This window comes from Microcebus murinus, chromosome 4 (genome assembly GCF_040939455.1).
Source record: "Microcebus murinus isolate Inina chromosome 4, M.murinus_Inina_mat1.0, whole genome shotgun sequence".
Taxonomy (NCBI): Eukaryota; Metazoa; Chordata; class Mammalia; order Primates; family Cheirogaleidae; genus Microcebus; species Microcebus murinus.
Window position 1 is genome coordinate 114451498 of NC_134107.1, and position 71177 is coordinate 114522674.

The following is a 71177-nucleotide window of genomic DNA, read 5'->3' on the forward strand; positions in this document are numbered from 1 at the left end:
ATTGCGGCCTGCCTGCCCGTCTCCCGTCGGTGAGTGGACACAGCCAATTCCACACAGCTCCCTATATGCCCGTCTCCCGTGGGTCACTGGACACAGCAAGGTCAACCCAGTGACCTGCCTGCCCGTCTCCCGTGTGTGAGTGGACACTGGCATTTCAACACAGTGCCTTGCCTGCCCATCTCCCCTGTGTGAGTGGACACAGCCTGTTCAACACAGCCCCCTGCCTGCCCGTCCCCCGTGGGTGAGTGGACAAAGCCAGTTCCACACTGTGCCTTACCTACCTGTCTCCCATGGGACATTGGACACAGCCCGTCCCACAGAGCGCCCTACCTGCCTCTCTATCATGGGTGATTGGACAGCGCCAGTTCCACACCGCGCCCTTCTTACCCGTGTCCCGTGTGTGAGTGGACACAGCCAGTTAAACACAGCGACTTGCCTGCCCGTCTCCCATGGGTGAGTGGACACTGGCAGTTCCACACAGTGCCTTACCTACCCATCACCCGTGGGTCAGTGGACACAGCCCGTCCCACAGGGCGCACTGCCTGCCTCTCTACCATGGGTGAGTGGACAGCGCCAGTTCCACACCGCGCCCTGCCTGCCCCTCTCCTGTGGGTTAATGGACACTGCCAGTTCCACACAGCGCCCTACCTGCCCGTCACCCGTGGGTCAGTGGACACAGCCAGTTCCACACAGCGCCCTACCTGCCCGTCAACCGTGGGTGAGTGGACACTGCCAGATCCACACTGCGCACCACCTGCCCATCAGCCGTGGGTGAGTGGACACTGCCAGTTCCACACTGCGCCCTACCTGTCCGTCAACTGTGGGTGAGTGGACACTGCCAGTTCCACACCGCGCTCTGCCTGCCCGTGACCCGTCGGTGAGTGGACACAGCCAGGTCAACACAGTGACCTGCCTGCCCGTCTCCCATGGGTGAGTGGACACTGCCAGTTCCACACAGTGCCTTAGCTACCTGTCACATGTGGGGCAGTGGACACCGCCGGTCCCACAGAGCGCCCTACCTGCCTCTCTACCATGGGTGAGTGTACATCGCCTGTTCCATATTGCGCCCTCCCTGTCTGTTTCCCGTCGGGGAGTAGACACTGCCAGTTCAACACAGCACCCTGCCTGCACGTCTCCCATGGGTGAGTGGACACAGGCAGTTCCACACAGCGCCCGACCTGCCCGACTCCCGTGGGTGAGTGGACACAGCCAGGTCAACACAGTGACCTGCATGCCCGTCTCCCGTGGGTGACAGGACATTGCCAGTTCAACACAGCGCCCTGCCTGCTTGTCTCCCGTGGGTGAGTGGACACTGTCAGTTCCACACAGCGCCCTACCTGCCCGTCACCCGTGGGTGAGTGGACACAGCCAGTTCCACACAGAGCCCTACCTGCCCGTCAACCGTGGGTGAGTGGACACTGCCACTTCCACACAGCGCCCTACCTGCCCGTCAGCCATGGGTGAGTGGACACTGCCAGTTCCACACCACGTCCTGTCTGCCCGTGTCCTGTGGCTGAGTGGACACTGCCAGTACAAAACAGCGCCCTGCCTGCCCATCCCCCATGGGTGAGTGGACAAAGCCAGTTCCACACAGTGCCTTACCTACCCGTCACCCGTGGGTCAGTGGACACATCCCGTACCACAGAGCACCCTACCTGCCTCTCTACGATGGGTGAGTGGACAACGCCAGTTCCACACCGCGCCCTGCCTACCTGTCTCCCGTGGGTGAGTGGACACAGCCAGTTCCAGACAGCGCCCTACCTGCCCGTCACCCGTGGGTCAGTGGACACAGCCAGTTCCACACAGCGCCTTACCAGCCCATCAACCGTGGGTGAGTGGACACTGCCAGTTACACACAGAGCCCTACCTGCCAGTCACACGTGGGTCAGTGGACATAGCCAGTTCCACATAGTTCCCTACCTGCCCATCAGCCTTCGGTGAGTGGACACTGCCAGTTCAACACCGCGCACTGCCTGCCCTTCTCCCGTGGGTGAGAGGACACTGCCAGTTCCACACAGCGCCCTACATACCCATCACCTGTGGGTCAGTGTACACAGACAGTCCACACAGCGCCCTACTTGCCCGTCAGCCGTGGGTGAGTGGACACTGCCAGTTCCACACCACGCCCTGCCTGCCCGTGTCCCGTGGGTGAGTGGACACTGCCAGTGCAAAACTGCGCCCTGCCTGCTTGTCCCTCGTGGGTGAGTGGACAAAGCCAGTTTCACACAGTGCCTTACCTACCCGTCACCCGTGGGTCAGTGGACACAGCCCGTCCCAAAGAGCGCCCTACCTGCCTCTCTACCATGGGTGAGTGGACAGCGCCAGTTCCACACCGCGCCCTGCCTGCCCGTCTCCCGTGGGTGAGTGGACACAGCCAGTTGCACACAGTTCCCTACCTGCCCGTCAGCCGTGGGTGAGTGGAAACTGCCAGTTCCACACAGCGCCCTACCTGCCTGTCAACCGTGGGACAGTGGACACAGCCAGTTCCACACAGCGCCCTACCTGCCCATCAGCCTTGGGTGAGTGGACACTGCCAGTTCCACACCATGCCCTGCCTGCCCGTGTCCCGTGGGTGAGTGGACAATGCCAGTACAAAACAGCAACCTGCCTGCCCATCCCCCGTGGGTGAGTGGACAAAGCAAGTTCCACACAGTGCCTTACCTACCCGTCACCGGTTTGTCAGTGGACACAGCCCGTCCCACAGAGCGCCCTACCTGCCTCTCTACCATGGGTGAGTGGACAGCGCCAGTTCCTCACCATGCCCTGCCTGCCCGTCTCCCGTGGGTGAGTGGACACTGCCAGTTCCACACAGCGCCCTACCTGCCCGTCACCCGTGCGACTCTGGACACAGCCAGTTCCACACAGCACACTACCTGCCCGTCAACCGTCGGTGAGTGGACACTGCCAGTTCCACACCGCGCCCTGACTGCCCGTGTCCCGTGCGTGAGTGGACACGGCCAGGTCTACACAGTGACCTGCCTGCCCGTCTCCCGTGGGTGAGTGGACACTGCCAGTTCAACACAGCGCCCTGCCTGCCCGTCTCCCATGGGAGTGTGGACACTGCCAGTTCCACACAGTGCCTTACCAACCTGTCTCGCGTGGGGCAGTGGACACAGCCGGTCCCACAGAGCACCCTACCTGCCTCTCTACCATGGGTGAGTGTACATCGCCTGTTCCATATTGCGCCCTCCCTGTCTGTTTCCCGTCGGGGATTGGACACTGCCAGTTCAACACAGCACCCTGCCTGCACGTCTCCCATGGGTGAGTGGACAGAGCCAGTTCCACACAGCGCCCGACCTGCCCGACTCCCGTGGGTGAGTGGACACAGCCAGGTCAACACAGTGACCTGCATGCCCGTCTCCCGTGGGTGACTGGACATTGCCAGTTCAACACAGCGCCCTGCCTGCCCGTCTCCCGTGTGTGAGTGAACACAGCCAGTTCAACACAGCGACTTGCCTGCCCTTCTCCCGTGGGTGAGTGGACACTGCCAGTTCCACACAGCTCTCTACCTGCCTGTCACCCGTGGGTCAGTGGACAGAGCCAGTTCCAAACAGCGCCCTACCTGCCCGTCAACCGTGGGTCAGTGGACACAGCCTGTCCCACAGAGCGCCCTACCTGCCTCTCTACCATGGGTGAGTGGGCAGCGCCTGTTCCACATTGCGCCCTGCCTGCCCATCTCCCGTGGGTGAGTGGACACACCCAGATCAACACAGCGCCCTATCTGCCCGTCTCCCGAGGGTGTGTGGACACAGCCAGTTCCACATTGCGCCCTGCCTGCCCGTCACCCATGGGTGAGTGGACACAGCCAGATCCACAATGCTCCCTGCTTGCCCATCTCCCTTTGGTGTGTGCACACAGCCTGTTTCACACTGCGCCCTACCTGCCGGTCTCCCGTGGGTGAGTGGACACAGCCACATCCACACTGCACCCGGCCTGCCCGTCTCACTTGGGTCATTGGACACAGCCAGTTCCACACTGCGCCCTGCCTTCCGGTCTACCGGGGTGAGTGGACACAGTCACATCCACACTGTGCCCTACCTGCCCGTCTCCCTTGGGTGTGTGGACTCAGCCCGATCCACTAGGCGCCCAGCCTGCCCGTCCCCCGTGGGTGTGTGGACAAGCCACATCCACACAGCATTCTGCCTGACCGTCTCCCATGGGTGTGTGGATACAGCCACATCCACACTGCGCCCTGCCTGCCCATCTCCCGTGGGGGAGTGGACACAGCCAGATCCACACGGTACCCTGCCTGCCCGTCTCCAAAGGATGTGTGGACACAGCCATTTCCACTCTGCGCCCTGCCTGCCCTTCACCCATGGGTGAGTGGACACGGCCACATCCACACTGCGCCCTGCCTGCTCATCTCCCGTGGGTGTGTGGACACGGCCAGATCTACACAGCGCCCTGCCTGCCCATCTCCCGTGAGTGAGTGGACACAGCCAGATCCACTCAGCGCCCTGCCTACCCATCTCCTGTGGGTGTGCGGACACAGCCAGTTCCACACAGAGCCCTGCCTGCTCGTCTCCCGTGGGTGAGTGGACACAGCCAGATCCACACAGCGCCCGGCCTGCCCGTCTCCCGTGGGTGTGTGGACACGGCCACATCCACACTGCGCCCTGCCTGCCCGTCTCTCGTGGGTGTGTGGACACAGCCAGATCTACATAGCGCCCTGCCTGACCGTCCCCCATGGGCTGTGGACACAGCCAGTTCCACACTGCGCCCTGCCTGCCCATGTCCTGTGGGTGAGTGGACAAGCCAGATCCACAGAGCGCCCTGCCTGCCCGTCTACCGTGAGTGGCCACAGCCAGTTCCACACAGCGCCCTGCCTGACCGTATCCCTTGGGTGTTTGGAGAGAGCCAGATCCACACAGCGCCCAACCTGCCCATCTCCGGTGGTTGTGTGGACACAATCAGATCCACACAGAGCTCTGCCTGCCCGTAACCCATGGGTGAGTGGAAACAGTCAGATCCAAACTGCACCCTGCCTGCCCATCTCCTGTGGGTGAGTAGACATAGTCAGATAAACACTGCGCCCTGCCTGCCCGTCTACAGTGGGTGTGTGGACACGGCCACATCCAGACTGCCCCCTGCCTGACCGTCTCCTGAGGGTGTGTGGACAAGCCAGATCCACACTGCGCCCTGCCTGTCCATCTCCCGTGGGTGTTTGGACACGACAAATCTACACTGCGTCCTGCCAGATCATCTCCCGTGGGTGAGTGGACACAGCCAGATCCACACTGCGCCCTGCGTGCCCGTCTCCCGTGGGAGTGTGGACACGACAAGATCCACACTGCGCTCTGCCAGCCCATCTCCCGTGGGTGAGTGGACACAGCCAGTTCCACACTGCGCCCTACCTGCCTGTCACCCGTCGGTCAGTGGTCACAGTCAGTTCCACACAGCGCCCTAGCTGCCGGTCACCCGTGGGTCAGTGGACACAGCCCGTTCCACAGAGCGCCCTACCTGCCTCTCTACCATGGGTGAGTGGACAGGGCCTGTTCCACATTGCGCCCTGCCTGCCCGTCTCCCGTCGGTGAGTGGACACAGCCAGTTCCACACAGCGCCCTATCTGCCCGTCTCCCTTGGGTCAGTGGACACAGCCAGTTCAACTCAGTGACCTGCCTGCCCGTCTCCCGTGGGTAAGTGGACACTGGCATTTCCAAACAGCGCCCTGCCTGCCCGTGTCCCATGGGTGAGTGGACACTGCCAGTACAAAACGGCGCCCTGCCTGCCCGTTCCCCGTGGGTGAGTGGACAAAGCCAGTTCCACACAGTGCCTTACCGACCGGTCACCCGTGGGTCAGTGGACACAGCCCGTCCCACAGAGCGCCCTACCTTCCTCTCTACCATGGGTGAGTGTACACTGCCAGATCCACACTGCACCCTGCCTGCCCGTCTCCCGTGGGTGAGTGGACACAGCCAGTTCCATCCAGCGCCCTATCTGCCCGTCTCCCTTGGGTCAGTGGACACAGCCAGGTCAACACAGTGACCTGCCTACCCGTCTCCTGTGGGTGAGTGGACACTGCCAGTTCCACACTGCGCCTGCCTGCCAGTATACCGTGCGTGAGTGGACACAGCCAGGTCAACACAGTGACCTGCCTGCATGGATCCCGTGGTTGAGTGGACACTGCCAGTTCCACACAGCGCCCTATCTGCCCGTCTGCCGTGGGTCAGTGGACACAGCCAGGTCAACACAGTGACCTGCCTGCCCGTCTCCTATGGGTGAGTGGACACTGCCAGTTCAGAACAGCACCCTGCCTGCCCGTATTCCGTGTGTGACTGGACACAGCCAGTTCCTAAGAGCGCCCTACGTGCCCGTCACCCGTGGGCAGTGGACACAGCCAGTTCCACACAGCGCCCTACCTGCCCGACAACCGTGGGTGAGTGGACACTGCCAGTTCCACACAGCGCCCTACCTGCCTGTCACCCGTGGGTCAGTGGACACAGCCAGTTCCACACAGCGCACTGCCTGCCCGTCTCCCGTGTGTGAGTGGACACAGCGAGTTCCAAACAGCGCACTACCTGCCCGTCACCCGTGGGACAGTGGACACAGCCAGTTCCACACAGCGCCCTACCTGCCCGTCAGCCGTGGGTGAGTGGACACTGCCAGTTCTACATCATGCCCTACCTCCCCGTGTCCCGTGGGTGAGTGGACAAAGCCAGTTCCACACAGTGCCTTACCGACCCGTCACCCGTGGGTCAGTGGACACAGCCCGTCCCACAGAGCGCCCTACCTGCCTCTCTACCATGGGTGAGTGCACAGCGCCAGTTCCACACCGTGCCCTGCCTGCCCGTCTCCCGTGGGTGAGTGGACACTGCCAGTTCCACATAGCGCCCTACCTGCCCGTCACCCGTGGGTCTGTGGACACAGCCAGTTCCACATAGCGCCCTACCTGCCCGTCAACCGTTGGTGAGTGGACACTGCCAGTTCCACACTGCGCCCTAACGGCCCGTGTCCTGTGCGTGAGTGGACACAGCCAGGTCAACACAGTGACCTGCCTGCCCGTCTCCCGTGTGTGAGTGGACACAGCCAGTTCAACAGAGTGACGTGCCTGCCTGTCTCCCGTGGGTGAGTGGACACAGCCAGGTCAACACAGTGACCGGCCTGCCCGTCTCCCGTGGGTGAGTGGACACTGCCAGTACAAAACAGCGCCCTGCCTGCCCGTCCCCCGTGGGTGAGTGCACAAATCCAGTTCCACACAGTGCCTTACCTCCCCGTTACCCGTGGGTCAGTGGACACAGCCCGTCCCACAGAGCGCCCTACCTGCCTCTCTACCATGGGTGAGTGGACAGCGCCTGTTCCACATTGCGCCCTGCCTGCACGTCTCCCGTGGGTGAGTGGACACAGCCAGTTCCACAGAGCGCCCTACCTGCCCTTCAACTGTGGGTGAGTGGACACTGCCAGTTCCACACCGTGCCCTGCCTGCCCGTGTCCCGTGGGTGAGTGGACACAGCCAGGTCAACACAGTGACCTGCCTGCCCGTCTACCGTAGGTGAGTGGACACTGCCAGTTCCACACCGCGCCCTGCCTGCCCGTGTCCCGTGGGTGAGTGGAGACTGCCAGTCCAACACAGCGCCCTGCGTGCCCGTCTTTCCTGGGTGAGTGGACACAGTAAGGTCCACTCAGCCCCCTACCTGCCCGTCACCCGTGCGTCAGTGGACACAGCTCGTCCCACAGAGCGCCCTACCTTCCTCTGTTCCATGGGTGAGTGGACAGCGCATGTTCCACAATGTGCCCTGCCTGCCCGTCTCCCGTGTGTGAGTGGACACAGCCAGTTCAACACAGTGACCTGCCTGCCCGTCCCCCGTGGGTGAGTGGACAAAGCCAGTTCCACACAGTGCCTTACCTACCCGTCACCCGTGGGTCAGTGGACACAGCCCGTCCCACAGAGCGCCCTACCTGCCTCTCTACCATGGGTGAGTGGACAGCGCCAGTTCCACACCGCGCCCTGCCTGCTCGTATCCCGTGGGTGAGTGGACACTGCCAGTACCACACAGCGCCCTACCAGCCCGTCACCCATGGGAAAGTGGACACTGCCAGTTCCACACAGCGCCCAACCTGCCCGTGAACCGTGGGTGAGTGTACCCTGCCAGTTCCACAAAGCGCCCTACCTGCCTGTCACGCATGGGTCAGGGGACACAGCCAGTTCCACACAGCGTCCTACCTGCCCGTCAACTGTGGGTGAGTGGACACTGCCAGTTCCACACCGTGCCCTGCCTGCCCGTGTCCCGTGGGTGAGTGGACACAGCCAGGTCAACACAGTGACCTGCCTGCCCGTCTCCCGTGGGTGAGTGGACACTGCCAGTTCAACACAGCGCCCTGCATGCCCGTCTCCCGTGTGTGAGTGGACACAGCCAGTCCAACACAGCGCCTTGTCTGCCCATCTTGCGTGGGTGAGTGGACAAAGCCAGTTCCACACAGTGCCTTACCTACCCGTCACCCGTGGGTCAGTGGACACAGCCCGTCCCACAGAGCGCCCTATCTGCCTCTCTACCATGGGTGAGTGGACAGCGCCTGTTCCACATTGCGCCCTGCCTGCCCGTCTCCCGTCGGTGAGTGGACACAGCCAGTTACACACAGCGCCCTATCTGCCCGTCTCCCGTGGGTCAGTGGACACAGCCAGGTCAACACTGTGACCTGCCTGTCCGTCTTCCGTGGGTGAGTGGACATTGCCAGTTCCACACCATGCCCTGCCTGCCCATGACCCGTGGGTGAGTGGACACTGCCAGTACAAAACAGCGCCCTGCCTGTTCGTCCCCCGTGGGTGAGTGGACAAAGCCAGTTAAACACAGTGCCTTATCTACCTGTCACCCGTGGGTCAGTGGACACAGCCCGTCCCACAGAGCGCCCTACCTTCCTCTCTACCATGGGTGAGTGGACAGCGCCAGCTCCACACCATGCCCTGCCGGCCCGACTCCCGTGGGTGAGTGGACACTTCCAGTACCACATAGCGCCCTACCTGCCCATCACCCGTGGGTCAGTGGACACAGCCAGTTCCACACAGCGCCCTACCTACCCGTCAACCGTGGGTGAGTGGAAACTGCCAGTTCCACACCGCGCCCTGCCTGCCCGTGTCCCGTGCGTGAGTGGACACAGCCAGATCTACACAGTGACCTGCCTGCCAGTCTCCCGTAGGTGAGTGGACACTGCCAGTTCCAGACAGCACCCTGCCTGCCCGTCACCTGTGGGTCAGTGGTCACAGCCAGTTCCACACAGTGCCCTACCTGCCCGTCAGCTGTGGGTGAGTGGACACTGCCAGTTCCACACCACGCCCTGCCTGCCCATTTCCCGTGGGTGAGTGGACACTGCCAGTAAAAAACAGCGCCATGCCTGCCCGTTCCCCGTGGGTGTGTGGACAAAGCCACTTCCACACAGTGCCTTACCTACCCGTCACCCGTGTGTCAGTGGACACAGCCCGTCCCACAGAGCGCCCTACCTGCCTCTCTACCATGGGTGAGTGGACAGCGCCAGATCCACACCGTGCCCTGCCAGCCCGTCTCCCATGGGTGAGTGGACAAGGCCAGTTCCACACAGCGCCCTACCTGCCCATCACCCATGGGTCTGTGGACACAGCCAGTTCCACACAGCGCCCTACCTGCCCGTCAACCGTCGGTGAGTGGACACTGCCAGTTCCACACCGCGCCCTGACTGCTCGTGTCCCGTGGGTGAGTGGACACAGCCAGGTAAACACATTGACCTGCCTGCCCGTCTCTCATGAGTGAGTGGACACTGCCAGTTCAACACAGCGCCCTGCCTGACTGTCTCCCGTGTGTGAGTGGACACAGCCAGTTCAACACAGTGACCTGCCTGCCCGTCTCCCATGGGTGAGTGGACACTGCCAGTTCCACACAGCGCCCTACCTGCCTGTCACCCATGGGTCAGTGGACACAGCCAATTCCACACAGCGCACTGCCTGCCCGTCTCCCGTGTGTGAGTGGACTCAGCCAGTTCAAAACAGTGCCCTGCCTGCCCGTCTCCTGTGTGTGAGTGGACACAGCCAGTTCCAAACAGCGCACTACCTGCCCGTCACCCGTGGGACAGTGGACACAGCCAGTTCCACACAGCGCCCTACCTGCCCATCAACCGTGGGTGAGTGGACACTGCCAGTTCTACATCACGCCCTACCTCCCCGTGTCCCGTGGGTGAGTGGACAAAGCCAGTTCCACACAGTGCCTTACCGACCCGTCACCCGTGGGTCAGTGGACACAGCCCGACCCACAGAGCGCCCTACCTGCCTCTCTACCATGGGTGAGTGGACAGCGCCAGTTCCACACCGTGCCCTGCCTGCCCGTCTCCCGTGGGTGAGTGGACACTGCCAGTTCCACATAGCGCCCTACCTGCCCGTCACCCGTGGGTCTGTGGACACAGCCAGTTCCACATAGCGCCCTACCTGCCCGTCAACCGTCGGTGAGTGGACACTGCCAGTTCCACACCGCGCCCTAATGGCCCGTGTCCTGTGCGTGAGTGGACACAGCCAGGTCAACACAGTGACCTGCCTGCCCGTCTCCCGTGTGTGAGTGGACACAGCCAGTTCAACAGAGTGACGTGCCTGCCTGTCTCTCGTGGGTGAGTGGACACAGCCAGGTCAACACAGTGACCGGCCTGCCCGTCTCCCGTGGGTGAGTGGACACTGCCAGTACAAAACAGCGCCCTGCCTGTCCATCCCCCGTGGGTGAGTGGACAAAGCCAGTTCCACACAGTGCCTTACCTCCCCGTTACCCGTGGGTCAGTGGACACAGCCCGTCCCACAGAGCGCCCTACCTGCCTCTCTACCATGGGTGAGTGGACAGCGCCTGTTCCACATTGCGCCCTGCCTGCACGTCTCCCATGGGTGAGTGGACACAGCCAGTTCCACACAGCACCCTATATGACCGTCTCCCGTGCGTCAGTGGACACAGCCAGGTCAACACAGTGACCAGCATGCCCGTCTCCCGTGGGTGAGTGGACACAGCCAGTTCCACACAGCACCCCACCTGCCCTTCAACTGTGGGTGAGTGGACAGCACCAGTTCCACACTGTGCCCTGCCTGCCCATCTCCCGTGGGAGAGTGGACACTGCCAGTTCCAGACAGCGCCCTACCTGCCCATCATCCGTGGTCAGTGGACACAGCAAGTTCCACACAGCGCCCTACCTGCGCATCAACCGTGGGTGAGTGGACACTGCCAGTTCCACACAGCACCCTACCTGCCTGTCAAACGTGGGTGAGTGGACATTGCCAGTTCCACACAGCGCCCTACCTGCCCGACAACCGTGGTGAGTGGACACTGCCAATTCCACACAGCGCCCTACCTGCCTGTCACCCGTGGGTCAGTGGACACAGCCAGTTCCACACAGTGCCCTACCTGCCCGTCACCCGTTCGTCAGTGGACACAGCCCGTCCCACAGAGTGCCCTATCTGCCTCTCTACCATGGGTGAGTGGACAGCGCCTGTTCCACATTGTGCCCTGCATGTCCGTTTCTCGTTGGTGAGTGGACACTGCCAGTTAAACACAGCGACCTGCCTGCCCGTCTCCCGTGGGTGAGTGGACACTGCCAGTTCCACACAGCGTCCTGCCTGCCCTTCACCCGTGGGTCAGTGGACACAGCCAGTTCCACACAGCGCCCTACCTGCCCGTCAAACGTCGGTTAGTGGACACTGCCAGTTCCACACCACGCTCTGAATGCTCGTGTCCCGTGGGTGAGTGGACACTGCCAGTTCAACACAGCGCTCTGTCTGTCCGTGTCCCGTGTGTGAGTGGACACAGCCAGTTCAACACAGCGACCTGCCTGCCTGTCTCCCATGGGTGAGTGGACACTGCCAGTTCCACACAGCGCCCTACCTGCCCGTCACCCGTGGGTCAGTGGACACAGCCCGTCCCACAGAGCGCCCTACCTGCCTCTCTACCATGGGTGAGTGGACAGCGCCTGTTCCACATTGCGCCCTGCCTGCCCGTCTCCCGTCGGTGAGTGGACACAGCCAGTTCCACACAGCGCCCTATCTGCCCGTCTCCCGTGGGTCAGTGGACACAGCCAGGTAAACACAGTGACCTTCCTGCCCGTCTCCCCTGGGTTAGAGAACATTGCCAATTCAACACAGCACCCTGCCTGCCAGTCTCCCGTGTGTGAGTGGACACAGCCAGTTCAACACAGCGACCTGCCTGCCTGTCTCCCCGGGGTGAGTGCACAAAGCCAGTTCCACACAGTGCCTTACCTACCCGTCACCCGTGGGTCAGTGGACACAGCCCGTCCCACAGAGCGCACTACCTGCCTCTCTACCATGGGTGAGGGGACAGTGCCAGTTCCACAACGCGCCCTGCCTGCCCGTCTCCCGTGGGTGAGTGGAAACTGCCAGTTCCACACAGCGCCCCACCTGCCCGTCAGCCGTGGGTGAGTGGACACTGCCAGTTCCAAACCACGCCCTGCCTTCCTGTGTCCCGTGGGTGAGTGGACACTGCCAGTACAAAACAGCGCCCTGCCTGCCTGTCCCCCGTGGGTGAGTGGACAAAGCCAGTTCCACACAGTGCCTTACCTACCAGTCACCAGTGTGTCACTGGACACAGCCCGTCCCACAGAGCGCCCTACCTGCCTCTCTACCATGGGTGAGTGGACAGCACCAGTTCCACACCGCGCCCTGCCTGCCCTTCTCCTGTGGGTGAGTGGACACTGCCAGTTCCACACAGTGCCCTACCTGCCCGTCACCCGTGGGTCTGTGGAAACAGGAAGGTCAACACAGTGACCTGCCTGCCTGTCTCCCGTGGGTGAGTGGACACTGCCAGTTCCACACAGCGCCCTACCTGCCCGTCACCCGTGGGTCAGTCGACACAAACAGTTCCACACAGCGCCCTACCTGCCCGTCACCTGTGAGTCAGTGGACACAGCACGTCCCACAGAGCGCCCAACCTGCCTCTCAACCATGGGTGAGTTGACAGCGACAGTTCCACACCGCGCCCTGCCTGCCCGTCACCCGTGGGTCAGTGGACACAGCCAATTCTACACAGCGCCCTACCTGCCCATCAACCGTGGGTGAGTGGACACTGCCAGTTCTACACAGCGCCCTGCCTGCCCGTGTTCCGTGGGTGAGTGGACACTGCCAGTACAAAAGAGCGCCCTGCCTGCCCGTCGCCCGTGGGTGATTGGAGAAAGCCACTTCCACACAGTGCCTTACCTACCCGTCACCCATGGGTCAGTGGACACAGCCCGTCCCACAGAGCGCCCTACATGCCTCTCTACCATGGGTGAGTGGACAGCGCCAGTTCCACACCGCGCCCTGCCTGCCCGTCTCCCGTGGGTTAGTGGACACTGCCAGTTCCACACAGCACCCTACTTGGCCATCACCCATGGGTCAGTGGACACTGCCAGTTCCACACACGCCCTGCCTGCCCGTGTCCCGTGGGTGAGAGGACACTGCCAGTACAAAACAGCGCCCTGCCTGCCCGTCCCCCGTGGGTGAGTGGAGAAAGCCACTTCCACACAGTGCCTTACCTACCCCTCACCCATGGGTCAGTGGACACAGCCCGTCCCACAGAGCGCCCTACCTGCCTCTCTACCATGGGTGAGTGGACAGCGCCAGTTCCACACCGTGTGCTGCCTGCCTGTCTCCCGTGGGTGAGTGGACACTGGAAGTTCCACACAGCGCCCTACCTGCCCGTCACCCGTGTGTCGGTGGACAAAGCGAGTTCCAGAGAGCACCCTACCTGCCCGTCAATAGTCGGTTAGGGGACACTGCCAGTTCCACACAGCGCCCTTTCTGCCCATCTCCCATGGGTCAGTGGACACAGCCAGGTAAACACAGTGACCTGCCTGCCCGTCTCCCGTGGGTGAGAGGACATTGCCAATTCAACACAGCACCCTGCCTGCCCGTCTCCCATGTGTGAGTGGACACAGCCAGTTCAACACAGCGACCTGCCTGCCTGTCTCCCCGGGGTGAGTGTACAAAGCCATTTCCACACAGCGCCCTACCTGCCCATCAACCGTGGGTGAGTGGACACTGCCAGTTCCACACAGCGCCCTGCCTGCCCGTGTCCCGTGGGTGAGTGTACACTGCCAGTTCAACACAGCGACCTGCCTGCCTGTCTCCCGTGGGTGAGTGGACACTGCCAGTTCCACACAGCGCCCTACCTGCCCTTCACCCATGGGTCAGTGGACACAGCCAGTTCCATACAGCGCCCTACCTGCCGGTCAACCGTGGGTGAGTGGACACTACCAGTTCCACACTGCGCCCTGCCTGCCCGTGTCCCGTGGGTCAGTGGACACAGCCAGTTCCATACAGCGCCCTACCTGCCGGTCAACCGTGGGTGAGTGGACACTACCAGTTCCACACTGCGCCCTGCCTGCCCGTGTCCCGTGGGTGAGTGGACACTGCCAGTTCCCCACCGCGCCCTGCCTGCCCGTGTCCCGTGGGTGAGTGGACACAGCCAGGTCAACACAGTGACTTGCCTGCCATCTCCCGTGGGTGAGTGGACACTGCCAGTTCAACACAGCGCCCTGCCTGCCCGTCTCCCATGTGTGAGTGGACACAGCCAGTTCAACACAGCGACCTGCATGCCCGTCTCCCGTGGGTGAGTGGACACTGACAGTTCCACACAGCGCCCTACCTGCCTGCCACTTGTGTGTCAGTGGATACAGCCAGTTCCACACAGCGCCCTACCTGACCGTCACCCGTGGGTCAGTGGACACAGCCATTTCCACACAGCGCCCTACCTGGCGTCTACCGTGGTTGAGTGGACACTGCCAGTTCCACACCGCGCCCTGCCTGCCCGTGTCCCATGGGTGAGTGGACACTGCCAGTCCAACACAGTGCCCTGCCTGCCCGCCTTTCCTAGGTGAGTGGAAACAGCCAGTTCCACACAGGGCCCTAACTGCCCGTCTACCGTGGCTCAGTGGACACAGCCAGATCCACAACGCGCCCTGCCTGTCCAACCCGTCTAGATGAGTGGAAACTGCCAGTTCCACACCGGGCCCTGCCTGCCCATTACCCGTGGGTCAGTGGACACAGCTCGTTCCACACATCGCCCTTCATGCCCATCTACCGTGTGTGAGTGGACACAACCAGTTCCACATCGCGCCCTGCCTGCCCATCTCCCGTAGGTGAGTGGACACTGCCAGTTCCACACCACGCCCTGCCTGCCTGTGTCCCGTGGGTGAGTGGACACAGCCAGTTCCACACAGCGCCCTACCTGCCCGTCACCCGTGAATCAGTGGACACAGCACGTCCCACAGAGCACCCTACCTGCCTCTGTACCATGGGTGAGTGGACAGGGCCTGTTCCACATTGTGCCCTGCTTGCCCGTCTCCCATCGGTGAGTGGACACAGGCAGTTCCACACAGCACCCTATCTGCCCGTATCCCATCGGTCAGTGGATACAGCCAGGTCAACACAGTGACCTTCCTGCCCGTCTCCCGTGGGTGAGTTGACATTGCCAGTTCAACACAGCGCCCTGCATGCCCGTCTCCCGTGGGTGAGTGGACACTGCCAGTTCCACACAGCGCCCTACCTGCCCGTCACCCGTGGGTGAGTTGACACTGCCAGTTCCACACAGCGCCCTACCTGCCCGTCACTCGTGGGTCAGTGGACACAGCCCGTCCCACAGAGCGCCCTACCTACCTCTCTACCATGGGTGAGTGGATAGTGCCTGTTCCACATTGTGCCCTGCCTGCCCGTCTCCCGTCAGTGAGTGGACACAGCCAGTTCCACACAGCGCCCTATCTGCCCATCTCCCGTGGGTCAGTGGACACAGCCAGGTCAACACTGTGACCTGCCTGCCCGTCATAAGTGTGTGAGTGGACACAGCCAGTTCAACACAGCGACCTGCCTGCCCGTCCCCCATGGGTGAGTGGACAAAGCCAGTTCCACACAGTGCCTTACCTACCCGTCACCCGTGGGTCAGTGGACACAGCCCGTCCCACAGAGCGCCCTACTTGCCTCTCTACCATGGGTGAGTGGACAGCGCCAGTTCCACACCGCGCCCTGCCTGCCCGTCTCCCGTGGGTGAGTGGACACTGCCAGTTCCACACAGCGCCCTACCTGCCCCTCACCCATGGGAAAATGGACACAGCCAGTTCCACACAGCGCCATACCTGCCCGTCAACCGTGGGTGAGTGGACACTGCCAGTTCCACACAGCACCCTACCTGCATGTCACCCATGGATCAGGGGACACAGCCAGTTCCACATAGCGCCATATCTGCCCGTCAACTGTTGGTGAGTGGACACTGCCAGTCCTAACCGCGCCCTGCCTGCCCGTGTCCCGTTGGTGAGTGGACACAGCCAGGTCAACACAGTGACTTGCCTGCCCGTCTCCCGTGGGTGAGTGGACACTGCCAGTTCAACACAGCGCCCTGCATGCCCGTCTCCCGTGTGTGAGTGGACATAGCCAGTTCAACACAGCGCCCTGTCTGCCCGTCCCGTGTGGGTGAGTGGACAAAGCCAGTTCCACACAGTGCCTTACCTACCCGTCACCCGTGGGTCAGTGTACACAACCCGTCCCACAGAGCGCCCTACCTGCCTCTCTACCATGGGTGAGTGGACAGCGCCAGTTCCACACCGCACCCTGCCTGCCCGTCTTCCGTGGGTGAGTGGACACTGCCAGTTCCACACAGCGCTTTACCTGCCCATCACCCGTGGGTCAGTGGACACAGCGAGTTGCACACAGCGCCCTATCTGCCCGTCACCCGTGGGTCAGTGGACACAGCGAGTTCCACACAGCGCCCTACCTGCCTGTCAACCGTGGGTGAGTGGACACTGCCAGTTCCACACAGCGCCCTACCTGCCCGTGAGCCGTGGGTGAGTGGACACTGCCAGTTCCACACCACGCCCTGCCAGCCCGTGTCCGGTGGGTGAGTGGACACTGCCAGTACAAAACAGCGCCATGCCTGCCTGTCCCCCGTGGGTGAGTGGAAAAAGCCAGTTCCACACAGTGCCTTACCTACCCGTCACCCGTGGGTCAGTGGACACAGCCCGTCCAACAGAGAGCCCTACCTGCCTCTCTACCATAGGTGAGTGGACAGCGCCTGTTCCACATATTGCCCTGCCTGTCCGTTCCCGTCGTTGAGTGGACACTGCCAGTTCCTCACAGCGACCTGTCTGTCCGTCTCCCGTTGGTGAGTGGACACTGCCAGTTCCAAACAGCGCCCTACCTGCCCGTCACCCGTGGGTCAGTTGACACAGCCAGTTCCATCCAGCGGCCTACCTGCCCGTCAACTGTGGGTAAGTGGACACTGCCAGTTCCTCACCAGGCTCCGCCTGCCCGTGTCCCGTGGGTGAGTGGACACAGCCAGTTCAACACAGCGACCTGCCTGCCTGTCTCCCGTGGGTGAGTGGACACTGCCGGTGCAAAACAGCGCCCTGCCTGCCCATCCCTCGTGGGTGAGAGGACAAAGCCAGTTCCACACAGTGGCTTACCTACCCGTCACACGTGGGTCAGTGGACACAGCCCGTCCCACAGAGCACCCTACCTGCCTCTCTACCATGGGTGAGTGGACAGCGCCAGTTCCACACCGTGCCCTGCCTGCCCGTCTCCCGTGGGTGAGTGGACACTGCCAGTTCCACACAGCGCCCTACTTGCCCGTCACCCGTGGGTCAGTGGACACAGCCAGTTCCACACAGCGTCCTACCTGCACGTCAACCGTCGGTTAGTGGACACTGCCAGTTCCACACTGCGCCCTGCCTGCCTGTGTCCCGTGGGTGAGTGGACACAGACAGGTCAACACAGTGACCTGCCTGCCCGTCTCCCGTGGGTGAGTGGACACAGCCAGTTCCACACAGCGCCCTACCTGCCTGTCACCCGTGGGTCAGTGTACACTGCCAGTTCCACACAGCGCCCTACCTGCCCGTCACCCATGGGTCAGTGGACACAGCCCGTCCAACAGACTGCCCTACCTGCCTCTCTACCATAGGTGAGTGGACAGCGCCTGTTCTACATAGTGCCCTGCCTGTCCGTTTCCCGTCGGTGAGTGGACACTGCCAGTTCAACACAGCGACCTGCCTGCCCGTCTCCCGTGGGTGAGTGGACACTGCCAGTTCCACACAGCACCATACCTGCCCTTCAGCCGTGGGTCAGTGGACACAGCCAGTTCCACACAGCGCCCTATCTGCCGGTCAACAGTGGGTGAGTAGACACTGCCAGTTCCACACCACGCCTTGCCTGCCCGTGTCCCGTGGGTGAGTGGACACAGCCAGTTCCACACAATGCCCTACCTGCCTGTCACCCGTGGGTCAGCAGACAAAGTCAGTTACACACAGCACCCTACCTGCCCGTCACCCGTGTGTCAGTGGACACAGCCCGTCCCACAGAGTGCCCTACTTGCCTCTCTACCATGAGTGAGTGTACAGCGCCTGTTCCACATTGCGCCCTGACTGCCCGTCTCCCGTCGGTGTGTGGACACAGCCAGTTCCACACAGCGCCCTATCTGCCCGTCTCCCGTGGGTCAGTGGACACAGCCAGTTCCACACAGCGCCCACCTTCCTCTCTACCATGGGTGAGTGGACAGCGCCAGTTCCACTCCGCGCCCTGCCTGCCCGTCTCACGTTGGTGAGTGGACAAAGCCAGTTCCACACAGTGCCTTACCTACCCATCACCCGTGTGTCAGTGGACACAGCCCGTTCCACAGAGCGCCCTACCTGCCTCTCTACCATGGGTGACTGGACAGGGCCTGTTCCACATTGCGCGCTGCCTGCCCGTCTCCCATGGGTGAGTGGACACTGTCAGTTCCACACAGCGCCCTGCCTGCCCGTTTAAAATGCGTGAGTGGACACAGCCAGGTCAATACAGTGACCTGCCTGCCCGGTTCCCGTGGTTGAGTGGAAACTGCCAGTTCCACACAGCGCCTTATCTGCCCGTCTCCCGTGGGTCAGTGGACACAGCCAGGTCAACACAGTGACCTGCCTGCCCGTCTCCCTTGGGTGAGTGGACACTGCCAGTTCAGAACAGCGGCCTGCCTGCCCATCTCCCATGTGTGAGTGGACTCAGCAATTTCAACACAGCGCCCTGCATGCCCGTCTCCCGTGTGTGAGTGGACACAGCCAGTTCAACACAGCGACCTGCCTGCCCGTCTCCCGTGGGTGAGTGGACACTGCCAGTTCCACACAGCACCCTACCTGCCCGACACCCGTGGGTCAGTGGACAGAGCCAGTTCCACACAGTGCCCTACATGCCCGTCAGCCGTGGGTGATTGGACACTGCCAGTTCCACACCACGCCCTGCCTGCCCGTGTCCCAGGGGTGAGTGGACACTGCCAGTACAAAACAGCACCCTGCCTGTCCGTCCCCCGTAGGTGCATGGACAAAGCCAGTTCCACACAGTGCCTTACCTACCCGTCACCCGTGGGTCAGTGGACACAGCCCGTTCCACAGAGCGCCCTACCTGCCTCTCTACCATGGGTGAGTGGACAAGGCCTGTTCCACATTGCGCCCTGCCTGCCCGTCTCCCGTCGGTGAGTGGACACAGCCAGTTCCACACAGCGCCCTATCTGCCCGTCTCCCGTGGGTCTGTGGACACAGCCAGGTCAACACAGTGACCTGCCTGCCCGTCTCCCATGGGTGTTGGACACTGGCATTTCCAAACAGCGCCCTGCCTGCCCGTGTCCCGTGGGTGAGTGGACACTGCCAGTACAAAACTGCGCCCTGCCTGTCCGTCCCCCGTGGGTGAGTGGACAAAGCCAGTTGCACACAGTGCCTTACCTACCCGTCACCCGTGCGTCAGTGGACACAGCCCGTCCCAAAGAGCGCCCTACCTTCCTCTCTACCATGGGTGAGTGTGCAGCACCAGCTCCACACCATGCCCTGCCTGCCCATCTCCCGTGGGTGAGTGAACATTGCCAGTTCCACACAGCGCCCTACCTGCCGGTCACCCGTGGGTCAGTGGACACAGCCCGTTCCACAGAGCGCCCTATCTGCCTGTCTACCATCGGTGAGTGGACAGTGCCTGTTCCACATTGTGCCCTGCCTGCCCGTCTACCGTCGGTGAGTGGACACAGCCAGTTCCACACAGCACACTATCTGCCCGTCTCCCGTGGGTCAGTGGACACAGCCAGTTCCACACAGCGCCCTATCTGCCCGTATCCCGTGGGTCAGTGGACACAGCCAGGTCAACACAGTGACCTGCCTGCCCATTTCCCGTGGGTGACTGGACACTGCCAGTTCCACACAGCGACCTGCCTGCCTGTCACCCGTTGGTCAGTGGACACAGCCAGTTCCACACAGCGCCCTACCTGCCCGTCACCCGTGGGTCAGTGGACACAGCCCGTGCCACAGAGCGCCCTACCTGCCTCTCTACCATGGGTGAGTGGACAGCGCCTGTTCCACATAGGGCCCTGCCTGTCCGTTTCCCGTCGTTGAGTGGACACTGCCAGTTCATCACAGCGAATTGCCTGCCCGACTCCCGTGGGTGAGTGGACACTGCCAGTTCCACACAGCGCCCTACCTGCCCGTCAGCCGTGAGTGAGTGGACACTGCCAGTTCCACACCACGCCCTGCCTGCCCGTGTCCCGTGGGTGAGTGGACACTGCCAGTACAAAACAGCGCCCTACCTGCCCGTCCCAGTGGGTGAGTGGACACTGCCAGTTCCACACAGCTCCCTACCTGCCTGTCAGCCGTGGATCAGTGGACACAGCCAGTTCCACACAGCGCCCTACCTGCCCATCACCCATGGGTCAGTGGACACAGCCAGTTCCACACAGCGCCCTACCTGCCCATCAACCGTGGGTGAGTGGACACTGCCAGTTCCACACAGCGCCCTACCTGCCTGTCACCCGTGGGTCAGTGGACACAGCCAGGTCCACACTGCGCCTTACGTGCCCGTCATCCGTGGGTGAGGAGACACTGCCAGTTCCACACCACGCCCTGCCTGCCCGTGTCCCGTGGGTGAGTGGACACTGCCAGTACAATACAGCGCCCTACCTGCCCGTCCCAGTGGCTGAGTGGACATGCCAGTTCCACACAGCTCCCTACCTGCCTGTCAGCCGTGGATCAGTGGACACAGCCAGTTCCACAAAGCGCCCTACCTGCCCATCAACCGTGGGTCAGTGGACACAGCCCGTCCCACAGACCGCCGTACCTGCCTCTCTACCATGAGTGAGTGGATAGCGCCTGTTCCACATTGCGGCCTGCCTGCCCGTCTCCCGTCGGTGAGTGGACACAGCCAGTTCCACACAGCTCCCTATCTGCCAGTCTCCCGTGGGTCAGTGGACACAGCAAGGTCAACCCAGTGACCTGCCTGCCCGTCTCCCGTGGGTAAATGGACACTGCCATTTCAACACAGCGCCTTGCCTGCCCATCTCTCCTGTGTGAGTGGACACAGCATGTTCAACACAGCGCCCTGCCTGCCCGTCCCCCGTGGGTGAGTGGACAAAGCCAGTTCCACACAGTGCCTTACCTACCCGTTACCCGTGGGACATTGGACACAGCCCGTCCCACAGAGCGCCCTACCTGCCTCTCTACCATGGGTGATTGGACAGCGCCAGTTCCACACCGCGCCCTTCTTACCCGTGTCCCGTGTGTGAGTGGACACAGCCAGTTCAACACAGCGACCTGCCTGCCTGTCTCCCGTGGGTGAGTGGACACTGCCAGTTCCACACAGCTCTCTACCTGCCTGTCACCCGTGGGTCAGTGGACAGAGCCAGTTCCAAACAGCGCCCTACCGGCCCGTCAACCGTGGGTCAGTGGACACAGCCTGTCCCACAGAGCGCCCTACCTGCCTCTCTACCATGGGTGAGTGGGCAGCGCCTGTTCCACATTGCGCCCTGCCTGCCCATCTCCCGTGGGTGAGTGGACACACCCAGATCAACACAGCGCCCTATCTGCCCGTCTCCCGAGGGTGTGTGGACACAGCCAGTTCCACATTGCGCCCTGCCTGCCCGTCACCCATGGGTGAGTGGACACAGCCAGATCCACAATGCTCCCTGCTTGCCCATCTCCCTTTGGTGTGTGCACACAGCCTGTTTCACACTGCGCCCTACCTGCCGGTCTCCCGTGGGTGAGTGGACACAGCCACATCCACACTGCACCCGGCCTGCCCGTCTCACTTGGGTCATTGGACACAGCCAGTTCCACACTGTGCCCTGCCTTCCGGTCTACCAGGGTGAGTGGACACAGTCACATCCACACTGTGCCCTACCTGCCCGTCTCCCTTGGGTGTGTGGACTCAGCCCGATCCACTAGGCGCCCAGCCTGCCCGTCTCCCGTGGGTGTGTGGATACAGCCACATCCACACTGTGCCCTGCCTGCCCATCTCCCGTGGGGGAGTGGACACAGCCAGATCCACACGGTACCCTGCCTGCCCGTCTCCGAAGGATGTGTGGACACAGCCATTTCCACTCTGCGCCCTGCCTGCCCTTCACCCATGGGTGAGTGGACACGGCCACATCCACACTGCGCCCTGCCTGCTCATCTCCCATGGGTGTGTGGACACGGCCAGATCTACACAGTGCCCTGCCTGCCCGTCTCCCGTGAGTGAGTGGACACAGCCAGATCCACTCAGCGCCCTGCCTACCCATCTCCTCTGGGTGTGCGGACACAGCCAGTTCCACACAGAGCCCTGCCTGCTCGTCTCCCGTGGGTGAGTGGACACAGCCAGATCCACACAGCGCCCGGCCTGCCCGTCTCCCGTGGGTGTGTGGACACGGCCACATCCACACTGCGCCCTGCCTGCCTGTCTCCCGTGGATGTGTGGACATGGCCAGATACACACAGTGCCTGCCTACCCATCTCCTGTGGGTGTGTGGACACAGCCAGATCCAACACTGCCCTGCCTGCCCGTCTCCCATGGGTGTGTGGACAGAGCCAGATCTACACAGCGCCCTGCCTGCCCATCTCCCGTGGCTGTGTGAACACGGCAAGATCCACACAGCGCCCTGCCTGCCCGTCTCCCGTGGGTTAGTGGACACAGCCAGATCCACACTGCGCCCTGCCTGCTTGTCTCTGGTGAGTGTGTGGACACAGCAAGTTCCACACAGCGCCCTGCCTGCCCGACTCCCGTGGGTGTGTGGACAAGCCAGATTCACACACCGCCCTGCCTGACCGTCTCCCATGGGCTGTGTAGACAGCCAGTTCCACACAGAGCCCTGCTTGCCCGTCTCCCGTGGGTGAGTGGACACAGCCAGTTCCACACTGCGCCCTGCCTTCCCGTCTCACGTGGGTGAGTGGACATGCCAGATCCACAGGGCACCCTGTCTGCCCATCTACCGTGAGTGAATGGACACAGCCAGATCCACACAGTGCCCTGCCTGACCGTATCCCTTGGGTGTGTGGAAAAGCCAGATCCACACAGCGCCTGCCTGCTCGTCTCCCGTGTGTGAGTGGACTCAGGCAGATCCACACTGCGCCCTGCCTGCTTGTCTCTGGTGAGTGTGTGGACACAGCAAGTTCCACACAGCGCCCTTCCTGCCCGACTCCCGTGGGTGTGTGGACACACCCAGATCAACACAGCGCACGGCCTGCCCGTCTCCCATGGGTGTGTGGACACAGCCAGTTCCACACTGCGCCCTGCCTGCCCATCTCCCTTTGGTGTGTGCACACAGCCTGTTTCACACTGCGCCCTACCTGCCGGTCTCCCGTGGGTGAGTGGACACAGCCACATCCACACTGCGCCCTGCCTGCCTATCTCCCGTGGATGTGTGGACACGGCCACATCCACACTGCACCCTGCCTGCCCATCTCCCGTGGGTGTGTGGATACGGGCAGATCTACACAGCGCCCTGCCTGCCCGTCTCCCGTGGGTGTGTGGACACAGCCAGATCCAACACTGCCCTGCCTGACCGTCTCCCATGGGTGTGTGGACAGAGCCAGATCTACACAGCGCCCTGCCTGCCTGTCCCCCATGGGTAATTGGACACAGGCAGACCCACACAGCGCCCTGCCTGCCCAACTCCCGTGGCTGTGTGAACACAGCAAGATCCACACAGCGCCCTGCCTGCCCGTCCCCCATAGGTTATTGGACACAGGCAGACCCACACAGAGCCCTGCCTGCTCATCTCCTGTGGCTGTGTGGACACGGCAAGATCCACACAGTGCCCTGCCTGCCCATCTCCCGTGGGTTAGTGGACACAGCCAGATCCACATGCGCCCTGCCTGCTTGTCTCTGGTGAGTGTGTGGACACAGCAAGTTCCACACAGCGCCCTGCCTGCCCGACTCCCGTGGGTGACTGGACACAGCCAGTTCCACACTGCGCCCTGCCTGCCCGTCTCCCGTGGGTGTGTGGACACACCCAGATCAACACAGCGCATGGCCTGCCAGTCTCCCATGGGTGTGTGGACACACCCAGATCAACACAGCACACGGCCTGCCCGTCTCCCATGGGTGTGTGGTCACAGCCAGTTCCACACTGCGCCCTGCCTGCCCGTCACCCATGGGTGAGTGGACACAGCCAGATCCACACTGCGCCCTGAATACAAGTATTCAGGTGACATGTGTTGCCCGTGCCCCCCTCTCCCCTGTGTTCTTATTCATTTACCTCGGATGTTGTTCCAGCGTATTGTGGGGGTACCAATGTTAAGGTCGGTAACATTGCCCTCTCCCAACCTCCCCCCTCGGGTCAGAGCTTCAAGTGTGCCCAACCCCCAGTCGGTGCGCACCCACCCCCTCCCTAATGGATGTGTATGTCCACCCCCTCCCCACGCCCGCCCGACACCCACCCGATGAAGGTGATTCCCCTCTGTCCACTTAGGTGTCCATCCGTTCCTACCAATTTGCTGGTGAGCGCGCTCACGTGGTGCTCATGTGTCCATTCTTGGGATACTTGGCTTACTGGAACGGGTTCCAGCTCTGGCCAGGAGAACCACGAGAGGTGCCCTCTCACCGCTGCCCCTCACAGCCGAATAGCACTCTGTGGTGTCCACGCCCCACATTTTATTAATACACTCCGGGATGGATGGGCACTCGGGTCACTTCCACATCTTTGCGATTGTGAATTGTGCCCTAACTGTAACCCTAACCCTTACCTAGCCCGTCTCCTCTGCCCCTGCCTGACGCGCTCCTCCCCGGCGAGGCCCGTCACTGTCCTGGGCCCCCGCCTGACCTGCTCCTTCCCGCCCGGCCTGTCACCATCCTCTGCCCCTGCCTGACTCGCTCCTCCCCACCAGGCCCGTCACCCTCCTCGGCCCCTGCCTGAGCGACACATTCCCGCCCGGCCTGTCACCGTCCTCTGCCCCTGTCTGACATATTCCTTGCCGCCTGGCCTGTCACCGTCCTCGGCCCCTGCCTGACCGGCTCCTCCGTCTCCTGGGCCTTCCAAGGGCTTGGTGTGGACGCTGCTTCCAGGAAGCCCTCCAGAAACCCGGCAGCAGGGTGGCCGCAGCAGTCTCCAGCAGCCGTCCCTAAGTCGCGTGCGGGGGACGTGCCCCCACTGTGCCTCGGGGACTCAGCCTGGTGTCTTCCCAGAGGCCCTACGGCTGTCAGCTGCCGCTCCCCTCAAGGGGAGAGCCTCGGAGGTGGGGACCGCCTCCTCGTGGGGACGTACACCCAGCTCTCCACGTCGGATTCCGGGGCTCTCTGTCCTGCCAGAAGGCCCAGCTGGCCTGCGGGTCCTTAGAGTGGCAAAAACATCCGAAAACTGAGATTGAGGGTCCGGTGGGTGTCTGCACTTTTGTGCTGGGCACCCCAGGGAGGCCCGGGGGCTGGCTGGACAACGCAGTCTGCTGGGCAGGGGGGGGGTTTGGAGGAGCAACTGATGCCCTTTGCACTTTGGGTAGCAAGTGTCTGAGGTGTCTCTGAGCCCTGCGCCATGTCGGGGGGGGGTGGGAGGCCGGGGGGGTGGAGGAGCAGGAGGAGGAGGAGGAGGAGGTGGGAAGGGCCGTGGCCTGCAGTCGTCTTCCCGGGGTGGCTTCTTCCACAGGCTGCTTGGCCTGGGCTCCCTGCACCTGGGCCTTTGGAGGACTGGCCCTGTGCTTGCCAACGCTTCCCCTGCAGGGACCCAGAGCTGGGAGGTTGCATCTCTCAGCCCTGGGTCGGGCAGAGCCCCAGCGGGCCATGCCCACAACCTCTCTCAGCACGGGTCCCCCAAAAGGCTCCTTTGGGACCAGGATTCTCTTGCGGGTGACTCTTTAAGGTCTGGCCCCTGGATGGAGGGGCACCAGGAGTAGAGGAGCAGGAAGGGGAAGGGGGTGGCCGTGCGAGGGGACACTTTCAGGCCAAGTCCCAGCTTCAGCCTGATCCTCCTGGGAACCCCGGGGTGTACGTCACACCTCCTGGTTGTCCCGCTCTGAGACAAGGAGCCGGGCTTCGCATTCCCCCAGCAGCCAGTCGTGGGCTGAGGACACCTGGGGCGTTGGGAACTCCCTGGCTTCTCCTTGGCTTAACATCTGGAGCTGCTTGTGAATCGTGCCGCCACACACACCCGAGTGCAGGTGTCTTCTGCACAGACTGCGGGCCTCGCTCTTCTGAATGCCGCTAGCTCGCCACCCACCCACGGGTGAACCTGGTCAGGGTACTTTCTCTCGGGGGCAGACTCTGATCCTGGCGGGCTACCGGTGTCTCTGTTTGCTCGTTTCTTTCTTCCATTTCGGGAAAGGCTTCCTTACTGGGTGTGGAAATCTCCTATGCCTTTCCTCGCCTATTCTGTCAGCTTTAAAATTCTCTTTCAGTTGCCACCCTCACAGATGGATTAGGAAACTCTTTCCGGTGCACTCATTAGTGAAATGACCTCAATGAAGCTGGAATCCAATATCTAATCGCCGATTTTTAGCGAGTCCACACGCCAGGGTGGTCGGGGTCCAATGCAGCCCCGGCCAGGCCCAGGCCCCTTGGACTGGGCCACAGGAGGACACAGAGTAGGGTCCCGGCCCCCACGGTCGCGTTGCTGGCAGTTCTCCAAGGGCTTGGGCGTTTTCCAGAGGTAGGAGATGGAGGGGACTGATTTCTTCTGCGCCCCACAAACCACGCCACCCGACCCATGGGACACATCCCTAGAGAGAGAGAGAGACGCCCCATACACTCGCTCCCCTCCCCCATGCGCTGTGCCCCAGCCTGGGCCCAAGGGAATAGGCAGCAGCCCACCCACAGGGTGGGGGGCGCAGCTGAAAGGGGTTGTCGGGGAGGGCGGCCCCTGCCTGGGGTCAAAGGGCGGGCGACCCGCGCATGGGCAATCGGGGCGGCGGCGGCGGCAGCAGCGGCCACGAGCTGGGGGTGGGGGGCGGGTAGGTGAAGGAGGCCAGGCGAGGAGAGGAAGGGGGCTGGAAGGTCTCCACCTTGGCGAGTCCAGCCGTGGAGGCGCATCTTGTGTGAGTGTGAGTGAGTGAGTGTGAGTGTGAGTGTGTGTGTGTGTGTGTGTGTGTATAGAGAGACAGCCCCCCACCCCGGCCCGCCGCTCCCTGCCCGCCCCGCCCTGCCCCGCCTGTCAGCCCTGTCCCTCGGAGCCCGCCGGACCCGGCCGGTGAACTCAACATGCCCGCCCGGTGCGGGTCAGTACCGGCGCGGGGCCTGGGGCAGGAGGAGGCGGCGGGGAAGCGCAGAGAGGCTCGGCTTCTTGAGCGGGGCAGGGGCGCCCTCCGCCGTCTAGGGCCACACCACCCTGAACGCGCCCGATCTCGTCTGATCTCGGAAGCTAAGCAGGGTCGGGCCTGGTTAGTACTTGGATGGGAGACCGCCTAGGAATACCGGGTGCCGTAGGCTTCTTCTTTTTTTTTTTTTTTGTTTTGCCTCTTGTTCTGTCCCCTCTCTGAGAGCGAGGCGGCGGCCCGGGGTGGGGGTCACCCCCACCCTCAGCGCCCGCCGCGGTGCCTGGCGCCCCAGCCCGCACCGTGGGGCCTCCTCTTGTCCCAAGCCGCGACACCGCCGTCACGCGGCAGCATGCGTGGCTTCTGGACTGTCAGGTCTCAGACCAAAGGTCTGCTCTGTGGGAACCGACACGCTGGAGGAAACCTTGAGAGTCTGAGAGGGGAGGGAGTTCCAGAAGAAGGCCAGGATGTCATTTTGAGGGAGTATGTGACCAGAACTCGTCCCGTTGCTTTTGGGGTTCTATGGGCTACACGTAGGAATCTTTGGTGGTGGCACCTGATGTTGGGGGATCCGGAGTCACACCCAGACCTGCTCCACAGGCCTCCTTTTACTTTTCTCTTCGGATTCATTATTTTTTAAAAGTGTCTCTTATCTCTATGATTGCATTTTCTTTTCTCTCTCTTTTCAAGCAGATGATGGGAGTCCAAGTATGAAGGTGACATGTGTTGCCCGCGCCCCCCTCCCCCCTGTGTTCTTATTCATTTACCTCTGATGTTGTTCCAGCGTATTGTGGGGGTACCAATGTTAAGGTCAGGTAGGTTGCCCTCTCCCAGCCTCCCCCCTCGGGTCAGAGCCTCAAGTGCGCCAATCCCCCAGTCGGTGCGCACTCACCCCATTCCTAATGGAGGTGTATGCCCATCCCCTCCCCCCACCCGCCCGACACCCACCCGATGAAGGTGATTCCTCTGTGTCCACTTGGGTGTCCGTCGGTTCGTACCCATTTGCTGGTGAGCACGAGCACGTGGTGCTCGTGTGTCCATTCTTGGGCTACCTGGCTTACTGGAACGGGTTCCAGCTCTGGCCAGGAGAACCACGAGAGGTGCCCTCTCACCGCTGCTCCTCCTAGCTGAATAGCACTCCGTGGTGTCCACGCGCCACATTTCATTTACGCACTCGTGGGTCGATGGGCACTCGGGTCGCTTCCAGGTCTTTGCGATTGTGACTTGTGCCCTGAGTCTAACCCTAACCCTTACCCAGCCCGTCTCCTCCTCGGCCCCTGCCTGACTGACTCCTTCCCGCCCGGCTGTCTCCTGTCACCGTCCTCTGCCCCTGCCTGACACGCTCCTCCCCGCCCGGGCCGTCACCGTCCTCGGCCCCTGCCTGACGGGGCTCCTCCATCGCCTGGGCATTCCAAGGGCTTGGTGTGGACGCTGGTTCCAGGACGCCCTCCCAGGAACCCGGTAGCAGGGCGGCCGCAGCGTCTCGCGCCACCCAACCGTCCGCCGGCCGGCGGCCGTCGCTAAGTGGCGGCCTGCGGGGGACGTGGCCCCACTTTGGGGCGGGCGCCCAGCCTGGTGTCTTCTATGAGGCCCCGTGGCTGCTTTTCCCCCCCGCAAGGGCAGCGCCGCGGAGGTGGGGACCGCCTCCTCGTGGGGACGTACACCCAGCTCTCCATGTCGGATTCCGGGGCTCTCTGTCCTGCCAGAAGGCCCAGCTGGCCTGCGGGTCCTTAGAGTGGCAAAAACATCCAAAAACTGAGATTGTGGGTCCGGTGGTTGTCTGCACTTCTGTGCTGGGCACCCCAGGGAGGCCCGGGGGCTGGCTGGACAACGCGGTCTGCTGGGCAGGGGGGGGGTTTGGAGGAGCAACTGATGCCCTTTGCACTTTGGGTAGCAAGTGTCTGAGGTGTCTCTGAGCCCTGCGCCATGTCGGGGGGGGGTGGGAGGTCGGGGGGGTGGAGGAGCAGGAGGAGGAGGAGGAGGAGGTGGGAAGGGCCGTGGCCTGCAGTCGTCTTCCCGGGGTGGCTTCTTCCACAGGCTGCTTGGCCTGGGCTCCCTGCACCTGGGCCTTTGGAGGACTGGCCCTGTGCTTGCCAACGCTTCCCCTGCAGGGACCCAGAGCTGGGAGGTTGCATCTCTCAGCCCTGGGTCGGGCAGAGCCCCAGCGGGCCATGCCCACAACCTCTCTCAGCACGGGTCCCCCAGAAGGCTCCTTTGGGACCAGGATTCTCTTGCGGGTGACTCTTTAAGGTCTGGCCCCTGGATGGAGGGGCACCAGGAGTAGAGGAGCAGGAAGGGGAAGGGGGTGGCCATGCGAGGGGACACTTTCAGGCCAAGTCCCAGCTTCAGCCTGATCCTCTGGGAACCCCGGGGTGTACGTCACATCTCCTGGTTGTCCCGCTCTGAGACAAGGAGCCGGGCTTCGCATTCCCCCAGCAGCCAGTCATGGGCTGAGGACACCTGGGGCATTGGGAACTCCCTGGCTTCTCCTTGGCTTAACATCTGGAGCTGCTTGTGAATCGTGCCGCCACACACACCCGAGTGCAGGTGTCTTCTGCACAGACTGCGGGCCTCGCTCTTCTGAATGCCGCTAGCTCGCCACCCACCCACGGGTGAACCTGGTCAGGGTACTTTCTCTCGGGGGCAGACTCTGATCCTGGCGGGCTACCGGTGTTTCTGTTTGCTCGTTTCTTTCTTCCATTTCGGGAAAGGCTTCCTTACTGGGTGTGGAAATCTCCTATGCCTTTCCTCGCCTATTCTGTCAGCTTTAAAATTCTCTTTCAGTTGCCACCCTCACAGATGGATTAGGAAACTCTTTCCGGTGCACTCATTAGTGAAATGACCTCAATGAAGCTGGAATCCAATATCTAATCGCCGATTTTTAGCGAGTCCACACGCCAGGGTGGTCGGGGTCCAATGCAGCCCCGGCCAGGCCCAGGCCCCTTGGACTGGGCCACAGGAGGACACAGAGGAGGGTCCCGGCCCCCACGGTCGCGTTGCCGGCAGTTCTCCAAGGGCTTGGGCGTTTTCCAGAGGTAGGAGATGGAGGGGACTGATTTCTTCTGCGCCCCACAAACCACGCCACCACACCCATGGGACACATCCCTAGAGAGAGAGAGAGATGCCCCATACACTCGCTCCCCTCCCCCATGCGATGTGCCCCAGCCCGGGCCCAAGGGAATAGGCAGCAGCCCACCCACAGGGTGGGGGGCGCAGCTGAAAGGGGTTGTCGGGGAGGGCGGCCCCTGCCTGGGGTCAAAGGGCGGGCGACCCGCGCATGCGCAATCGGGGCGGCGGCGGCGGTGGCGGCGGCAGCGGCCACGAGCTGGGGGTGGGGGGCGGGTAGGTGAAGGAGGCCAGGCGAGGAGAGGAAGTGGGCTGGAATGTCTCCACCTCGGTGAGTCCAGCCGTGGAGGCGCATCTTGTGTGAGTGTGAGTGAGTGAGTGTGAGTGTGAGTGTGTGTGTGTGTGTGTGTGTGTATAGAGAGACAGCCCCCCACCCCGGCCCGCCGCTCCCTGCCCGCCCCGCCCCGCCTGTCACCCCCGTCCCTCGGAGCCCGCCGGACCCGGCCGGTGAACTCAACAGGCCCGCCCGGTGCGGGTCAGCGCTGGCGCGGGGCCTGGGGCGGGAGGAGGCGGCAGGGAAGCGCAGAGAGGCTCGGCTTTTTGAGCGGGGCAGGGGCGCCCTCCGCCGTCTAGGGCCACACCACCCTGAACGCGCCCGATCTCGTCTGATCTCGGAAGCTAAGCAGGGTCGGGCCTGGTTAATACTTGGATGGGAGACCGCCTGGGAATACCGGGTGCCGTAGGCGTCTTCTTTTTTTTTTTTTTTGTTTTGCCTCTTGTTCTGTCCCCTCTCTGGGAGCGAGGCGGCGGCCCGGGGTGGGGGTCACCCCCACCCTCAGCGCCCGCCGCGGTGCCTGGCGCCCCAGCCCGCACCGTGGGGCCTCCTCTTGTCCCAAGCCGCGACACCGCCGTCACGCGGCAGCATGCGTGGCTTCTGGACTGTCAGGTCTCAGACCAAAGGTCTGCTCTGTGGGAACCGACACGCTGGAGGAAACCTTGAGAGTCTGAGAGGGGAGGGAGTTCCAGAAGAAGGCCAGGATGTCATTTTGAGGGAGTATGTGACCAGAACTCGTCCCGTTGCTTTTGGGGTTCTATGGGCTACACGTAGGAATCTTTGGTGGTGGCACCTGATGTTGGGGGATCCGGAGTCACACCCAGACCTGCTCCACAGGCCTCCTTTTACTTTTCTCTTCGGATTCATTATTTTTTAAAAGTGTCTCTTATCTCTATGATTGCATTTTCTTTTCTCTCTCTTTTCAAGCAGATGATGGGAGTCCAAGTATGAAGGTGACATGTGTTGCCCGCGCCCCCCTCCCCCCTGTGTTCTTATTCATTTACCTCTGATGTTGTTCCAGCGTATTGTGGGGGTACCAATGTTAAGGTCAGGTAGGTTGCCCTCTCCCAGCCTCCCCCCTCGGGTCAGAGCCTCAAGTGCGCCAATCCCCCAGTCGGTGCGCACTCACCCCATTCCTAATGGAGGTGTATGCCCATCCCCTCCCCCCACCCGCCCGACACCCACCCGATGAAGGTGATTCCTCTGTGTCCACTTAGGTGTCCATCGGTTCGTACCCATTTGCTGGTGAGCGCGAGCACGTGGTGCTCGTGTGTCCATTCTTGGGCTACCTGGCTTACTGGAACGGGTTCCAGCTCTGGCCAGGAGAACCACGAGAGGTGCCCTCTCACCGCTGCTCCTCCTAGCTGAATAGCACTCCGTGGTGTCCACGCGCCACATTTCATTTACGCACTCGTGGGTCGATGGGCACTCGGGTCGCTTCCAGGTCTTTGCGATTGTGACTTGTGCCCTGAGTCTAACCCTAACCCTTACCCAGCCCGTCTCCTCCTCGGCCCCTGCCTGACTGACTCCTTCCCGCCCGGCTGTCTCCTGTCACCGTCCTCTGCCCCTGCCTGACACGCTCCTCCCCGCCCGGGCCGTCACCGTCCTCGGCCCCTGCCTGACGGGGCTCCTCCATCGCCTGGGCCTTCCAAGGGCTTGGTGTGGACGCTGGTTCCAGGACGCCCTCCCAGGAACCCGGTAGCAGGGCGGCCGCAGCGTCTCGCGCCACCCAACCGTCCGCCGGTCGGCGGCCGTCGCTAAGTGGCCTGCGGGGGACGTGGCCCCACTTTGGGGCGGGCGCCCAGCCTGGTGTCTTCTATGAGGCCCCGTGGCTGCTTTTCCCCCCCGCAAGGGCAGCGCCGCGGAGGTGGGGACCGCCTCCTCGTGGGGACGTACACCCAGCTCTCCATGTCGGATTCCGGGGCTCTCTGTCCTGCCAGAAGGCCCAGCTGGCCTGCGGGTCCTTAGAGTGGCAAAAACATCCAAAAACTGAGATTGTGGGTCCGGTGGTTGTCTGCACTTCTGTGCTGGGCACCCCAGGGAGGCCCGGGGGCTGGCTGGACAACGCGGTCTGCTGGGCAGGGGGGGGGTTTGGAGGAGCAACTGATGCCCTTTGCACTTTGGGTAGCAAGTGTCTGAGGTGTCTCTGAGCCCTGCGCCATGTCGGGGGGGGGTGGGAGGTCGGGCGGGTGGAGGAGGAGGAGGAGGAGGTGGGAAGGGCCGTGGCCTGCAGTCGTGTTCCCGGGGTGGCTTCTTCCACAGGCTGCTTGGCCTGGGCTCCCTGCACCTGGGCCTTTGGAGGACTGGCCCTGTGCTTGCCAACGCTTCCCCTGCAGGGACCCAGAGCTGGGAGGTTGCATCTCTCAGCCCTGGGTCGGGCAGAGCCCCAGCGGGCCATGCCCACAACCTCTCTCAGCACGGGTCCCCCAGAAGGCTCCTTTGGGACCAGGATTCTCTTGCGGGTGACTCTTTAAGGTCTGGCCCCTGGATGGAGGGGCACCAGGAGTAGAGGAGCAGGAAGGGGAAGGGGGTGGCCATGCGAGGGGACACTTTCAGGCCAAGTCCCAGCTTCAGCCTGATCCTCCTGGGAACCCCGGGGTGTACGTCACATCTCCTGGTTGTCCCGCTCTGAGACAAGGAGCCGGGCTTCGCATTCCCCCAGCAGCCAGTCGTGGGCTGAGGACACCTGGGGCGTTGGGAACTCCCTGGCTTCTCCTTGGCTTAACATCTGGAGCTGCTTGTGAATCGTGCCGCCACACACACCTGAGTGCAGGTGTCTTCTGCACAGGCTGCGGGCCTCGCTCTTCTGAATGCCGCTAGCTCGCCACCCACCCACGGGTGAACCTGGTCAGGGTACTTTCTCTCGGGGGCAGACTCTGATCCTGGCGGGCTACCGGTGTTTCTGTTTGCTCGTTTCTTTCTTCCATTTCGGGAAAGGCTTCCTTACTGGGTGTGGAAATCTCCTATGCCTTTCTTCGCCTATTCTGTCAGCTTTAAAATTCTCTTTCAGTTGCCACCCTCACAGATGGATTAGGAAACTCTTTCCGGTGCACTCATTAGTGAAATGACCTCAACGAAGCTGAGGGTTCCAATGCAGCCCCACAAACCACGCCCCACAAACCACGCCACCCCACCCATGGGACACATCCCTAGAGAGAGAGAGAGACGTCCCATACACTCGCTCCCCTCCCCTATGTGCTGTGCCCCAGCCCTGGCCGTGGAGAATAGGCGGCAGCCCACCCACAGGGTTGGGGGCGCAGCTGAAAGGGGTTGTTGGGGATGGCGGCCCCTGCCTGGGGTCAAAGGGCGGGCGACCCGCGCGTGCGCAATTGGCGGTGGCCGCGGCCAGGAGCTGGGGGTGGGGGGCGGGTAGGTGGAGGTGGCCAGGCGAGGAGAGGAAGGGGGCTGGAAGGTCTCCACCTTGGCGAGTCCAGCCGTGGAGGCGCATCTTATGTGAGTGTGAGTGAGTGAGTGTGAGTGTGTGTGTGTGTGTGTGTATAGAGAGAGACAGCCCCCCACCCCGGTCCGCTGCTCCCTGCCTGCCCCGCCCCTCCCCGCCTGTCACCCTCGTCCCTCAGAGCCCGCCGGACCTGGCCTGTGAACTCAACAGACCAGCCCGGCGCGGGGCCTGGGGCGGGAGGAGGCGGCGGGGAAGCGCAGAGAGGCTCGGCTTCTTGAGCGGGGCAGGGGCGCCCTCCGCCGTCTAGGGCCACACCACCCTGAACGCGCCCGACCTTGTCTGATCTCGGGAGCTAAGCAGGGTCTGGCCTGGTTATTACTTGGATGGGAGACCGCCTGGGAATACCGGGTGCCGTAGGCTGCTTCTTTTTTGTTGTTGTTGTTTTGCCTCTTGTTCTGTCCCCTTTCTGGGAGCGAGGCGGCGACCCGGGGCGGGGGTCACCCCCACCCTGAGCGCCCGCCGCGGTGCCTGGCGCCCCAGCCCGCACCGTGGGGCCTCCTCTTGTCCCAAGCCGCACACCGCCGTCACGCGGCAGCACGCGTGGCTTCTGGACTGTCAGGTCTCAGACCAAAGGTCTGCTCTGTGGGAACCGACATGCTGGAGGAAACCTTGAGAGTCTGAGAGGGGAGGGAGTTCCAGAAGAAGGCCAGGATGTCATTTTGAGGGAGTATGTGACCAGAACTCGTCCCGTTGCTTTTGGGGTTCTATGGGCTACACGTAAGAATCTTTGGTGGCGGCCATCGCTAAGTGGCCTGCGGGGGACGTGCCCCCGCTGTGCCGTGGGCGCCCAGCCTGGTGTCTTCTCTGAGGCCCCGCGGCTGCTTTTCCCCCCGCAAGGGGAGAGCCGCGGAGGTGGGGACCGCCTCCTCGTGGGGACGTACACCCAGCTCTCCACATCGGATTCCGGGGCTCTCTGTCCTGCCAGAAGGCCCAGCTGGCCTGCGGGTCCTTAGAGTGGCAAAAACATCCGAAAACTGAGATTGAGGGTCCGGTGGATATGGCTGCTTGTCCTGGGCTCCCTGCACCTGGGCCTTTGGAGTACTGGCCCTGTGCTTGCCAACGCTTCCCCTGCAGGGACCCAGAGCTGGGAGGTTGCATCTCTCAGCCCTGGGTCAGGCAGAGCCCCAGCGGGCCATGCCCACAACCTCTCTCAGCACGGGTCCCCCAGAAGGCTCTTTTGGGACCAGGATTCTCTTGCGGGTGACTCTTTAAGGTCTGGCCCCTGGATGGAGGGGCACCAGGAGTAGAGGAGCAGGCAGGGGAAGGGGGTGGCCATGCGAGGGGACACTTTGAGGCCAAGTCCCAGCTTCAGCCTGATCCTCCTGGGAACCCCTCTCTGAGACAAGGAGCCGGGCTTCGCATTCCCACAGCAGCCAGTCGTGGGCTGAGGACACCTGGGGGGTTGGGAACTCCCTGGCTTCTCCTTGGCTTAACATCTGGAGCTGCTTGTGAATTGTGCCGCCACACACACCCGAGTGCCGGTGTCTTCCGCACAGACTGCGGGCCTCGCTCTTCTGAATGCCGCCAGCTCGCGACCCACCCACAGGTGAACCTGGTCAGGGTACTTTCTCTCAGGGGCAGACTCTGATCCGGGGGGCTAACTGTGTCTCTGTTTGCTCGTTTCTTTCTTCCATTTCGGGAAAGTCTTCCTTTTTGGGTGTGGAAATCTCCTATGCCTTCCCTCGCCTATTCTGTCAGCTTTCAAATTCTCTTTCAGTTGCCACCCTCAGAGATGGATTAGGAAACTCTTTCCGGTGCACTCATTAGTGAAATGACCTCAATGAAGCTGGAATCCAATATCTAATCGCCGATTTTTAGCGAGTCCACACGCCAGGGTGGTCGGGGTCCAATGCAGCCCCGGCCAGGCCCAGGCCCCTTGGACCGGGCCACAGGAGGACACAGAGGAGGGTCCCAGCCCCCAGGAAGCGGTGCCGGCAGTTCTCCACGGGCTTGGGCATTTTCCAGAGGTAGGAGATGGAGGGGACTGATTTCTTCAGCGCCCCACAAACCACGCCACCCCACCCCACCCATGGGACACATCCCCAGAGAGAGTCCCCATACACTGGCTCCCCTCCCCCTTGCGCTGTGCCCCAGCCCTGGCCCGGGGGAATAGGTGGCAGCCCACCCACAGGGCGAGGGGGGGGCGCAGCTGAAAGGGGTTGTGGGGGAGGGCGGCCCCTGGCTGGGGTCAAAGGGCGAGCATCTGGCGCGGCGCGCTGTGGGCAGTCAGCGGTGGCGACGGGCTGGGGGTGGGCAGCGGGTAGGTGATGGAGGCCGGGGGAGGAGACGAGGGGGGCTGGAAGGGCTCCACCTTGGCGAGTTCAGCCATGGAGGCGCATCTTGTGTTAGTGTGAGTGTGTGTGTGTGTATAGAGAGACAGCCCCCCACCCTGCCCCGCCCCGCCCATCACCCCCTTCCTTCCCTGGGAGCCCACGGGGCCTGGGGCTGGAGGAGGCGGCGGGGAAGCACAGAGGGTGGCCACACCACCCTGAATGCCCCTTATCTCGTCTGGTCTTGGAAGCTAAGCAGGGTCGGGCCATCGTTAGTACCTGGATGGGAGACCGCCTGGGCATACCGGGTGCCACAGGCTTCTTCTTCTTCTTCTTCTTTTTTTTGCCTCTTGTTCTGTCCCCTTTCTGGGAGGGCGGCAGCGGCCGGGGTGGGGGTGACCCCCACCCTCGGCGCCCGCCATGGTGCCTGGCGCGCCAGCCCTCACCGTGGGGCCTCCTCTTGTCCCAAGCCGCGACACCGCTGCCACGCGGCAGCACGCGTGGCATCTGGACTCTCAGGTCTCAGACCAAAAGTCTGGCACCCTGTCTGACCGTCCCCCATGGGTGTGTGGACACAGCCAGATCCACACCGCGCCCTGCCTGCCCGTCTCCGGTGGGTGTGTGGACACAGCCAGATCTACACAGCGCCCTGCCTGCCCGTCTCCGGTGGGTGAGTGGACACAGCCACATCCACACAGCACCCTTTCTGGCCAGATCCAAACAGCACACTCTCTGCCCATCTCCCGTGGGTGTGTTGACACAGCCACATCCACACAGCACCCTTCCGCCCGTCTCCCATGGGTGAGTGGACACAGCCAGATCCACACCGCGCCCTGCCTGCCCGTCTCCGGTGGGTGTGTGGACACAGCCAGATCCACACCGCGCCCTGCCTGCCCGTCTCCGGTGGGTGAGTGGACACAGCCACATCCACACAGCACCCTTTCTGACCATCTCCCATGGATGTGTGGACACAGCATGTTCCACACAGCGCCCTGCCTGCCCATCTGCCGTGGGTGAGTGGACAGAGCCAGATCCACATAGCGCCCTCCCTGCCCGTCTCCCGTGAGTGTGTGTTCACGGCAACATCCACACGGCGCCCAGCCTGCCCGTCTCCCGTGCGTGAGTGGACACAGCCACATCCACACAGCGCCCTGCCTGCTCGTCTACCGTGAGTCAGTGGAAACAGCCAGATCTACACTGCGCCCTGCCTACCCATCTCCCGTGGGTGAGTGGACACAGCCACATCCACACTGCAACCTGCCATCCCGTCTCCCGTGGGTGTGTGGACACGGCAAGATCCACACTGCGCCCTGCCTCCCCGTCTCCCGTGGCTGTGTGGACACGGCAAGATCGACACTGCGCCCTGCCTCCCTGTCTCCTGTGGGTGAGTGGACACAGCCAGTTCCACACAGCGCCCTGCCTGACCATATCCCATGGGTAAGTGGACACACCCAGATCCAAACAGCGCCCTGCCTTCCCGTCTCCATTGGGTGTGTGGACAAAGCCAGATCCACACAGAGCTCTGCCTGCCCATCACCCATGGGTGAGTGGACACAGTCAGATCCACACTGCGCCCTGCCTGCCCGTCTCCCGTGGTTGAGTGGAAACAGCAGGATCCACACTGCGCGCTGCCTGCCCATCTCCAGTGGGTGAGTGGACAGAGCCAGATACACACGGCGCCCAGCCTGCCCGTCTCCCATTGGTGAGTGGACACAGCCACATCCACAAAGCACCTTGCCTGACCATCTCCCATGGGTGTGTGGACACAGCAAGTTCCACACTGCGCTCTGCCTGCCCATCTCCCGTGGGTGAGTGGACACAGCCACATCAACACTGCGCCCTGCCTCCCGTTTCCCGTGGGTGTGTGGACACACCAGTTCCACACTGCACCCTGTCTGCCCGACACCCCTGGGTGAGTGGAACCAGCCAGTTCAACACTGGGCCCTGCCTGCCCGTCTCCCATGAGTGTGTGGACACGGCAAGATCCACACTGTGCCCTACCTGCCCGTCTCCTGTGGTTGAGTGGACACAGCCAGTTCCACACTGCACCCTGCCTGCCCGTCTCCCGTGGCTGAGTAGACACAGGCAGATCCACACAGCGCCCTGCCTGCCCGTCTCCCGTGGGTGAGTAGACACAGCCAGATCCACACAGCGCCGCGACCTGCCTGCCCGTCTCCCGTGGGTTAGTGGACATAGCCAGATCCACACAGTGCCCTGCCTGTCCGTCTCTCATGAGTGTGTCGACACAACCAGATCCACACGGCGCCCAGCCTGCACGTCTCCCATGGGTGTGTGGACACAGCCAGATACAGCGCCCTGTCTGCCCGTCTCCCGTGGGTGAGTGGACACAGCCAGATCCACACTGCACCCTGCCTGCCCGTCTCCCGTGGGTGAGTGGACACAGCCAGATTGTCACGGTGCCCAGCCTGCCCATCTCGTGTGGGTGAGTGGACACAGCCACATCCACACAGCACCCTTCCTGCCAGTCTCACGTGGGTGAGTGGACACAGCCAGATCCACACTGCGCCCTGCCTTCCCGTCTCCCGTGGGTGAGTGGACACAGCCAGTTCTACACTGTGCCCTGTGTGCCCGTCACCCATGGGTGAGTGGACACAGCCAGTTCCACACTGTGCCTTGCCTGCCCATCTCCCGTGGGTGTGAGGACACGGCAAGATCCACACTGCACCCTACCTGCCTGTATCCCGTGGGTGAGTGGACACAGCCGGTTCCACACTGCGCCCTTCCTGCCCATCTCTTGTGGGTGAGTGGACACAGACACATCCACAATGTGCCCTGCCTGTCCGTCTCCCGGGAGTGTGTGGACACAGCCAGATCCACACGGCGCCCAGCCTGCCCGTCTCCCGTGGGTGTGTGGACACAGCCACATCCACACAGCACCCTGCCTGACCGTATCCCATGGTTGTGTGGAAACATCTAGATCCACAAAGCGCCGTGCCTGCCCGTCTCCTGAGGGTGTGTAGACACAGCCAGTTCCACACTGCTCCCTGCCTGCCCGTCTCCCGTGGGTGTGTGGACACAGCCAGATCCACACAGCGCCCTGCCTGCCCGTCACCCATGGGTAATTGGACACAGCCAGACCCAGACAGCGCCCTGCCTGCCCATCTCCCGTGGCTGTGTGGACACGGCAAGATCCACACAGCGCCCTGCCTGCCCATCTCCCGTGGGTTAGTGGACACAGCCAGATCCACACCGCGCCCTGCCTGCTTGTCTCTGGTGAGTGTGTGGACACAGCAAGTTCCACACAGCGCCCTGCCTGACCGTCTCCCATGGGCTGTGTAGACAGCCAGTTCCACACAGAGCCCTGCTTGCCCGTCTCCCGTGGGTGAGTGGACACAGCCAGTTCCACACTGCGCCCTGCCTGCCCGTCTCCCGTGGGTGTGTGGACACACCCAGATCAACACAACGCACGGCCTGCCAGTCTCCCATGGGTGTGTGGACACACCCAGATCAACACAGCGCACGGCCTGCCGTCTCCCATGGGTGTGTGGTCACAGCCAGTTCCACACTGCGCCCTGCCTGCCTGTCACCCATGGGTGAGTGGACACAGCCAGATCCACACTGCGCCCTGCCTGCCCGACTCCCGTGGGTGTGTGGACACACCCAGTTCCACACTGCGCCCTTCATGCCCATCTCTAATCGGTGTGGGGACACATCCAGATCAACTCAGCGCCCAGCCTGCCCGTCTCCCGTGGGTGAGTGGACACAGCCAGATCAACACAGCGCACGGCCTGCCCGTCTCCCATGGGTGTGTGGACACAGCCAGTTCCACACTGCGCCCTGCCTGCCCATCACCCATGGGTGAGTGGACACAGCCAGATCCACACTGCACCCTGCCTGCCCGTCTCCCATGGTTGAGTGGACACAGCCAGATCCACACTGCACCCTGCCTGCCCGTCTCCCGTGGGTATGTGGACATAGCCATTTCTATACAGAGCCCTGCCTGCCCCTCTCCGGTGGGTGTGTGGACACAGCCAGTTCCAAATTGTGCCCTGCCGGCCCATCACCCATGTTTGAGTGGACACAGCTAGTTCCACACTGCGCCCTACCTGCCCGTCTCCCATGGGTGAGTGGATACAGCCACATCCACACTGCGCCCCGACTGCCCGTCTCCCGTGGGTGTATGGACACAGCAAGATGCACACTGCGCCCTGCCAGCCCGTCTCCTGTGGGTGTGTGGACACAGCCAGATCCACACGGCACCCAGCCTGCCCGTCTCCCGTGAGTGAGTGGACACAGCCAGATCCACACTGCGCCCTGCCTGCCCGTCTCGCGTGCGTGTGTGGTCACAGCAAGTTCCACACAGAGCTCTGCCTGTCCGTCTCCTGTGCTTGTGTGGACACAGCTAGTTCACTCTGTGCCCTGCCTGCCCATCACCCATGGGTGAGTGGACACAGCCAGATCCACACGGCACCCAGCTTGCCCGTCTCCCATGGGTGAGTGGACACAGCCACATCCACATAGCGCCCTGCCTGCCCGTCTCCCATGGGTGAGTGGACACAGCCACATCCACACAGCGCCCTGCCTGCCCGTCACGCATGGGTGTGTGGACACAGCCCGATCCACACTGCACCCTGCCTGCAAGTCTGCCGTGGGTGTGTGGACAGGGCAAGATCCACACTGTTCCCTGCCTGCCCGTCAGGCATGGGTGAGTAGACACAGCCCGATCCACACTGCGCCCTGCCTGCAAGTCTCCCGTGGGTGAGTGGACATAGCCACATCCACACTGCGCCCTGTCTGCCCGTCACCCATGGGTGAGTGGACAAAGCCAGTTCCACACTGCGCCCTGCCTGCCCATCCTCGGTGGGTGTGTAGACACGGCAAGATCCACACTTTGCCCTACCTGCCCGTCGCCCATGTGTGAGTGGACATAGCAAGTTCCACACTCTGCCCTACCTTCCCGTCTCCCGTGGGTGAGTGGAAACAGCCACATCCACACTGCGCCCTGCCTGCCCGTCTCCCGTGGGTGTGTGGACACGGCAAGATCCACACTGCACACTGCCTTCCCGTCTCCCGTGGGTGAGTGGACACAGGCACATCCACACTGCGCCCTGCCTGCCTCTCTCCTTTGGGAGAGTGGACACAGCCACGTCCACAGAGCGCCCTGCCTGCCTGTCTCCCGTGGGTCAGTGGAAACAGCCATGTACACAAAGCGCCCTTCCTGCCAGTCTCCAGTGGGTATGTGGACACAGCAAGTTCCACACTGTGCCCTGACTGCTCGTCTCCCGTGGGTGTGTGGACACGGCCAGATCCACACAGCACCCTGCCAGACCGACCCCCATGGGTGCGTGGACACAGCCAGTTCCACACTGAGCCATGCCTGCCCGTCTCCTGTGGGTGAGTGGACACAGCCAGTTCCACACAGCGCCCAGCCTGCCCATCTCCCTTGGGTGTGTGGACACAGCCAGATCCACACAGCAACCTGCCTGACCGTTTTCCAAGGGTTTGTGGACACAGCCTGTTCCAACTGCGCCCTGCCTGCCCGTCTCCCGTTGGTGTGTGGACACACCCAGATCCACACAGCACCCTGCCTGCCTGTCTCCTTTGGGTGAGTGGACACAGCCAAGTCCACAGAGCGCCCTGCCTGCCCATCTCCTGTGGGTCAGTGGAAAAAGCCATGTCCACACAGCGCCCTTCCTGTCAGTCTCCGGTGGGAGTGTGGACACAGCAAGTTCCACACTGTGCCCTGCCTTCCCGTCACCCATGGGTGTGTGGACACAGCCAGTTACACACAGCGTCCTGCCTGCCCGTCTCCCGTGGGTGTGTGGACTCAGCCAGATCAACACAGCGCACGGCCTGCCAGTCTCCCAAGGGTGTGTGGACACACCCAGATCAGCACAGCGCACGGCCTGCCCGTCTCTCATGGGTGTGTGGACACAGCCAGTTCCACACTGAGCCCTGCCTGCTCATCTCTCGTGAGTGTGTGGACACAGCCAGTTCCACACTGCGCCCTGCCTGCCCGTCACCCATGGGTGAGTGGACACAGCCAGGTCCACAATGCGCCCTGCTTGCCCGTCTCCCTTTGGTGTGTGCCGACAGCCAGTTTCACACTGCACCCAGCCTGCCGGTCTACCGGGGGTGAGTGGACACAGTCACATCCACACTGTGCCCTACCTGCCCGTCTCCCTTGGGTGTGTGGACTCAGCCCGATCCACTAGGCGCCCAGACTGCCCATCTCCCGTGGGTGTGTGGACAAGCCACATCCACACAGCATTCTGCCTGACCGTCTCCCGTGGGTGTGTGGATACAGCCACATCCACACTGCGCCCTGCCTGCCCATCTCCCGTGGGTGAGTGGACACAGCCAGTTCCACTCAGAGCTCTGCCTGCCCGTCTCCCATGGGTGAGTGGACACAGCAACATCCACACTGAGTCCTGCCTGCCCGTCTCATGGGTTAGTGGACACAGCCGGATCCACACCGCGCCCGGCCTGACCGTATCCCATGGGTGTGGGGAAACAGCCAGTTCCAACTGCGCCCTGCCTGCCCGTCTCCCGAGGGTGTGTGGACACACCCAGATCCACACAGCGCCCTACCTGCCCGTCTGCCGTGAATCAGTGGAAACAGCCATGTCCACACAGCGCCCTTCCTGCCCATCACCAGTGGGTGTGTGGACACAGCAAGTTCCACACTGTGCCCTGCCTGACCATCACCCATAGGTGTGTGGACACAGCCAGTTCCACACACGACCCCGCCTGCCTGTCTCCCGTGGGTGTGTGGATACGGGAAGATCCTCACAGCGTCTGCTCTTTGGGAACCGACACGCTGGAGGAAACCTTGAGAGTCTGAGAGGGGACGGAGTTCCAGAAGAAGGCCAGGAGGTCATTTTGAGGGAGTATGTGACCAGAACTCGTCCCATTGGTTTTGGGGTTCTATGGGCTACACGTAGGATTCTAGAGTGGTGGCACCTGATGTTGGGGGATCCGGAGTCACACCCAGACCTGCTCCACAGGCCTCCTTTTACTTTTCTCTTCGGATTCATTATTTTTAAAAAGTGTCTCTACCTCTATCATTGATTTTCTTTTCTCTCTCTTTTCAAGCAGATGATGGGAGTACAAGTATTCAGGTGACATGTGTTGCCCGTGCCCCCCTCCCCTCTGTGTTCTTATTCATTTACCTCTGATGTCGTTCCAGCGTATTGTGGGGGTACCAATGTTAAGGTCGGGTACATTGCCCTCTCCCAACCTCCCGCCTCAGGTCAGAGCTTCAAGTGCGCCCATCCCACAGTCGGTGCACACCCACTCCATACCTAATGGAGGTGTATGCCCATCCGCTCCCCCCGCCCGCCCGAAACCCACCCGATGAAGGTGATTCCCCTCTGTCCACTTAGGTGTCCATCCGTTCCTACCAATTTGCTGGTGAGCGCGCTCACGTGGTGCTCGTGTGTCCATTCTTGGAATACTTGGCTTACTGGAACGGGTTCCAGCTCCAGCCAGGAGAGAACGAGAGGTGCCCTCTCACCGCTGCTCCTCCTAGCTGAATAGCACTCCGTGGTGTCCACACACCACATGTTATTAATGCACTCCTGGATGGATGGGCACTCGGGTCGCTTCCACATCTTTGCGATTGTGAATTGTGCCCTAACTGTAACACTAACCCTTACCCAGCCCGTCTCCTCTGCCCCTGCCTGACGCGCTCCTCCCCGGCCAGGCCCGTCACTGTCCTGGGCCCCTGACTGACCGGCTCCTTCCCGCCCGGCCTGTCACCATCCTCTGCCCCTGCCTGACACCCTCCTCCCCGCCCGGCCCCTCACCTCGGCCCCTGCCTGACTCGCTCCTCCCCACCCGGCCGGTCACCGTCCTGGGCCCCTGCCTGAACGGCTCCTTCCCGCCCGGCCTGTCACCGTCCTCTGCCCCTGCCTGACACGCTCCTCCCCGCCCGTCACCCTCCTAGGACCCTGCCTGACCGGCTCCTCCATCGCCTGGGCCTTCCAAGGGCTTGGTGTGGACGCTGCTTCCAGGAAGCCCTCCGGGAACCCGGCAGCAGGGCGGCCTCAGCAGTCTGGCTCAGGTGCCCCGCTGTGCCGCGGGGGCCCAGCCTGGTGTCTTCCCTGAGGCCCTGCAGCTGCCGCTCCCCGCAAGGGGAGAGCCGGGGAGGTGGGGACCGCCTCCTGATGGGGACGTACACGCAGCTCTCCACGTCGGATTCCGGGGCTCTCTGTCCTGCCCGAAGGCCCAGCTGGCCTGCGGGTCCTTAGAGTGGCAGAAACATCCTCAAACTGACATTGCGAGTCCGGTGGTTGTCTGCACTTTTGTGTGGGCACCCCAGGGAGGCCCAGGGGCTGGCTGGACAACGCGGTCTGCTCGGGTGCTTTGGAGTAGCAACCGATGCCCTGTGGACTTTGGTAGCAGCGTCTGAGGTGTCTCTGAGCCCTGCGCCATGTCGGGGGTGGGGAGGAGGAGGTGGAGGAGGAGGAGGAGGAGGAGGAGGAGGAGGAAGAGGAGTGGGGGGAGGGAGGGGCCGTGACCTGCAGTCGTGTTCCCGGGGTGGCACGGCATGTGGCTTCTTGCACAGGCTGCTTGGCCTGGGCTCCCTGCACCTGGGCCTTTGGAGGACTGGCCCAGTGCTTGCCAACACTTCCTGCAGGGACCCAGAGCTGGGAGGTTGCATCTCCCAGCCCTGGGTCGGGCAGAGCCCCAGCGGGCCATGCCCACAAGCTCTCTCTGCACGGGTCCCCCAGAGGGCTTCTTTGGGACCAGGATTCTCTTGCGGGTGATTTTTTAAGGTCTGTCCCCTGGATGGAGGGGCACCAGGGGTAGAGGAGCCGGAAGCGGAAGGGGGTGCCCATGCGAGGGGACACTTTCAGGCCAAGTCCCAGCTTCAGCCTCATCCTCCTGGGAACCCCCGGAGTGGACATCACACCTCCTGGTTGTCCCGCTCTGAGACAAGGAGCCGGGCTTCGCATTCCCACAGCAGCCAGTCGTGGGCTGCGGACACCTGGGGCGTTGGGAACTCCCTGGCTTCTCTTTGGATTACCATTTGGAGCTGCTTGGGAATTGTGCCGCCACACACACCCGAGTGCAGGTGTCTTCTGCACAGACTGCGGGCCTCGCTCTTCTGAACGCCGCTAGCTCGCCACCCACCCACGGGTGAACCTGGTCAGGGTACTTTCTCTCAGGGGCAGACTCTGATCCGGGCGGGCTACCGGTGTTTCTGTTTGCTCGTTTCTTTCTTCCGTTTCGGGAAAGGCTTCCTTACTGGGTTTGGAAATCTCCTATGCCTTTCCTCGCCTATTCTGTCAGCTTTAAAATTCTCTTTCAGTTGCCACCCTCACAGATGGATTAGGAAACTCTTTTCGGTGCATTCATTAGTGAAAAGACCTCAATGAAGCTCGAATCCAATATCTAATCGCCGACTTTTAGCAAGTCCACACCCCAGGGTGGTTGGGGTCCAATGCAGCCCCGGCCAGGCCCAGGCCCCTTGGACTGGGCCACAGGAGGACACAGAGCAGGGTCCCGGCCCCCACGGTCGCGGTGCCGGCATTCTCCAAGGGCTTGGGGGTTTTCCAGAGGTAGGAGATGGAGGGGACTGGTTTCTTCAGCGCCCCACAGGCCACGCCACCCCACCCCACCCATGGGACACATCCCGAGAGACGCCCCTACACTCGCTCGCCTCCCCCATGCGCTGTGCCGCAGCCCTGGCCCGGGGGAATAGGCGGCAGCCCACCCACAGGGCTGGGGGCGCAGGTGAAAGGGGTTGTGCGCGAGGCCGGCCCCTGGCTGGGGGCAAAGGGCGAGCGCCCCACGCGTGCGCAGTCAGCGGCGGCCGGCGCCCTGGGAGTGGGGAGCGGGTAGGTGAAGGAGGCGAGGTGAGGAGAGGAGGGGGGCTGGAAGGTCCCCACCTTGGCGGGTCCAGCCGTGGAGGCACATCTTGTGTGTGTGTGTGTGTGTGTGTCTGTGTGTTTGTGTGTCTGTGTGTCTGTGTGTGGAGAGACAGCCCCCCGCCCCGTCCCTCACCTCAGTCCCGCGAACTCAACAGGCCCTGTCCGACCGGCGAACTCAACAGGCCCGGCCCGGCGCGGGGCAGAGCTATCGCGGGGAAGTGCAGTGAGACTCGGCTTCTTGAGCGGGGCAGGGGCGCCCTCCGCCGTCTAAGGCCACACCACCCTGAACGCTTCCCATCTCTTCTGATCTCCGAAGCTAAGCAGCTTCCGTCCTGGTTAGTACTTGCATGGGAGACCGCCTGGGAATACCGGGTGCCGGAGGCTTTTTTTTTTCTTTACTTTTCTTTTTTTTTTGCCTCTCATTCTGTCCCCTTTCTGGGAGTGCTACTGCGGTGGCGGCGGCGGGTCCCGCGGATCACCCCCACCCTCAGCGCCCCCCGGGGTGCCTGCCACCACAGCCCACACCGTGGGGCCTCCTCTTGTCCCGAGCCGCGGCACCGCCGCCACGCGGCAGCATGCGTGCCATCTGGACTGTCAGGTCTCAGACCAAAGGTCTGGTCTGTGGGAACCGACACGCTGGAGGAAACCTTGAGAGTCTGAGAGGGGAGGGAGTTCCGGAAGCATTCCAGGATGTAATTTGAGGGAGTATGTGACCAGAACTCGTCCCGTTGCTTTCGGGGTTCTATGGGCTACACCTAGGAATCTTTGGTGGTGGCACCAGATGTTGGGGGATCCGGAGTCACACCCAGACCTGCTCCACAGGCCTCCTTTTACTTTTCTTTTCGGATTCATTTTCTTAAAAAGTGTCTCTTATCTCTATTATTGCATTTTCTTTTCTCTCTCTTTCCAAGCAGATGATGGGAGTCCAAGCATTGAGGTGACATGTATTGCCCCTGCCCCCCAGCCCCTGTTTTCTTATTCATTTATTTCTCATTTTCTCCCAGCCTATTGTGAGGGTACCAAGGTTAAGGTCAGGTGCATTGCTCTTTCCCCGCCTCCCCCCTCGGGTCAGAGCTCCAAGCGCGCCCATCCCCCAGTTGGTGCGCACCCACCCCCTCCCTAATGGATGTGTATGTCCACCCCCTCCCCACGCCCGCCCGACACCCACCCGATGAAGGTGATTCCCCTCTGTCCACTTAGGTGTCCATCCGTTCCTACCAATTTGCTGGTGAGCGCGCTCACGTGGTGCTCGTGTGTCCATTCTTGGGATACTTGGCTTACTGGAACGGGTTCCAGCCCTGGCCAGGAGAGCACGAGTGGTGCCCTCTCACCGCTGCTCCTCACAGCCGAATAGCACTCCGTGGTATCCACGCACCACATGTTATTAATGCACTCCTGGATGGATGGGCACTCGGGTCGCTTCCACATCTTTGCGATTGTGAATTGTGCCCTAACTGTAACCCTAACCCTTACCCAGCCCGTCTCCTCTGCCCCTGCCTGACGCGCTCCTCCCCACCCGGCCGGTCACCGTCCTGGGCCCCTGCCTGACTCGCTCCTCCCCACCCGGCCGGTCACCGTCCTGGGCCCCTGCCTGACCGGCTCCTTCCCGCCCGGCCTGTCACCGTCCTCTGCCCCTGCCTGACACCCTCCTCCCCGCCCGGCCCCTCACCTCGGCCCCTGCCTGACTCGCTCCTCCCCACCCGGCCGGTCACCGTCCTGGGCCCCTGCCTGACCGGCTCCTTCCCGCCCGGCCTGTCACCGTCCTCTGCCCCTGCCTTACACGTTCCTCCCCGCCCGTCACCCTCCTAGGACCCTGCCTGACCGGCTCCTCCATCGCCTGGGCCTTCCAAGGGCTTGGTGTGGACGCTGCTTCCAGGAAGCCCTCCGGGAACCCGGCAGCAGGGCGGCCTCAGCAGTCTGGCTCAGGTGCCCCGCTGTGCCGCGGGGGCCCAGCCTGGTGTCTTCCCTGAGGCCCTGCAGCTGCCGCTCCCCGCAAGGGGAGAGCCGGGGAGGTGGGGACCGCCTCCTGATGGGGACGTACACGCAGCTCTCCACGTCGGATTCCGGGGCTCTCTGTCCTGCCCGAAGGCCCAGCTGGCCTGCGGGTCCTTAGAGTGGCAGAAACATCCTCAAACTGACATTGCGAGTCCGGTGGTTGTCTGCACTTTTGTGTGGGCACCCCAGGGAGGCCCAGGGGCTGGCTGGACAACGCGGTCTGCTCGGGTGCTTTGGAGTAGCAACCGATGCCCTGTGGACTTTGGTAGCAGCGTCTGAGGTGTCTCTGAGCCCTGCGCCATGTCGGGGGTGGGGAGGAGGAGGTGGAGGAGGAGGAGGAGGAGGAGGAGGAGGAGGAGGAAGAGGAGTGGGGGGAGGGAGGGGCCGTGACCTGCAGTCGTGTTCCCGGGGTGGCACGGCATGTGGCTTCTTGCACAGGCTGCTTGGCCTGGGCTCCCTGCACCTGGGCCTTTGGAGGACTGGCCCAGTGCTTGCCAACACTTCCTGCAGGGACCCAGAGCTGGGAGGTTGCATCTCCCAGCCCTGGGTCGGGCAGAGCCCCAGCGGGCCATGCCCACAAGCTCTCTCTGCACGGGTCCCCCAGAGGGCTTCTTTGGGACCAGGATTCTCTTGCGGGTGATTTTTTAAGGTCTGGCCCCTGGATGGAGGGGCACCAGGGGTAGAGGAGCCGGAAGCGGAAGGGGGTGCCCATGCGAGGGGACACTTTCAGGCCAAGTCCCAGCTTCAGCCTCATCCTCCTGGGAACCCCCGGAGTGGACATCACACCTCCTGGTTGTCCCGCTCTGAGACAAGGAGCCGGGCTTCGCATTCCCACAGCAGCCAGTCGTGGGCTGCGGACACCTGGGGCGTTGGGAACTCCCTGGCTTCTCTTTGGATTACCATTTGGAGCTGCTTGGGAATTGTGCCGCCACACACACCCGAGTGCAGGTGTCTTCTGCACAGACTGCGGGCCTCGCTCTTCTGAACGCCGCTAGCTCGCCACCCACCCACGGGTGAACCTGGTCAGGGTACTTTCTCTCAGGGGCAGACTCTGATCCGGGCGGGCTACCGGTGTTTCTGTTTGCTCGTTTCTTTCTTCCGTTTCGGGAAAGGCTTCCTTACTGGGTTTGGAAATCTCCTATGCCTTTCCTCGCCTATTCTGTCAGCTTTAAAATTCTCTTTCAGTTGCCACCCTCACAGATGGATTAGGAAACTCTTTTCGGTGCATTCATTAGTGAAAAGACCTCAATGAAGCTCGAATCCAATATCTAATCGCCGACTTTTAGCAAGTCCACACCCCAGGGTGGTTGGGGTCCAATGCAGCCCCGGCCAGGCCCAGGCCCCTTGGACTGGGCCACAGGAGGACACAGAGCAGGGTCCCGGCCCCCACGGTCGTGGAGCCGGCATTCTCCAAGGGCTTGGGGGTTTTCCAGAGGTAGGAGATGGAGGGGACTGGTTTCTTCAGCGCCCCACAGGCCACGCCACCCCACCCCACCCATGGGACACATCCCGAGAGACGCCCCTACACTCGCTCGCCTCCCCCATGCGCTGTGCCGCAGCCCTGGCCCGGGGGAATAGGCGGCAGCCCACCCACAGGGCTGGGGGCGCAGGTGAAAGGGGTTGTGCGCGAGGCCGGCCCCTGGCTGGGGGCAAAGGGCGAGCGCCCCACGCGTGCGCAGTCAGCGGCGGCCGGCGCCCTGGGAGTGGGGAGCGGGTAGGTGAAGGAGGCGAGGTGAGGAGAGGAGGGGGGCTGGAAGGTCCCCACCTTGGCGGGTCCAGCCGTGGAGGCACATCTTGTGTGTGTGTGTGTGTGTGTGTCTGTGTGTTTGTGTGTCTGTGTGTCTGTGTGTGGAGAGACAGCCCCCCGCCCCGTCCCTCACCTCAGTCCCGCGAACTCAACAGGCCCTGTCCGACCGGCGAACTCAACAGGCCCGGCCCGGCGCGGGGCAGAGCTATCGCGGGGAAGTGCAGTGAGACTCGGCTTCTTGAGCGGGGCAGGGGCGCCCTCCGCCGTCTAAGGCCACACCACCCTGAACGCTTCCCATCTCTTCTGATCTCCGAAGCTAAGCAGCTTCCGTCCTGGTTAGTACTTGCATGGGAGACCGCCTGGGAATACCGGGTGCCGGAGGCTTTTTTTTTTCTTTACTTTTCTTTTTTTTTTGCCTCTCATTCTGTCCCCTTTCTGGGAGTGCTACTGCGGTGGCGGCGGCGGGTCCCGCGGATCACCCCCACCCTCAGCGCCCCCCGGGGTGCCTGCCACCACAGCCCACACCGTGGGGCCTCCTCTTGTCCCGAGCCGCGGCACCGCCGCCACGCGGCAGCATGCGTGCCATCTGGACTGTCAGGTCTCAGACCAAAGGTCTGGTCTGTGGGAACCGACACGCTGGAGGAAACCTTGAGAGTCTGAGAGGGGAGGGAGTTCCGGAAGCATTCCAGGATGTAATTTGAGGGAGTATGTGACCAGAACTCGTCCCGTTGCTTTCGGGGTTCTATGGGCTACACCTAGGAATCTTTGGTGGTGGCACCAGATGTTGGGGGATCCGGAGTCACACCCAGACCTGCTCCACAGGCCTCCTTTTACTTTTCTTTTCGGATTCATTTTCTTAAAAAGTGTCTCTTATCTCTATTATTGCATTTTCTTTTCTCTCTCTTTCCAAGCAGATGATGGGAGTCCAAGCATTGAGGTGACATGTATTGCCCCTGCCCCCCAGCCCCTGTTTTCTTATTCATTTATTTCTCATTTTCTCCCAGCCTATTGTGAGGGTACCAAGGTTAAGGTCAGGTGCATTGCTCTTTCCCCGCCTCCCCCCTCGGGTCAGAGCTCCAAGCGCACCCACCCCCTCCCTAATGGATGTGTATGTCCACCCCCTCCCCACGCCCGCCCGACACCCACCCGATGAAGGTGATTCCCCTCTGTCCACTTAGGTGTCCATCCGTTCCTACCAATTTGCTGGTGAGCGCGCTCACGTGGTGCTTGTGTGTCCATTCTTGGGATACTTGGCTTACTGGAACGGGTTCCAGCTCTGGCCAGGAGAGCACGAGTGGTGCCCTCTCACCGCTGCTCCTCACAGCCGAATAGCACTCCGTGGTGTCCACGCACCACATGTTATTAATGCACTCCTGGATGGATGGGCACTTGGGTCGCTTCCACATCTTTGCGATTGTGAATTGTGCCCTAACTGTAACCCTAACCCTTACCCAGCCCGTCTCCTCTGCCCCTGCCTGACGCGCTCCTCCCCGGCCAGGCCCGTCACTGTCCTGGGCCCCTGCCTGACCGGCTCCTTCCCGCCCGGCCTGTCACCGTCCTCTGCCCCTGCCTGACACCCTCCTCCCCGCCCGGCCCCTCACCTCGGCCCCTGCCTGACTCGCTCCTCCCCACCCGGCCGGTCACCGTCCTGGGCCCCTGCCTGACCGGCTCCTTCCCGCCCGGCCTGTCACCGTCCTCTGCCCCTGCCTTACACGCTCCTCCCCGCCCGTCACCCTCCTAGGACCCTGCCTGACCGGCTCCTCCATCGCCTGGGCCTTCCAAGGGCTTGGTGTGGACGCTGCTTCCAGGAAGCCCTCCGGGAACCCGGCAGCAGGGCGGCCTCAGCAGTCTGGCTCAGGTGCCCCGCTGTGCCGCGGGGGCCCAGCCTGGTGTCTTCCCTGAGGCCCTGCAGCTGCCGCTCCCCGCAAGGGGAGAGCCGGGGAGGTGGGGACCGCCTCCTGATGGGGACGTACACGCAGCTCTCCACGTCGGATTCCGGGGCTCTCTGTCCTGCCCGAAGGCCCAGCTGGCCTGCGGGTCCTTAGAGTGGCAGAAACATCCTCAAACTGACATTGCGAGTCCGGTGGTTGTCTGCACTTTTGTGTGGGCACCCCAGGGAGGCCCAGGGGCTGGCTGGACAACGCGGTCTGCTCGGGTGCTTTGGAGTAGCAACCGATGCCCTGTGGACTTTGGTAGCAGCGTCTGAGGTGTCTCTGAGCCCTGCGCCATGTCGGGGGTGGGGAGGAGGAGGTGGAGGAGGAGGAGGAGGAGGAGGAGGAGGAGGAAGAGGAGTGGGGGGAGGGAGGGGCCGTGACCTGCAGTCGTGTTCCCGGGGTGGCACGGCATGTGGCTTCTTGCACAGGCTGCTTGGCCTGGGCTCCCTGCACCTGGGCCTTTGGAGGACTGGCCCAGTGCTTGCCAACACTTCCTGCAGGGACCCAGAGCTGGGAGGTTGCATCTCCCAGCCCTGGGTCGGGCAGAGCCCCAGCGGGCCATGCCCACAAGCTCTCTCTGCACGGGTCCCCCAGAGGGCTTCTTTGGGACCAGGATTCTCTTGCGGGTGATTTTTTAAGGTCTGGCCCCTGGATGGAGGGGCACCAGGGGTAGAGGAGCCGGAAGCGGAAGGGGGTGCCCATGCGAGGGGACACTTTCAGGCCAAGTCCCAGCTTCAGCCTCATCCTCCTGGGAACCCCCGGAGTGGACATCACACCTCCTGGTTGTCCCGCTCTGAGACAAGGAGCCGGGCTTCGCATTCCCACAGCAGCCAGTCGTGGGCGGAGGACACCTGGGGCGTTGGGAACTCCCTGGCTTCTCTTTGGATTACCATTTGGAGCTGCTTGGGAATTGTGCCGCCACACACACCCGAGTGCGGGTGTCTTCTGCACAGACTGCGGGCCTCGCTCTTCTGAACGCCGCTAGCTCGCCACCCACCCACGGGTGAACCTGGTCAGGGTACTTTCTCTCAGGGGCAGACTCTGATCCGGGCGGGCTACCGGTGTTTCTGTTTGCTCGTTTCTTTCTTCCGTTTCGGGAAAGGCTTCCTTACTGGGTTTGGAAATCTCCTATGCCTTTCCTCGCCTATTCTGTCAGCTTTAAAATTCTCTTTCAGTTGCCACCCTCACAGATGGATTAGGAAACTCTTTTCGGTGCATTCATTAGTGAAAAGACCTCAATGAAGCTCGAATCCAATATCTAATCGCCGACTTTTAGCAAGTCCACACCCCAGGGTGGTTGGGGTCCAATGCAGCCCCGGCCAGGCCCAGGCCCCTTGGACTGGGCCACAGGAGGACACAGAGCAGGGTCCCGGCCCCCACGGTCGCGGTGCCGGCATTCTCCAAGGGCTTGGGGGTTTTCCAGAGGTAGGAGATGGAGGGGACTGATTTCTTCAGCGCCCCACAGGCCACGCCACCCCACCCCACCCATGGGACACATCCCGAGAGACGCCCCTACACTCGCTCGCCTCCCCCATGCGCTGTGCCGCAGCCCTGGCCCGGGGGAATAGGCGGCAGCCCACCCACAGGGCTGGGGGCGCAGGTGAAAGGGGTTGTGCGCGAGGCCGGCCCCTGGCTGGGGGCAAAGGGCGAGCGCCCCACGCGTGCGCAGTCAGCGGCGGCCGGCGCCCTGGGAGTGGGGAGCGGGTAGGTGAAGGAGGCGAGGTGAGGAGAGGAGGGGGGCTGGAAGGTCCCTACCTTGGCGGGTCCAGCCGTGGAGGCACATCGTGTGTGTGTGTGTGTGTGTGTCTGTGTGTGGAGAGACAGCCCCCCGCCCCGTCCCTCACCTCAGTCCCGCGAACTCAACAGGCCCTGTCCGACCGGCGAACTCAACAGGCCCGGCCCGGCGCGGGGCAGAGCTATCGCGGGGAAGTGCAGTGAGACTCGGCTTCTTGAGCGGGGCAGGGGCGCCCTCCGCCGTCTAAGGCCACACCACCCTGAACGCTTCCCATCTCTTCTGATCTCCGAAGCTAAGCAGCTTCCGTCCTGGTTAGTACTTGCATGGGAGACCGCCTGGGAATACCGGGTGCCGGAGGCTTTTTTTTTTCTTTACTTTTCTTTTTTTTTTGCCTCTCATTCTGTCCCCTTTCTGGGAGTGCTACTGCGGTGGCGGCGGCGGGTCCCGCGGATCACCCCCACCCTCAGCGCCCCCCGGGGTGCCTGCCACCACAGCCCACACCGTGGGGCCTCCTCTTGTCCCGAGCCGCGGCACCGCCGCCACGCGGCAGCATGCGTGCCATCTGGACTGTCAGGTCTCAGACCAAAGGTCTGGTCTGTGGGAACCGACACGCTGGAGGAAACCTTGAGAGTCTGAGAGGGGAGGGAGTTCTGGAAGCATTCCAGGATGTAATTTGAGGGAGTATGTGACCAGAACTCGTCCCGTTGCTTTCGGGGTTCTATGGGCTACACCTAGGAATCTTTGGTGGTGGCACCAGATGTTGGGGGATCCGGAGTCACACCCAGACCTGCTCCACAGGCCTCCTTTTACTTTTCTTTTCGGATTCATTTTCTTAAAAAGTGTCTCTTATCTCTATTATTGCATTTTCTTTTCTCTCTCTTTCAAACAGATTATGTGAGTCCAATCATTGAAGTGACGTATATAGCCCGTGTCCCCATACCCCCTGTTTTCTTATTCATTTATTTCTCATTTTTTCCCAGCCTATTGTGGGGGTACCAAGGTTAAGGTCAGGTGCCATGCTCTTTCCCCGCCTTCCCTCTCAGGTCAGAGCTTCAAGTGCGCCCATCCCCCAGTTGGTGCGTACCCACCCCCTCACTAATGTATGTGTATGCCCACCCCATCCCCACGCCCGCCTGACACCCACCCGATGAAGGTGAATCCTCTCTGTCCACTTTGGTGTCCATCTGTTCCTACCAATTTGCCCTGCGAGCGCGCTCACGTGGTGCTCGTGTGTCCATTCTTGGGATACTTGGCTTACTGGAATGGTTTCCAGCTCTGGCCAGGAGAGCACGAGAGGCGCCCTCTCACCGCTGCTCCTCATAGCCGAATAGCACTCCGTGGTGTCCACGCGCCACATGTTATTAATGCACTCCTGGATGGATGGGCACTCGGGTCGCTTCCACATCTTTGTGATTGTGAATTGTGCTCTAACTGTAACCCTTTCCCTTTCCCAACCCCTCTCCTCTACCCCTGCCTGACGTGCTCCTCCCTGGCCAGGCCTGTCACTGTCCTGGGCCCTTTCCTGACTGGCTCCTTCCCGCCAGGCCTGTTTCCGTCCTCTGCCCCTGCCTTACACGCTCCTCCTTGCCCGGTCCGTCACTTTACCCCTGCCTCATTCGCTTTTTCTCACTCTTCCCTTCACTGTCCTCGGCCTCTGCAGGACGGTCTCCTCTGTCACCTGGGCCTTCCATGGTCTTGTTGTGGACGGTGGTTCAGGACGCCCTCCAGGAAACTCTTGTGTTCTCCTGGCCAGAGCTGGAACCCGTGACAGTAAGCCAGGTGTCCTAGAATGTACAATCGAGTACCATGTGCCCTCACCAGCAATCAGGTGCCAGCAGTTATCTCTGCCTGGCTGGGTCTGTTGAGTTCCTCTCCAGGCCACACAGACGCCCTGGGACATGGGTACCGGGCAAATGCGGGGTGCTGGGTCGAGCAGGCTTTTCTCGTCCTCACACATTGCGTTTCTACTGTGGATCGGCCTAGGTGGAGCCTTCAACACCCTGTCTCCGTGCCTTCCTTCCTTCATCTGGGGCCCAAACGGTACTGGGCTCCGCCCACCCTACCCATCCACAACCCCCAGCGCGCTGGTGACTGCGCATGGGTGCTGTGCCTCCTGCAGCTTCTCTCTGGGACAACCCTTTTCAGCTGTTACCCCTCTCGGTGGGGCTGTATCTTATTAACCTGGGCCCGGGCTGGGGCACCGCGCATGGGGAACCATTTTATTTGCGTCTCTTTTTCTTATAAGAACACTTTATGGAAATAGTCTTAGTCCCTACTTTGCAGAGGGAAAACAGGGACTCAGAAAGGCAAAGCCACTCAACCAGGATCACAAAGCTGCGTGTGGCATGGCTGAGGCTCAGGCTGGAGCCTGCATTGTTATTCCCCCTGGATATTTGCATTTTCTCTTTATCAGTAATTGGCAGATGAAAGGCTTTATCATCCAGTTGAAAGTATCCCAAGCATTTGCTCAAAGAGGGGGAGGAGGTTATTTTGGGCCAAATGGGGAAGGGCCAAGCCCCTTGTGCTCCTGGTGTTGGCTAATTGTCCCAGCAGTGCGGACAGTAGGTGAGCTTAAGATACTTACCAAACACACGTACTTTTTCATTTAGGGAAACTCCGCCTGGCCAGTGGCATTTGAAACCATAATAATGATTTCCTGAACCCTCCTGCTCCTTCACACGAAAAGCCCAGTCAAATCCTGCCTGAGTTTTTCCCCCATTCCTTCATTTCTTCACTCATCAAAGGTTGATTGAGCAGCTCTGGGCACAAAGACAGAGGGGATAGAGAAAAGAAGAAACAGCTCCAATTGTAGGCATACCCCGGCCTTGACAGGGCGATGGACAGGTGGCTTCCTGAGGAAAGGACTGACTTCAGTTGGAGATCTCAGAAATCAGGATCCAGGATTTCAAATGGTTAAATAATTGATGTTGTTAATAGCTCCTAAATTTTGAGAACTTAATTATGTCTATGAGCAAAACCCCATACATTTGCTGTCTCTTTGAATCCTCAACAGAGTTCCGTGAGGCAAAGACTGTAATTCCCCACTTTTATGTTGAGGCTCAAAGATGGTCAAGATGCTTGGCAAAATTGTGCAGCTATGAAATAACAGCGCCACGATTTGAATCCAGAGCTTGTAGGAATCCACTGCTCAGACCACAGCCACTAAGGTAAGGTTCCCTGCAGGGCTGTCCCACACAACACGTTTTCCAGGTGTACGCATGGTTTCATATGTCAGTGCTCCATGTCTAGTTTAGCTTCATATGTTTTCACTGTAAGCTTTTAAAATGGAATTACTGAATAATGGCCTTTCAGATGGTACCATTTCTTTTTAGATTTGAAATTGTAGTAAAAGTAACCCCTGAAAAAAAAAATTCTGACACATGTACAAACATAGAGCATACTATGCATAATTACAACCTAGTAACACCTGAAAATTGTTTATGAAAGAACTTATTGTTTCTTATGTGTCTTTACAGGAAACTTTACCATTGCTTAAGCTCTCAGAGAATAGCAAGCCTATATGCGAATAAACTTCCTAGAATGGAGTTAAGGCTAGTGTTAGGGTTAGTATTAGGGTTAAGGTTAGGATTGCCGATGAAACTTCGTTATGAAAGGACTGTTTCTTATGTGCATTTGAGGGCAAGGTCTACATTTTGCTTTAGTTCTCTGAGAACACGAAGCGTGAGCACAATCCACTCTAGCTGCATTCTCTAAGTGACTGTACACATTTTACTATGGCAATTACTAATGAAAGAACTTACTGTTCCTTATATAGCTTTGACAGGAATCTCTGCACCCTGCTTAAGCTCTCAGAATAGCAAACCTATAAGCAATGTGCTTTGTTATATAGGGTTAGTATTAACTTTTGCGTTAAGGATAGTATTGCACAGGAAACTTCTTTTTGAAAGACCGTAGTGTTTCTTATGTGCTTTTAACTGAAATCTCTACACACAGCATCAGTTCTCAGAAGGGTTTAGACAACGCATGTTTTAACTTCTGTTTCTAAGTGATGGTAAACATTTTCTCATTAAAATTTTCTATGAAAGAACTTATTTATTTTAGTTTGTGTTTGCTGAGAAAATCTACACACCCCTTGCTTGCTCAGAGTGCTAGACAGCGCACTCCCTAAGTTACGGTTAGTGGTTGTATTGCCTATGAAAATTCTTTTTGAAAGCATTTAATATTTGTTATGTGTGTTGGAAAGCAAACTCTAGACACTACTTCAGTTCTCAGAGAATAGCAATGCTAGACCACGAGCGTCCTAGCAAGGATGTGTTTGGATTGCTTATATAAATTCTTTATGAAAGCGTTTACTGTTTGTTATGTATGTTTGAAACAAACTAGAGAGAGTGTCGTTTTGTTGCCCAAACTACAGTGCATGCCCTGGCTTCAGCCTAGTTTACAGCAACCTTAATCTCCTGGGCTCAAACGATCCTCCTGCTTCAGCCTCCTGAGTATCTGGGAATACTGGCATGCACCACCATGACTGTATTTTTTCTATATATTGGCCAATCAATTTCTTTCTATTTATAGCAGAGATGGTGTCTTGCACTTGCTCAGGTTGGATTGCAACTCCTGACTTCAAGCAATCTGCCCGCATTGGGCTCCCAGAGTGCTAGGATTACAGTGGTAAGCCACCACGCCCGGCTCCTTAGTGACTTTAAACATTTTCTTTTGGAAATTCTTTTTGAAATGACTCACTATTATTTCCTTTGTGTGTGTGTGTGTGTGTGAGTGTGTGTGTGTGTGTATGTGAAGAACTGTTATTTTTTATTTCGGCATAGTATGTGGGTATGGCTTTTAAGGTTTCCAAAAATGCCCTTTCCCCCCCAAGTCTGTGTTTCCAGCGTGACCATCCCCAAGATGGTGCACATCTCACTCATTATTTATGTATACACGCGCCCCCCGCCCCCTTCTCACCTGCCCAATATGCTATCACTGTAATACCTATGTGTCCACTTAGGTGCTGATCAGTTAATACCAGTTTGCTGGTGAGTATAAATGGTGCTTGTTTTTCCATTCCTGGGATACTTAATTTAGTTCCAGCTTCATTTAGGTTCCACCTCTACCAGGAAAATATAAGATGTGCTATATCAACGTTGTTTTATGAGCTGAATAGTACTCCATGGGATACGTATACCAATTTTGTTAATCTATTCTTGGATCGATGGACACTAGAGCTGTTTCCACAGTCTTGCAATTATGAATTCTGCTGCTATAAACATTCGACTGCAGGTGTCTTTTTTGTAGAGTGTCACTGGATCTTTTGATAGATGCCCAGTAATGGGATTGCTGGATCAAAGGGTACATCCACTTGTATCGCTTTGAGGTATCTCCATATTGTTTTCCACGGAGGTAGAACTGGTTTGCAGCCCCACCAGCAGTTCCTTTCTCCGGCACCCAGGCCAGCATTTATTGTTTGGAGAATTTTTCATATAGGCCATTCTCACTGGTGTTAAGTGATATCTCACTGTGGTTTTGATTTGCATTCCCCTGATGATTAGAGAGGTTGATCATTTTCGCATGTTTACTTGCTTTCTTCCTTAGAAAAGTTTCTGTTCAAGTGCCTTGCCCACTTTTGAATAGAGTTACTTGACGTTTCTTGTTGATATTCGTGAGTTCTAAGTATATTCGAATAAGCCACTTATCAGATGTGTAGGATGCATTTTCTCCCATTCTGTAGGTTGTCTACTTTCATGACTATTTCTTATCTGTGCAGAAGCTTTTTCGTTTGATCATGTCCCATTTATTTCTTTTTGTTGCTGCTGTGATTGCATTTGCGGACTTCATAAACTCGATGTTAATGAGAGTGTTTCCAAATTTTCCTCTAGAATTCTAGTACCTTAGGTTTAAGTCTGTTACCCAGCGTGAGTTGAGTTTTGTGAGAGGTGAAAGGTGTGGGTCCTGTTTTAGCATTCTACAGGTGTCTATCCTCTTTTCCCACCATTTATAGAAACGGGATACTCTTCCCAACGTATGTTTTTGTCTGCTTTGTCAAAGATTAGATGGCTATATGTGGATGGTTTTATATGAAAATTCTCAGATCTGAGCCACTGGCCAATATTCCTATATTTTTCCAATATCAGATTGATATAGGTTGATATCTGGCATATTAATACCGCCAACATTGTTTATGTTACCTAGAATTGCTTTTCACATTCGGGGTCTTCTTTGGTTCCATACGAAGCATAAAATTATTTTTTCTATATCTGTGAAGAATGCTAATGGGATTTTAATAGGTATTTTACTATGTGTATAAATCAGTTTGGGTAGTTTAAACATTTTAATGAGGTTCAGTCTGCCAATCCATGAGCATGTTATATATTTCCATCTGTTTACATGCTCTGCTATTTCATTCCTCAGTGTTTCATAGTTCACCCTGTAGCAGTCTTTTGCCTCGTATATTAAGTATATTCCTAGGCACTTTAATTTCTTTGTAGCTATTCTGATGGGAATTGAGTCTCTGTTATGGTTCTCAATTTGATTGTTGGCGTGTATGAATGCCTCTGATATCTGTGTATTGATTTTGTATTCTAGCACTTTACTAAATTCATTTATTAGCTCCAGGTGTTTCTTGGTTGAATGTTTGGGGTATATCATATCATCAGCAAACAGTGAAAGTTTGATCTCTTCTGCTCCTATTTGGATACTTTTTTTTTTGAGACAGAGTCTCGCTTTGTTGCCCAGGCTAGAGTGAGTGCCGTGGCGTCAGCCTAGCTCACAGCAACCTCAAACTCCTGGGCTCAAGCAATCCTCCTGCCTCAGCCTCCCAAGTAGCTGGGACTACAGGCATGCGCCACCACGCCCGGCTAATTTTATATATATATTTGTTGGCCAATTAATTTCTTTCTATTTATAGTAGAGACGGGGTCTCGCTCTTGCTCAGGCTGGTTTCGAACTCCTGACCTCGAGCAATCGCCCGCCTCGGCCTCCCAGAGAGCTAGGATTACAGGCGTGAGCCACCGCGCCCGGCCCTATTTGGATACTTTTAATTGCCCTTTCTTGTCTGATTGCCGTAGCTATGACAAAGGGCTATGACTTCCACGACTATGATGTATAGTAGTGGAGTTTGTGGGCAGCCTTGTCTGGTTCCCGTTCTAAATGGGAATGCTTTCAATTTTTCCTCATTCAATATGATGTTGGCTATGGGTCTGTCATATATGGTTTGTATCATTTTTAGGTATGTATTTTATTAAGTGTTCGTATCTTGAAAAGATGTTGACTTTTGTAAAAAGCTTTCTCTGCGTCTTTTGAAAGAATCACGTGGTCTTTGTTTTTGCTTCTGTATATGTGGTGAATTGCATTTATAGATTTACGTATGTTGAACGTATCCTTCCCTGCATCGCAGGGATGAAGTCCACTTGGTCGTGATGTATTATTTTTTTTGATAAGCGTCTGGATTCGGTTAGCTATGATTTTGTTGTTTGTAACATGTTTGTTTGTTTGCATCTATATTCATTAGGGATATTGGTCTGTAGATTTCTTTTTTGTTGCATCCTTTCCTGGCTTTGGTATCAAAGTAATATTTGCTTCATAAAAGGTGTTGGGGAGGTTTCCATTCTCTATGTTGTGGACTAATTTCTGCAAAATAGGCACTAGTTCTTTTGTTGTAAGTGTGATAAAATTCCGGTGTGAAACCACCTCGATTGGGACATTTTAGGTAGATTTTTAATTGCTGTTACTATTTCAGCTCTTGAGATTCGTCTGTCCAGGATATCTATTTCTTCCTGCTTGAGCCTAGGGAGACAGTGTGTTTCTAGAAATTTGTCCACTTCCTCCACATGTTCCCGTTTGTGTGCATACAGATTTTTGAAGTATTCATAAATTATATGTTGTATCTCCTTGGGATGAGTTATGATAGTCCTTTTTTATTCCTGATGTAGATTAGAGATTTCTATGTTCTGCTTTTCTTTTGGCGTGAGCCAATGTCGAGTCAATTATGTGTATTATTTCTAAGAACCAACTTTCTGTTTTATTAATCTTCAGAATAGCTTTCCCGTTTTCAGTTTCGTTTAGTTCTGATTTGGTCTTGTTGATTTCAGTCCTCCTGCTGGATTTGAGGTTGGTGTTGTTCTTTTACCAGTTCATTGAGTTGTTTCATTAGATTTTGGATTTGTGATCTCCTTGACTTTTGGTTATAGGCATTTATGGAAATACACTTTCCTCTCAGAACGGCTTTAGCTGTGCCACAGAGGATTTGATAACATGTCTCTCGGTCATTTTGCTCATAGAATTTTTTATTTCCGCCTTTTTTTGTTGTTGTGAGAGAGTCTCGCTTTGTTGCCCATGCTAGAGTGAGTGTCGTGGAATCAGCCTAGCTCACAGCAACCTAAAACCCCTGGGTTCAAGCAATCCTGCTGCCTCAGCCTCCTGAGTAGCTAGAACGTCAGATATGCGCCACCATGCCCGGCTAATATTTTCTATATGTATCAGTTGGCCAATTAATTTTTTTCTTTTTATAGTAGAGACGGATTGTTGATCTTGCTCAGGTTGGTTTCGAATTCCTCATCTTGAGTTATCCACCGGATCGGCCTCCCAGAGTGCAAGAATTACAGGCGTGAGCCTCCGCACCCTGCTTATTTCTATCTTGATATGTTCATTTATGAACTAATCATTTAGTAGGAGATTGTTTCAACCCTTTTTGTTGAAATGTGACTTTCAGTTAGGTTTGTTTCTTCTTTAGTCCACTGTGATCAGAGAAATACATGGTATGATTTCTATTTTTTAAAATTCCTTGATGTTTACTTTGTGTCCTAGGGTATGGTCCATGTTAGAGAATGTCCCCTGAGCTGAGGTGAAGAACATATATTAGTGGATTTTGGGTAGAATGTCCTGTAAATGTCAGTGAGATCCAAATGTACTAGACTTCTTTTTTAAGTCCATTATTTATTAGTTTTCTCTTTAACGGATCTCTCTTGTGCTGTCAGTGAAGTGTTGAAATCTCTGGTGATTATGGAGTTGCTATTAATCAAGTTGCTTAGAGCGAGTAAGGTTTGCTATATGAATCAGGGTGCACCTAAGTTGGTTGCATAATATTTAAAATTGTTGTCCCTTCTTGTTGAACTAGTCCTTCACCTTTATATGACCATCCTTCTCTTTCACTACCTTTGCTGGTTTAAAAACTAAGTCGTCTAAAATGAGAACAGCCATGCCAGCCTTCTTTTTGCCTCCACTTGTTGAAACACTGATCTCCACCCTTTTACCTTCAGTGTATATACATCTTTGCAGGTTAGATGTGTTTCCTGATGGCAGCATATACTTGGCCTCTATTTTCTTATCCAGTCAGCCAGCGTATGTCTCTTGAGTGGAGAGTTTAAGCCATTCACATTTATTGATAGAATTGATAGATAAGGTAGATTACTGTTCATTCTGTTGGTTTAGATATTCTTGCTTTGATTTCTGTATCGAACCATTGTAATATCTGGCCTTTATTCTTTGGATGTTGGTTGTTTCTAATCGTGAGTCTTTATTATGGTGTTCTGTGCGTAACACTTTTTTGAGTACCTCTTTTAGGGCTGGTCTTGGTGAATTCTCGGAGATTTATTGAATTCTGTGCCTATCTGAGAATGTCTTAATGTCTCCTTCATATATAAAGGCACTATTATTTCTCTTGTGTCTTTGAGGGCAGTTTACACACTTCTTCAGCTCTTAGAGAAACGCAAGTGTATACGCAATGCATGGCATAAGATAGGGCTAGGTTGATGGTTACACTCAGGGTTACGATTGGTTTGACAAAGAATCTCCTATATCAAAGAACTTACTATTGCTTGTTTGTTTCACAGCGAGATCCACACACTGCTTCACCTCTGAGAGACTTAGAAAGCATACAGGCAATGTAATTTCTGGATTTCTTACGTTTACGTTTAGCCTTAGTGTTCAGGTTGCCTAAGAACATTTCTTGAAAGAACTTAATTTTTCTTATGTGCATTTCACAGAAAACTGTACACACTGCTTCAGTTCTGAGAAACCAAACGTATAAACAAAGCACTTTCTAGCTGCTTTCTCAAAGTGTAAGTAAACATGAAAAATCTTTATCTTATGAATTTCACCGGAAACAGTACCCTTTGCTGCAGCTCTCAGAAAATAGCGTGTAAAAGGCATGCTTCTCACACATGGGTTAGGTTTAGCTTTTAAGTTAGGATACGGTTGCCAATGATCCTTTTCTGAAAAAAACATACTGTTTCTCAGGCGTGTTTTGCAGCAATCTCTATACACTGCTTCCGTTGTCAGAGAAAAGCAAGAGTATACATAACTATCTTTCCACTTGTTTTCTCGAAAGGATAGTAAATATTTGCTTACAAAAATTCTTGATTAAGACGTACTGTTTCCTTTGTGCCTTTGACAAGAAGCTCTAAACACTACTTCAGTTCTCAGAGATGAAGCGAATAGACCACGCACTTTATCTAAGTATGTGCAAATATTTTTATGAGTATACACTCTGTGAAAGAATTTACAGTTTCTTCTGTGCCTTTGACAGGAATCTCTACATCTTCGTCTCTCAGAATGAATAAAGTGGATAGTGCACATTCTAGCTCCGCTAGTGACCTCAACGTTCGCCTTGGGATATTATTTATGTCATAGCTTACTATTTTTATATGCATTTGAAATCAAACTTTTCCCAATGCCCCAGTTCTCAGGGGAAAGCAAGTGTCTAGCAACGTTCTCTATTTGGATGTACACAATTTTCTTTGCACAATTTTTGTGAAAGAACTTATTACTTAAATTTTTTTTTTTTTTGAGATTTGCCTCACATGGGTGACCTGTTAGAGTGCCGTGCCGTCAGTCACGCTCACAGCAACCTCAGACTCCTGGGTTCAGGCGATCTTCTTGCTAGAACCTTCCGAGTAGCTGGTATTACAGGCATCGCCACCATGCCCTGCTAATTTTTTATATATATTTTAGTTGGCCAATTAAATTCTTCCTATTTTTAGTAGATACGGGGTCTTCCTCTTGCACAGGCTAGTTTCGAACTCCTGATCTTGAGCCTTCCTCCCACCTCGGTCTGCCGGAGTGCTAGAATTACAGGCCTGAGCCACCGTGCCCGGCCTTCTTAAGTGTTTCTTACTAGAATCTCTATAGACTACCTCAGTTCTCAGGGAAGAACAAGCCTGGAAGCAAGGCACTTTACAGCTGCCTGTCTAAGTCACTTTAATATTTGCCTATGGTAGCGCTTTGTGAGAGGACTTACTGTGTCCTATGTGCCCCGGGCATAAACTCTCCACCGTGATTCAATTCTTATGGAAGAAGAAACCTATAAGCAATGCACTTTAGAGCCAGTTTCTTTACGTCCCTGTATACATTTGTATATCCAAGTTTTCTATGAAAGAACGTAAGGTTTCTTATGTGCATTTGCCAGAAAACTCCACATATTGCCTTGGTTGTTAGAAAAGAATTAACTGATGGGAATATCCCTTTCTGGCTCATTTGTGTACGTTATTGTAAATATTGTATTTGGAATATTTTATGAAAGAACTAAATATGTCTACGTGCATTATAAGGAAACTTTACTGTTACAGTTTTAAGACAAGAAGTATCGGTAAATCAGGGCACTTTTACGCTCCCTTGTCTAATTAGATTTATTTGTATATGGAAGTTTTCTGTTTAAGAAATTACTGGGTCTGGCATACATTTAAAACAAAAGGCTACAAGTGGTTTTCATTCTAAGATAAGAACAAGCCGATAAGAAATGCAGTTTCTAGTTTCATTGTCTAAGTCACTGTAAACATTTATATTTAGATGTTCTCTATGAGAGAACACTATGTTTCTTGTATGCATTTGTCAATACAGCTTCCACATTCCTTCAGATCTCAGGAAACAACTCCTTGCGGAAATCGCTATCTACTTGATTATATCTATCTAAGTGATTTTTATATCATATCTATCTAAGCGATTTTTAACATTTGTATATGGAAATTATTTAGAAAGAACTTAATGTTGCTTATATGCGTTCGTCAAAATACACTGCTCCAGTTCTCAGTGAACAAACATGTAAGAAATCACCTTTCTATATCCTCTGTCTTAGTCACTGTACACATGTCAGTATGAATTCCTTTATGAGAGAACTTAACGTTTCCTATAGGCATGTGTGAAAATATCTCACACACTACTTTAGTTCTCAGAGAACAAATCTATAAGCAACGTACTTTGTGTAAATCACTGGAAACATTTGTATATGTTCTTTATGAAAGAACTTTATTTTTTTCTCCACGTTTATGAAAACTATCTACACATTGCTTCAGTTCTCTGAGAACAAGCACACAAACAAAGCAATCTATATGATATGCCTTTCTTGACCTTAAACATTTATATATATAAATTCTTTATCGAAGAACTTAATGTTTTTCCTCACCATTTGTGAATAAACTGTACATACTGCTTCAGTTCTCCGAGAACAAGCGAATAAACACGGTACTTTCTATCTCCTATGTCTAAGTCACTGTAAACTTTTGCATATTAAAGTTCTTTATGAAAGAACTTGTTTCCCATACACATTTGTGAAAACACTGTACATGTTGCTTCAGTTTTCAGAGAACAAGCTTGTAAGCCAACGCTTCATCTCTTTCGTGACTGTAAACATCTGTATAAGAAAGTTTGTTATGAAAGAAAGTAATGTTTCTCTAAGCGTTAGTCAATACACTCTACCCACTTATTCAGTTTTCAGAGAAGAAAAAGCATATAAGCAAGATAATTTCTATCTCCTTTGTTTAAGTCACTACACATTTCCACATTGAAGTTGATTATAAAACAAAGGTTTCTTTATATGCTTTTGCCAATACATTCTACACAGTGTTTCAGTTCTCAGAGAAGAAGCCAATGACCAAGACCAATTGTACATACTTTTTCTTAGTCACTTTTAACATTTGCTTATGGAAGTTCTTTATGAAATAACCTAATTTTTTCTCTCCTCCTTTGTGAAAACACTGCTTCAGTTTTTAAAAAAAGACGAGCTTATAAGCAAAATAGTTTCTGTCTTGTTTTTGTAAATCTTGTGATTGTAAACATTCTGTCACCTTTTTGTCTCTCTTGTCTCTGTCTATTTTTTAGGTGACTAAAATAAACATTTGTATATGAAAATTTTTTATGAGAGAATGGGTTTCTTATATACCTTTGTCAGAATACCGTACACGCTACTAAAGTTCTCAAAGAAAAACGAGTATATTTATATAAATAAGGTTCTATCTCTTTTGTCCGGATTTTAACATGTGCATATGACAGATCTTAGTGTTATAGGCATTTGCAAAACACCACTGACACGACTTCAAGTATCCGACATAAACAAGCGAAGAAGGCACTTTCTGTTTTCTTTGTCTAAGTAACTGTATGCATTTGTATGTGGAAATTTTTATGAAAGAACGTAATGATTCGGTTACATGTTTGTCAATACACACTGCCTAAGTTTTCATAGAACAAATTATTTCTATCGCCTTTATATGTATGGAAATTCTTTTTAAAAGAAACATGTTTTTTTGATGTTTGTGCAAACAATGTCCACATAGCTTTAGTTCTCAAAGAACAACAAGCATATACTGAAGGCACTTTCTTTCTTCTTGGTCCAACACACTCTATATTCATATATGGAAATTCTTTATGAAAAGCAGTGAATGTTTCCTTTAAACGTTAGTGAAAACTGTCCACAGTGCTTCAATTCTCAGAGAAGAAAAAACATATATGCAAGGCACCACCTCTTTAGTCTAATTCACTATCAATATTTACATATGGACGTTATTTATGAAAAAACAATTTCTTATATGAGTTTGTGAAAACAATGTACACAGATCTTCAGTACTCGGAGACAAAGCCTATAAAAAGCAATTTGCTCTCTCATTTGTCCAAGTCATTGCCAATATTTATATAAGGGAGTTGTTTATGGAAGAACTGTATGTTTCTTATATGTGTTGTGAATATAATTTACACAGTGTTTCAATTTTCAGAGAAGAAAACGAGTCATTTATGAAAGAACTTATTGCTTATACGAGTACGGGAAAACAGTGTACACAGTTGTTCCTCTCTGAAAGGTAGTTTCTATCCCCCTTCTCAATCTCTCTGTAAACATTTATACATGTAATTTCTTTATTGAGAACATTTCTTTCTGTGTATTTTTGAAAATAATTTACACTGTGTTCTCAGTGAAAAAATATCTCACAAGCAACGCATTCTCAACTTAGTCTAAGTCACTCTAAAAATGTAATATGTACGTTCTTCATGAGTAAATGTATGTATATGTGTTTGTCAAAACAATGTACAGGTTGGTACAGTTCTCAGACAAGACCGAGCATACAAACAAGGCACTATCTATCTCCTTTGACTAAGTCTCTGAAAACATTTACATATGGAAGTTCTTTATGAACGAACGAATGTTTCTTATATGTGTTTGTGCAAACCAGGTACACAGTTCTTCAGTTCTCAGAGATAAAAGACACTTTCATTTTATCTCGGAGATGAAAGACACTTTCTATCTCCTTTGTTTAAGTCACTGTCCACACATATAAACTTCGTTAAACGACTGAATGTTTCTTACACACCTTAGCGAAAACAAGTTAGAATTTGCTTCACGTTTTAGAGAGGAGCAAACATGTGAGCAGGGCATTTTCCAGATCCTTTTCTTCGTCATGGTAAATACTCATATGTGGAAGTCTTATTTGAAAGAACTGTTTCCTATTTGCCTTTGTAAAAACAATGTAAATAGTTCTTCAGTTCTCACGGAAGAACCAGCATATATGCAAAACATTTTCTCTCTCATTTCCTACGTCACTGAGAACATTTACATATGGAAGTTTTGTGTAAAACTTGGAAACGAATCCTATAACCTTTTGTGAAAACCACACACAACGGAAATGCAGCTCTCAGAGAACAATAAGCGTATACGCAATACACTTTCTCGTCTTCTAAGCCACTGTAATCATATATTGTAAGTGGGAGTTTCCTTATGAGAGCACTCTGATTCTTAAGTGTGCTTATGAAAACACGGTACCCAGGTCTTCCGTACTCAGAGAAGAAGAATATAACCAAGGTAATTTCTCTCCAAGTTGTCTAAGTCATTGCAAACATTTATAAATGGATTTTGTTTTTGAAGCAACTGTGTTTCTTATATGCGTTTATGAAAACAATGTAGATTGAGATTCAGTTCTCAGAGAACCGCATGAACAACACACTTTCTACGTCCTTTGTCTAAGTCGCTGTAACACATATACAGTAATTTATGAAAGAACTCTTTATTATATATGTTAGTGACAACTGTGACAAAGTGCTGCAATTCTTAGAGAAGAACAAACCTTTTTTATTAATTCATTTATTAGGGAAGAACAAGAGTATATGCAAGGCACATTCTGTAACCTTCATCTAAGTCACTGTAAATATTTACATATGGGAATTAATTACCAAAGAGCTGTATGTTTCTGATATGTGTTTGTGAGAATGTTTACAGTTCTTCAGTTCTCAGAGATCAAAGGCATATACAAGGCACTTTCCGTTTCTTTTTGTAACTCCCTGTAAACATTTATATATATAGGTTCCTTCTGTACAAACTGGATGATTCTCATATGGGTTTGTGAGAACGAAACACCGTTTCGGTTCTCAGAAACGAACACGAGTACAATAAATTAACTTCCTATCTCTATTTCTGTTGTCATAGATTAAAAAAGAATATAAGCTAGACACTTTCTATCCTATATGTCACTGACATAAGTCACGTGAGATTTCTTCATTAAAGAACTATACGTTTCTTATTGTGAAAACAAAGTACACAGTTTTTCAGTTCTCAAAGATCAAGTATATAAGCAAGGCACTTTCGAACCTCTTTTCGTAAGTCACTACAAATATTGGCATATAAAGTTCTTTATGAATCAACTGAATGTTTCTTTTGTACGTCAGTGAAAACCGTGTACAAAGTGCTTCAATTCTTACAGAAGAAAAAACATAAGAGTTCCTTAACATTTGTGTAAGTCACTGAAATTTATATGGGAGTTTGTTATGAAAGAAGAGTTTTTTCTTATATCTGTTTCTGAAATCAATGTACACAGTTCTTCAAATGTCAGAGAAGATCAAGCTTATAAGCAAGGTATTTTCTCCCGCATTTGTCTAAGTCAATACCATTTATATATGGAAGAATGAATGAACCATATATATGTTTGTTAAAACAATGTGTACAAGTATTTAGTGCACAAGAGAACAAGTGTATAAAAATTCCATTTTCTCTCATTTGTCTGAGTTTATTTATATATGGGATTTCTTTATGAAGAAAAATATGATTCTTACATGCATTTTGGAAAACAAGGTACACTTTACCTTCTCAGAAATGATTAATCACATAAGCAACAAACTTTATACCAACTTGTTCTAAGTATAAGTATTTATATCTGGCGGTTTATGAAAGAATAGAATGATCATTATATACTTTTGTGAAAACAATGTAACCAAATATTCGTTTCTGAAGGAAGAACAAAACGTATAAACAAGATATTTTCTCACTGATTTTTCTAAGTCATTGCAAACATTTACATGAGAGTTCTTTCTGAAGGAACTATAGTTTATATGCCTTTGTGAAAACATTCACTGAGTTTCGGTTCTCAGAAAAAAAATCCCTTAACGAACGCATTCAACTTCGTCTAAGTCACTGCTAACATTTAAGTATAAACTTCTTCCTGAAAGAACCCGATGTTTCTTATATACTTTAGTGTAGTGTACAGAGTATTTTAATTCTTAGAGATGAAAAAATATATACACAAAAAGTTTCTATCTCCTTTGTCTAGGTCTTTGTTAATTGTGGAAGTTCTATACGAAAACAGAGTCTCATAAATGCGTTTGTAAAAACAATGTGCACAGTGTTTCAGTACCTGTAGAACACGCACATAAGAAATGCACTTTATGTTTATTACCATTGTCTGTCACCGTAGAAATTTATATACAGAAGTTGTTTATGAAGAAGTGAATGTTTCATATATACTTTTCTGAAACCAATAAATTATGGTTTCCATTTCACAGAGAAGATGCAAGCGTGTAAGCAAAGACCCTTCTATCTCCTTTGTCTAACTCTTGTCAATTTTTTATCAAAGAACGGTTTCATATACGTTAGTTAAGTGTACAAGTGCTTCCATTCTTGGAGAAAAATATTAGCAAAGCTGATTCTGTCGCCTTTCTATAAGTCTATGAATATGTTTATATATGGAAATTCTATACGAAACGAATGTTTGTTATATGCGTTTGTGAAAACAATGTACACAGGTCTTCTCATAGAACAAGCGTATAAACAGGATCCATTCTGGGTTATTGATACATGTGGGTGTTATTTATGAAAGAACAGAATGAACGTTATATGCGTGTGTGGAAACAATGTACACTTTGTTTCAGTACTCAGGGAAGAACAAGCATGTACGCAAGCACTTTCTATCTGAATTGT

The 71177-nt window shown here is 57.0% G+C and overlaps 2 non-coding genes and 2 pseudogenes across 2 annotated transcripts; all 4 read left to right on the forward strand.

The window, feature by feature from the left end:
- The first annotated feature begins 27458 nt into the window (after positions 1-27458).
- LOC142870658 (5S ribosomal RNA) lies at positions 27459-27577 on the forward strand. Its single transcript, XR_012919031.1, has one exon. It is a non-coding gene; the product is annotated as a 5S ribosomal RNA (ribosomal RNA).
- A 3518-nt stretch (positions 27578-31095) lies between these two features.
- On the forward strand, positions 31096-31214 carry LOC142870660 (5S ribosomal RNA). Its single transcript, XR_012919033.1, has one exon. It is a non-coding gene; the product is annotated as a 5S ribosomal RNA (ribosomal RNA).
- Positions 31215-34503: 3289 nt separating this feature from the next.
- On the forward strand, positions 34504-34622 carry LOC142870667 (uncharacterized; annotated as a pseudogene).
- A 2110-nt stretch (positions 34623-36732) lies between these two features.
- On the forward strand, positions 36733-36852 carry LOC142870671 (uncharacterized; annotated as a pseudogene).
- The last annotated feature ends 34325 nt before the right edge of the window (positions 36853-71177 follow it).